At 41.0% G+C, this 69,563-nt stretch overlaps 9 protein-coding genes and 1 non-coding gene across 13 annotated transcripts; 2 read left to right on the top strand and 8 right to left on the bottom strand.

Moving 5' to 3' along the window:
• Positions 1–2,155: 2,155 nt before the first annotated feature.
• Positions 2,156–3,864, bottom strand: LOC127756825 (uncharacterized). Its single transcript, XM_052282204.1, has 2 exons — positions 3,572–3,864; positions 2,156–2,516 (listed from the first exon to the last, which is right to left on the bottom strand). Exons 1-2 carry the CDS (start codon positions 3,720–3,722, stop codon positions 2,419–2,421), a joined length of 249 nt encoding a protein of 82 aa, XP_052138164.1. The 5' UTR covers positions 3,723–3,864; the 3' UTR covers positions 2,156–2,418.
• Positions 3,865–4,935: 1,071 nt separating this feature from the next.
• LOC127757573 (calmodulin-binding protein 60 A-like) lies at positions 4,936–9,635 on the bottom strand. Of its 2 annotated transcripts, none has more exons than XM_052283116.1 (12): positions 9,164–9,635; positions 9,004–9,052; positions 8,241–8,278; positions 7,819–7,921; positions 7,683–7,732; positions 7,031–7,497; positions 6,723–6,886; positions 6,430–6,636; positions 6,168–6,324; positions 5,913–6,011; positions 5,644–5,717; positions 4,936–5,514 (listed from the first exon to the last, which is right to left on the bottom strand). In XM_052283116.1, the coding sequence occupies exons 1-12, from the start codon at positions 9,361–9,363 to the stop codon at positions 5,317–5,319; spliced, it is 1,806 nt and encodes a 601-aa protein (XP_052139076.1). In that variant the 5' UTR covers positions 9,364–9,635; the 3' UTR covers positions 4,936–5,316. The 2 variants fall into 2 exon arrangements, with proteins under 2 accessions (XP_052139076.1, XP_052139075.1); XM_052283115.1 differs by having other exon boundaries at positions 4,937–5,514; positions 5,913–6,020; positions 9,164–9,632.
• Positions 9,636–13,602: 3,967 nt separating this feature from the next.
• Positions 13,603–17,660, bottom strand: LOC127756704 (calmodulin-binding protein 60 B-like). Of its 2 annotated transcripts, none has more exons than XM_052282074.1 (10): positions 17,330–17,660; positions 17,145–17,220; positions 16,219–16,271; positions 15,601–16,076; positions 15,338–15,498; positions 15,057–15,254; positions 14,612–14,819; positions 14,387–14,520; positions 14,062–14,245; positions 13,603–13,956 (listed from the first exon to the last, which is right to left on the bottom strand). In XM_052282074.1, exons 1-10 carry the CDS (start codon positions 17,404–17,406, stop codon positions 13,796–13,798), a joined length of 1,728 nt encoding a protein of 575 aa, XP_052138034.1. In that variant the 5' UTR covers positions 17,407–17,660; the 3' UTR covers positions 13,603–13,795. The 2 variants fall into 2 exon arrangements, with proteins under 2 accessions (XP_052138034.1, XP_052138035.1); XM_052282075.1 differs by having other exon boundaries at positions 14,387–14,511.
• A 6,846-nt stretch (positions 17,661–24,506) lies between these two features.
• LOC127758147 (protein DEHYDRATION-INDUCED 19 homolog 4-like) lies at positions 24,507–29,811 on the bottom strand. 2 transcript variants are annotated; one of them, XM_052283768.1, is made up of 5 exons: positions 29,529–29,811; positions 29,256–29,407; positions 26,586–26,663; positions 25,244–25,509; positions 24,507–24,947 (listed from the first exon to the last, which is right to left on the bottom strand). In XM_052283768.1, the coding sequence occupies exons 1-5, from the start codon at positions 29,587–29,589 to the stop codon at positions 24,845–24,847; spliced, it is 660 nt and encodes a 219-aa protein (XP_052139728.1). In that variant the 5' UTR covers positions 29,590–29,811; the 3' UTR covers positions 24,507–24,844. The 2 variants fall into 2 exon arrangements, with proteins under 2 accessions (XP_052139728.1, XP_052139729.1); XM_052283769.1 differs by having other exon boundaries at positions 29,541–29,811.
• A 1,779-nt stretch (positions 29,812–31,590) lies between these two features.
• TRNAT-AGU (transfer RNA threonine (anticodon AGU)) lies at positions 31,591–31,664 on the top strand. Its single transcript has one exon. It is a non-coding gene; the product is annotated as a tRNA-Thr (tRNA).
• Positions 31,665–42,261: 10,597 nt separating this feature from the next.
• Positions 42,262–46,724, top strand: LOC127757286 (cellulose synthase-like protein D4). The gene is made up of 2 exons (XM_052282784.1): positions 42,262–43,531; positions 43,784–46,724. The coding sequence occupies exons 1-2, from the start codon at positions 42,552–42,554 to the stop codon at positions 46,449–46,451; spliced, it is 3,648 nt and encodes a 1,215-aa protein (XP_052138744.1). The 5' UTR covers positions 42,262–42,551; the 3' UTR covers positions 46,452–46,724.
• Positions 46,725–48,461: 1,737 nt separating this feature from the next.
• LOC127758115 (major pollen allergen Bet v 1-G-like) lies at positions 48,462–49,618 on the bottom strand. The gene is made up of 2 exons (XM_052283742.1): positions 49,329–49,618; positions 48,462–49,001 (listed from the first exon to the last, which is right to left on the bottom strand). Exons 1-2 carry the CDS (start codon positions 49,501–49,503, stop codon positions 48,700–48,702), a joined length of 477 nt encoding a protein of 158 aa, XP_052139702.1. The 5' UTR covers positions 49,504–49,618; the 3' UTR covers positions 48,462–48,699.
• A 1,464-nt stretch (positions 49,619–51,082) lies between these two features.
• Positions 51,083–52,468, bottom strand: LOC127758117 (major allergen Mal d 1-like). The gene is made up of 2 exons (XM_052283744.1): positions 52,142–52,468; positions 51,083–51,610 (listed from the first exon to the last, which is right to left on the bottom strand). The coding sequence occupies exons 1-2, from the start codon at positions 52,314–52,316 to the stop codon at positions 51,309–51,311; spliced, it is 477 nt and encodes a 158-aa protein (XP_052139704.1). The 5' UTR covers positions 52,317–52,468; the 3' UTR covers positions 51,083–51,308.
• A 2,301-nt stretch (positions 52,469–54,769) lies between these two features.
• Positions 54,770–56,569, bottom strand: LOC127758116 (major strawberry allergen Fra a 1-B-like). The gene is made up of 2 exons (XM_052283743.1): positions 56,302–56,569; positions 54,770–55,302 (listed from the first exon to the last, which is right to left on the bottom strand). Exons 1-2 carry the CDS (start codon positions 56,474–56,476, stop codon positions 55,001–55,003), a joined length of 477 nt encoding a protein of 158 aa, XP_052139703.1. The 5' UTR covers positions 56,477–56,569; the 3' UTR covers positions 54,770–55,000.
• A 5,082-nt stretch (positions 56,570–61,651) lies between these two features.
• On the bottom strand, positions 61,652–63,004 carry LOC127758064 (major strawberry allergen Fra a 1-B-like). Its single transcript, XM_052283685.1, has 2 exons — positions 62,745–63,004; positions 61,652–62,211 (listed from the first exon to the last, which is right to left on the bottom strand). Exons 1-2 carry the CDS (start codon positions 62,917–62,919, stop codon positions 61,910–61,912), a joined length of 477 nt encoding a protein of 158 aa, XP_052139645.1. The 5' UTR covers positions 62,920–63,004; the 3' UTR covers positions 61,652–61,909.
• Positions 63,005–69,563: the final 6,559 nt, after the last annotated feature.

The following is a 69,563-nucleotide window of genomic DNA, read 5'->3' as shown; positions in this document are numbered from 1 at the left end:
GTCACAACAATTGTCACCATCATTTATTTGTCACATCAAGACAAGATCATTGAAACTAATCACACTGTCACACGCACTACTGGCGTGTAGAGTAGTAGTACTATACTACGATTATTCCTGGGGAAGCCGCGTGGTTTTCATCAAGTCATTCCCCTCTCCCCCTCTTGATAAGCCAGTAAGACATCCATTTCGACGACTTGACTCTGCAATGGTCATTAATCAATCCTGTCAAATTATAGTTTAATACTAAGATCCTCTACAACATGATGCTATCTCATCCAATTCTGCAGTGGCAAATGTTCAGGCTGCAATTCCATACTAGATGACAAAATTTTCTTACAAGCATATACTCCCTCCGTCCAAAAAAAAAGACAAACCCTGTATTTCCGTATCCAATTTTGACTGTCCGTCTTATATGAATTTTTTTTATAATTAGTATTTTCATTGTTGTTAGATGATAAAACATGATTAATATTTTATGCGTGACTTGTCTTTTTATTTTTTTCATAATTTTTTCAAATAAGACGGACGGTCAAATGTTGGGCACGGAAACCAAGGTTTGTCTTTTTTTTTTTTTTTTTGACGGAGAGAACATGTTTGAGGACGCAGGTTTCTTTAGATGGATGTACACAAACACAAAGCTATGGAACGATGAACAGGAATGTTCAGAGATATGGACAAAGGGGGAAATCGAATCTTTTGGGCGACCTTGTCCAATCTAATATGCTACTTGATGATAGTTTATTTAATCATCAGAAAAGCATGCAAAAGGTTGACAACGAGTTGCTACTACACTCTAATATGCTCTTAGCTTGATTTCTGTTTTTTTTTCAGAAATCTAATTAATATATCTTAATTGGTTTATCAGTTCCCCTGATATCTACTCCTACCCTTCCAAAATAAGATCATTTTTACCCTTTCTTATTTGTCCTAAAATAAATTTATCTTTTAGCAATTATTACATTGGTGTTTATGAAAGTAGAAGACGTGCATTGGAAGTAGAAAAAATATAGGACAATTGCATTATGATTTGATGAAGTGGAGATATTCTTCTCTCTCTTTTTTTTAAATTGGTATGTGTGGAATGGGTGAAAAATAAACTTATTTTTGAACGGGGATAATATCTAGTTAGATGAGTCTTTACTAATTTTAGCTACATCCTACTTATGTTGCATCAAAAGTCGAAAGCTCGAAAACCATAAGGTGTGTTGAATGCCACTATCATGTTTGCCATAGAAAAACAAGAACACATTATCTTAAAAAGAAATCAAAACAAGGACATGGGACTATGGAAGCTAATCACAATGTCAGAAGTACTGGTGCTGTAAGCATGTGCACCTGATGAGTAACGAGGACTATTTCTGGGGAATCCGCGTGGTTTTCATCAAAGTATCAAACCATTCACCTTTTCCCCTCTTGATATGCCAGTAAGCCACGACTTGATTCTGTAGTGATGATTAATCAACCCCGTCGAATTGTAGTTTAATGCCGACATGGGAAGAGTTCAGAATCATTCTTCTCTAATTTGGATCTCCCTAACCATATGCACGCTTGTGTCAGCTTCTTGTTGTCACTGCTTCTTTTCCAGCAGAGAAAGAACAGCAAATCTTCAGACTGCAATTCTGTAGATGACAATATTTTCCTTCTGGGTTTTTCAGATGGATGTGCATTTGTTTCTTTCTTTCTTTTTTGTTTAAATCCACCACATTTCAATTGATGGGGAAGATTGCATATCAACACAACTCCATGGAGTTGGAGGCAGTTGTCCTATCCATAGCAACGCTAATTAAATTGGTAATGGTTAGTATTCAGTCATCTGCAAAAACTATAAACAGCACAGTTCAGAGATAGGGGCAAGTAGAAAAAAATTAAATCTTTTGGGCGACGGGAAGAAAACTTTGCAATTTTAGACACTGAATAAACAGGCATGCCACATGGCCTACATTGGGTTGTAGACAAAGCACCATGCATCCAGATTGAGCTTGAATCAACCAGCTCACTGCAACGAAAGTTGTATGCCTTCACTGCAACGGATAAATTCATCTCACCTTGTGACAAAATTGCATCTCCGCAGTACAACAATCTCATGTCACAAACACACAGAAGATATAGCCATCCACAAAAACAGACGCATGAATATCTCAAGTCAAGGTAATTGGCTCTAGAATCGTCATTTGAGACAAATAAATCAGGTGTTTGTCTTTGTCAATCATCTCCTTGTAGAATAGTGCGGAATGTAAAGAGAGCTAGCTGCATTTGACAAAATTTCATGTGACGTATTACATTCAACCCATGTTTCCTACAACTGAAAGATGAGAATCGAGATGGTCTGCTTATTTCACAACAGGATCGAATTCTCAGATTATCATAGCTGTGTCGGCCTGAGGTTTTGCAAATCTGAGTTAGGGGATTACTGTTTCACTCTTTTGGCGAAGATGACTGTCCAGAAGAAAGCCTCTCCGACCTCGCCTTGTTAGCTCTTTCCATGTAATCTTGGTGCGACTGATGCTTTGCCCCTGCAGTAGATGGAACAAATTGCATAATCAGTTGGTATTCATGTATCAAAAAGAGTATTCTAAAAATTTCATCATTTGTGGGTTACAGTCAACAAAAATCAACATTCATTCTCAACCAGAAACCAAAACATGCCTGCCCAGCCTAAAAGCACAGATCTAACTCATATCTAATTTTATGTTAAACACTTTGGTCACCCTGAAAATGTAGAGATGCGTATTACGAATAGCTAAGAGTTTAGTACCATCACACCACTCAAAAAAAAAAAGGCAAGATCAAGTAGCTGTCCTTATATCAGTTATAAAAACTTCAAAATGAACACGGACACCTCAAATTGCTGATTGATCATCAAAACTTAACAGTAAAAGAAAGAGAGGGCATGAAACTGCGAGATGATAAGCAATGGTGATGGCAGTGACAGTGTCATGTGCACAATGTACATGGAACTAGCTGGATAGCTCCAAGGGTATTGTGCAAGGGATCATTATCATTAATACTCCCTCCGTCCCAAAAATATAAGAATCTAGGATCGGATGGGATATTTTCTAGTAGTACGAATCTCTTCGTACTGACGGTGACAATCTGAGAACATTGTGACAACAAGAGAGAGGAAGATCTCAAAACAACGAAATAACAAATGCTTAGTCTAGTAGCGCTGGTACTGAAGCAAAATAGCCTGTCACAAGTTGCAGTACCAACCTGATTTGGTGAGATTACCAAGTTATTACGCTTACAATGCCTGCATTTTCCCAAAATTCGGCACGCAAGGGAAACTCCTAAATCTTCATAGCAATTCATATACGCCCCCAAGCAATCCCAAATTTCAAACCCGTTTCATTTCACGGGTCTCAAAAAACATACCAGATGCCATTATCACCACAGTATTGTACAATAAACTCTTGTGCAAAAAATCCCTTCGCTCCTAGAACCTAGTAACATCGTAGTTCCACACTACTGAGTTCATCATCAGCAACATGAACTGGTTCTCTGAACGGCTTGGGGGGTCAAATCAGTTCATGATGAGGGGAGGAAGAGAGCAAGCGATCATGCGGAATACCTCGGGTCATGAGGTACCAGGGGACGCCGAAGATGGCGGCGAAGATGGCGATGCCGGCGACGACGTGCTTCTTCTCGCCGCTGTACAGGTAGTGCTCCACCCGCGCGCGGAACCCTCCTCCTCCTCCGCTGGTGGCCTCGCCTCCTCCCATCGCTCGCCTGTTTGTTCGTGCTGCTGCGGGTTTGCCTTTGCTGTGGCGTGCCGGCGACCGCCTTCCGCCGCCGCCGACGCCGGTGAGCTAGGGTTTGTTTGGTGTTGGTCGTCGTGGGCCGGAGTGGATGATGGGCCCACTAATAAGCGATCACGAATTTAGCAAATGGGCCCTGGTTGGGTCGCTGCTGTTTGGTACTAGGCGATAAGAAATTTTGCAAATCGACCCCTGCTTCCCTATCTTCTCCTCTTGCCGTCCTCCGCGCTCTTCCATTTAGGGCTATCAAAAAAGCTCGAGACTCGCAAGCTGCTTAAGCTCGACTCGTTCTAGGCTCGATTCGAGCTCGGCTCAAGCTCCAAACGAGCCGAGCCCGAGCCTGTCCCAAAGCTCGCGAGCTTTGTCGAGCCGAGCTCGAGCTTCTAACAAGCCTAGTAATATATAATTTTTTTGTTGCTATTTAATAAATTAGTAGATCAAATATGTTATTTGTATGCCTTGTATTAGCATCATATATTTATTTTATTCTTTTTCCTCTTCTACTAATATGATAAACCATAAATTAATTGTTTCTTAAAAATTATCCTTTGAAATATACACTGTTCTAATTAAAAATCGAGCTCGGCAGTCGATTGATTCCCCTGCTCTTGTGTGATCTTCTCTCTAATCCTTATCTAATTGCTCCCAATCCTGCATTCCCCCGGTTTACGGTTTCTCAAGATTTCAAGTAGCCGGAGTTTGTAATTGTTCGTAAAATGCTCACAGGTAACCATCAATCAACCCATGTTAAAATCTGAAGTTCAGCGAAAGGGCCTGTAGCCTAGTGGTTACAAGAGCCTTAGTAGCACCTGAAGTCCTGGGTTTGACTCCCCATGAGAGCAAATTTTCTAGGTTTTAACGGCTTTGTGATTTCAGTGGTAGGTGCTCAAAAAAAAATTTCTAAAGTTAAAATTTTTTTTATCTGAAAAGCACAGGAGAACCACATCTCATTTCATTAAGAAGAAAGCAAATATTTACAAAACACTTCTCAAAAAGTAAAATCTCGACCAAAAACTGAAGTTTAATTTGGCATTAAAGAGTTCAAAATCATCTCTCTCTCTCTCTCTCTCTCTCTCTCTCTCTCTCTCTTGCTGTTTAATACATTTTTTTTGCCTCCATAAATCTTATAACAAGATCAAAAGACAAGGGTCTAATTAAAGTATTATAACCCAGAATACATGGACCCTTGATGTTGCATTGTAGCGTGAAGATCCAATAAATGTAAAGAATCTAGATCATGTTTCCATATACAAATGAGCTCCCTAATCAGGGAAAAGAAATAAATACATCACAGATCATTTCTTTTTCTTTCTTTTGGCCAGCAGACATACCACCTGCATTGTTACAGACTTACAGTTACACATTACAAACAAACCGTAGATCACTAATGATCTGCAGATGAATAAGATAGCCACAACCTAAATCAGAATTGCACACTGCAAATCTGTACACTACACTGACGAGACAACTGAGTACATAGCTGTGCAGCAACCTGATAACTGCATTGCCTTTTTTTTTTCTTTTTTTGGCATAGAAGAACTGCACTGTCAATTTGTTACTAACAGTTGTTATTGTGGTCTGATCCTGGAAATGGGAACCTGCTAGGCTCCTCCCCGTGTTGAGCACGCGATTGCGGCGCCGCCACCCATGGCGATGTAGCAGGAGGCATGCTTTCATGGAGTTGATGAACTTGGTGTTGAGCAGAACTCGATTCCTCTGAGGTGCCACCCAATACAATCCTCTCAAAGCTCGGCCACTGTAAAATGAATGCCGAGTCATGAACCATACTATGTAAAAATTACTGCAAGCACTGAGCTGTACACAGCATCCTGACAGTAATGAAAATAAAAATAAACAGAGCTGAATTGCTGTGGGTTTCACTAACGTCGATTGTATCAGAAGAGCTCATCAGCCTTTGGAGATCTTGTTGCCAATCAGGAAATGGCGTTGGTGCTTGATCTGCAAAAATTTGGAGTTTTAGATGTCATCGTATCAAAATGATTGATGCAGAATGCATGCACGAAGGAAAAGATAAGAGCTAAAGGGGTAGAGGGACTCGTTTGGGTATTTCTTAATGTTTAGCTCAAAGTTGAAAGGAAATTCACATATCCAAGCAAAACCCTACCAAAGGAAAATTGTGGAATCAGTAAGTACCTGGATAATCATGTGTGCTCACATCATTAGGATTAGAGGTGCTGCAGTCGCAGATTGCATTCGAGTAAAACGCCACACCATTGCACAAGTTTTCAGCTCCTATAGTTCCTTGAAATAAGAAATTCCGGCATCAATTGTGTGTGGTGAGGAAGACAAGAGCATTCAAAGAGAGTATCGTGTAGTGTGCACCATATGCGTCGAAGACCAAAAAATAACCAGGTATCCAGTAGACTAGTACAGCAAGTCTTTACCAACCTTGATTTGGCATCTGATGATCAGAACGATTTGATGGGCCTGCAGCAGCTGCTGAAGTTGGACTGATCGGTTCAGGAATGTTGTTTTTCATTACAAAATCGGATGGAATGTCATCCAATTTAGCATGTGCACGGTCTTTCAGTTTATTCACTTTTGTCTGCGTGACAACAACATATTTGTTTCTTATCGATTGTCTGATAAAGGAAACACAAATGAACATAGGATCATATGCTGCCAGAAAGATGTTGAGTTCAGCATGTACCTTTTGGGCTGGATCAAAATTTTCATATATGACATAATCACCACCAAATTTTGCTCCAACAATTTGATGCACACCGTTGAAGAAAAGTGTCGCATTTTCTTCTTCACTTTGATACGCTTTCAGCTCATGCTGGTCTCTGAGACAGCACTCCCTGGCATGCCCAACCATTTTATCCCATGAGTTCGTCTTCTTCTTCATCTGGAGAACCTGCATAGCAACAAATGGATGGATGTCATGAATCATGATGACAATAGTACGACAGCTGCAAACAAAATGTATGGAACATGTTTTACTTCTTCACGGAGCTTCTTGGCGTTCGTGTTCAAAGCCTTCAAGAAGTCACGCACTGTGAAGATTTTAGCCTTCTGAAGCCTCTTGTGGTAAGTCCCATCTTTGCAGATTTCCTCCAAGCGAAACACCTCATCGTCCAGCATTGGAGGATGCCTCTTCTCATTTGCTGCAAAAGACAAGACAAATGTGTCCTGGTAAAGAAAAAGCTGATTTGTTTTTAAGATAATGGATGTCATTCCGGCCTCTACACTCCACATGAGTGTCCACTGCTAAGAAACAGCTGCCTGAAAAAATGGAAAAAAAAAAGCACCTTCATTTCTGCGATCCAACACGGTAACTGGCTTCATGACAGCTTCCTGAACTCGGACACCGGTGTTTTCGCTCTTGCATACTCTTGCTCCCAAAATGAACATCCGACTGCGGGTCCTGGATGATCCTTCCTTGAAACGGATCTTGCCCAAGCGGTTTTCCCCCTTTTTCAACCAAACACCACAATCACCGCCCAACACGAATCCTTGCCCATTCCGACCTTGCACAATGTGATTGTTGAACTGCTCTTCAGTCCAGCTCACCCGACCATCGTTGGAGAAATCACCGCGGAGAACTACGATTTCGACTTTCACCTTGGAAAGTGGGCCATCTGTGATCATGTTGTCACCTTCAAAGATACCTATTCTGATAGCTTCGTTGCTCTCAGCTGTGATGTTCTTTTCGGTGTAAACAGGAGTCTTCAGATTATCCAGGAAACGCAGTTGAACATTTGTGTTTGGCTCCAGTCTGAAGAAAAGCATGGAGGACAATATGATAAAGCTCAGAATGTAGTGTTAGTAAATTGATATAGTACACTATGGAAAAGAGAACTTGACAAATGGCCAAATGGATAATTAATATCTAACATTTCACGATGAGAACAAAAAAGGACGAATGAATCTATGAATGATGTGCACTTGTGAATCTTTTACCCTGGGTGTTGATCAGCATGACGATTGGAATGCAGATGCTTCAATTGTTTCTGTCAGTGTGAGAAAAAAAAAGTACAAGGTTATCAAATGAGGATGAAACATGTAAAACACTGATTTAGAGGACTATGGAACTAACCACTTCATGACTGATATCCTCCATCCGCTCCTGCATGTTTTCCATCCGCTCCTGCATGTTTTCCATCCGCTCCAGCATGTTTTCCTGTATATTTTCCAATTTTCTGATAACCAAAAAAAAATCATTTTTCATTAAACTATGACATGCAGAACTTCCATATTTTCATGAGAAAAATAAAAACTACTCATGCTAGTTATTAAAGCACATCAGTCGTGGAGCCAGGAAGATTTTTGAGCCAAGGCAAATTTCCATATAACTAGTATTTGCTACAGAAATTTCATCATCGATTTACTCATCAATATTAAAATTTAATGGAGTTTTCGCCGACGAGCCCGGGCGGTGGCTCCGCCCCTGAAGCATATTGATACGGAGTAGAAGAGAAATAAAATGGTAAAATAACAATATAACTATCACACACTTACTTGATAATAACACCCTGAGCATTGTGAAGCCTCTGAACCTATGAAAGCACAAGAACGTAAATTTAGCCACAGCCATGAAACAAGAAGGAAACAGGAAGAAGAAACATTGTAGGCTGTAGGAAGAAAAGAAATACCCAATATCAAACTATCAAAGTACAATGAGTTTATGCCATTTTTGCTGAACCAAATACCATACCAAAACAAACTTATGACTGTCAGTTAAATCAGTAAGATAAAATGAGTTTCATATACACCACAAACAGATATGCACTTGCCCGACTTTCAGAACAACATGTTAATTATTACTCCCTCGGTTTCTAAATATTTGACACCGTTGACTTTTTAGCACATGTTTGACCGTTCGTCTTATTCAAAAACTTTTGTGAAATATATAAAACTATATATATATATATATATATATATATATATATATATATAAAAGTATATTTAACAATGAATCAAATGATAGGAAAAAAATTAATAATTACACAATTTTTTTTAATAAGATGAACGGTCAAATATGTTTAAAAAAGTCAACGGCGTCAAATAATTAGAAACGGAGTGATACTAGATTGGGAATCAGTACTGAAGATGGAATATGCTACCTTTACGACTATCAAATCAAACAAGTATATGCAAAAGGAAAGGGGCTAAAATCATTGGAGGAAGAAAGATAAAGATTTGCACTTTTGCAGAGAACAAAACGACTGTATAATTTTTTGCAGGGGGGCAAAATCATTGATCCGTTTATCCATTTGCTCACCATACGGCCAATCTGAGAGATGCTCTCCACGACCGTGACCCTCTCGCTCCTGCACACACAAACACAAAGAACAAAACAATAAAAATAAAAATTAGAGGGATGGGATGGGATGGGATGGGGATTAGCAAGGACACGATGGATGGAGGCAGCAGGAACGCACATTCGCAGCAGGAAGAGCAGCACGAGCACGATCTTGCGCAGCATCCTCGTCGCGGGCGACGCCAGCGCCGCCGTCCCCACACCGACGGCCGCCACGGCGGCGGCGGCGGCGACTGGGACCGTCACCCGCAGGCGCTTCTCCGACCCCCTGCGCTCTAGCAGCAGCAGCTCCCTCTTCTTCGGCGCCATTAATTCCTCCATTCCCCTCCCCTCTCTCTCTCTCTCTCGTTCTTGGACTCCTCTCTCTCTCTCGTGTTCTTGGATTGCGCGCTCTCTCTCTCTTTCTTGGATTGCTGCGCTCAGCTCGGCTTTATAGGTTGGTGGGCGAGCTGAGCTCGACGAGCACCACTCCAAAGCTAGCCAAGAACTACACCTGCTCCGCTGCCGCGTGGCGCGCGCGGTTGGCGGCAAAAGCCCCAAGACCCATCACGTTCCCACTCTCCCCACTGGGGAATGTGAATTTCGCGGGAACAGCGTGCAAATCTTCCAACAACACAACGCGGGCATATGCTCGTCGTCGAGCTCGACCAAAACTACTCTACTTTTGGAATTACCAAAACAAAACAAAAAACAACGAATATGTGATGCTACGTAGGACAGGAGCGAGCATGATATCATGTGTAGTGATGTCATTTACTTGACATTTTATTTCATTATGAATGGGCGTAACATATATCGGTAATTATTATAATTAATGTATTCTTTTAACATGTTACTGCCTTGGAATTTGTCCCATCACTCTTTCTTTAAAAAAAAATCAGTAAAAATTATGTCTTATGGCAGAGGCCTTCAGAACTGTAATTCATGTATATTTTTATTACATATGGCAAACGCATAAGCCTTATTATATAATATATGCAATACCACACTCACATACTCCCAAACACACACACTCAAATAAATGAAAAACATCGAGTCAGCGACTCATCCCTGATCTCAGGAAAATTTTTTTTTCAAAAGCTTACTTATTTGTGCGTAATATTCAATATTCGTTGACACTGGTTCTAAACCCAGGTAGAGTCATACACCCACGGCTTCATCACCGCACCAATTTTTTTTGAGTTAGCCTTAGGGACCGAATCATTCGAGTGGCGAAATACAAGCCATTTCGATCGAGCAGAGTGCATGAGAGGTCATTTAAAATTTGTAAATCGAAACTACAAACCTGATTTCGATCAATTACTAGCAAAAAAAAACATTTTTTAAAAATACTACATAATAAATATAAACAAATTTAGAAAATTGAAGGGAAATTGAGAAAAAAGATCATGCTTTCTATAATTTGGGCAGTGTCAATGTTGTAGTCAGCTCAATTAAAACGATATAACATATGAACAATGACAACCATATAAAAATGATTGGGAAGTTTAAAGTCGTTTATGATACTAGCAACATGGTAATAAAGTATTGTAATGGGATTTTGGTCCATTTAGCCTTTTTTTTTTAGTTCTTTTATTTGGTGGAAGTGTCCAAATTCACATAAATTTAGCAAGTTAATTCAAAAACTATTTTTAACTCAAATTTGAATTTTACCTAATTCTCCCTCACATTCATGATTTGAGCCAGATAGAATCGGTCGAAACCGAGAATACTGAATGATTTTCATGGCATTTTGCGAACCCTGGATATATCGACATTTTTTCTTTAGTTTTATTTCCCTCGAAGAGGTACCCGCATACCAGATTGTCAATGCCTAGTGTTCCCTCCGGTGATTTCTCAAAAAAAAAAAAATGCCAAGTGTTCCTTGCTTGTGCTGAATCCTGAATGGGTTGAGATTAGAATATTTTATATTTTCCTTGCAAAAATAATATTTTTAATTTTTCATGTTTGCTTTCATTTTGAATTGATTTCAGGGCTGATTCAGTTTGTTGCCGTAGGTTTTGTAAGGCACAAACCAAACATAATTCATCCAATAACATCCTACCAAAATTTTGTTAGGATTCAAACCAAATGCATCCCATCACTGCCAAAAATTGCTTATTCCAATGTGCCAAAATTTGATGATCCAACGCACTGAACAAGCCCTTGTTCTTTTCGAGCTTTACATCTCCAACCAAACAACACACTTTCAAGTATGCCTAGACCCCCCCCCCCCCCCTCCAAAAAAAAAAAAGAAGAAGATCATCACAACTTTTTCTTCCACACAAACACATGTTTTTCTTTGGCACATTACTCAGGCCTCCAATCAAACAAGGCCTAATCTCCCTCCTCCAGCTGGTAGAAAAACTATCCTTTGTGTGGAGTAAAAGAATAGCTCAGAAAACCAAAATAAATTTACCTTTTGGGGAATATATACATGGTTGGGCTCTTGATGGTATACAATGGTGATGTGGATGTTAATATGATCCATCGGCTAGTTATAATATATACAACCCTCCACAAAAATCAGGAAAGTGAATGTGTTCTTGGAGGAAATGCAGAGCAAATTTCGTTTCGAAATACTAGCAATCAAGATTCAAAAACCGTGTGCGAAAGAATGATTTTTATTGTTTGCTAAGCCGCGTTTTATCAACTTTACTGCCATCTGATTGCAGGAGCAAATCAAAAGCTGCATCGAAATCCAAAACGAGTAGCTTGGTAGGAACTGCGAAATATTACTGAAAATACAGGGAAGCAGCAACGGTGTTTCATGGTAAAATCCCTGCGTCTTCTAACGATTTTTCGTATTCCGTCTCTCCCTCACAATAAAGAATCGATCAAATTCGAAAAGAATACAATTAAGTTGACCTAAATCATTCTGCTCGTCGTCATTCTGAGCGTGTTTCAGTTCTTGGTCTCGACGCGTCCGGATCATGAAATAGACAGGAACACGTCGAAAGATTTGAATATTTCTGAGTGTTTCGACTTCGATCTGCATCATAAACAACACGCAAATCCATGGACTATGCAGTCGAACAGGTTAAAAGTCAGGTTCAGGTAAGTGTTGTATTTTACCAAGAGTCAGTGAGTAGCATTCTGCTTGAAGCAGTTCATTCTTATAGGAGAAACGATCCTGACAGGATTAGTGTATCTGGTTTCAGTAAATTATACTCCGTATTTTTATTGAATGTGTACAACATATGAATGAATTTATACACAATATTTATTGTTTTTAATAAGGAAGATGAATTACATCCCCGGCCTCTGCATCTAGCATGCACAGAGCCAAAGTTCTTGTAACTAAATAATAAGGGACAATTTCGTTTATACCCCCACTTTAGTGTCCAATATTGATTCTACCCCTACTTTTTAGGGTTTTCGTTTTTGCCCCCACTTTTTTGAACTGAAAGAGGCATCTACCCCTGGTTTAGACGGAAGTTTGTGGGACCGGATTTATAGCAGTAAAAAAATAGAGAAATAAAGGAAATAAATATTTTTTGATTTCGTGATTTACCTTTTTACCCCTGGGAAATATCTAACCCACAGTCTCTTCTCTCATCTAGCATATGACCAAGGCCAAAACCCATCTGGGCGGCGCAGGCGGCGGCGAGCGGGTCGTCGGCTAGGCGCAGCGCTGCAGCCCCTCCCGCCGGCGAGGAGGAGGCTACACGGTAGGTGGCGGCGGGGAGAGGGCTCGACGCCGCGAGAGGGGAAGGCCGCGGCGAGCGGGTGTCGTCGGCGACAGCGAGCGGGTCGTCGGCCAGGTGCAGCGCCGCAGCCCCTCCCGTCGGCGAGCAGGAGGCTGCGCGGTAGGCTTTGGCGGGAAGAGGGCTCGGCAGCGGGAGAGGGGTAGGCGGTGGCGAGGTGCAACGCCGCAGCCCCTCCCGCCGGCAAGGAGGAGGTACGCGGTAGGTGGCGGCGGGGAGAGGGCTAGGCGACAGCGGGGAGAGTGACAGCCGGCGTCGGGGAGAGGGCTAGGCGGTGAGGAGGGAGCTAGGCGACCTCGGGCGTCAACCAGGCGGCGTCGACCTGGCGGCGGCGGGCGGCGGCTAGGCGGCGTCGGGTGTCGGCTAGGCAGCGTCGACCGGGCAGCGACCAGGCGGCGTTGACCGGGCGGCGACGGGCGTCGGCCAGGCGGCGTCGACCGGGCGGCGACCAGGCGGCAGCAAACGTCGGCCAGGCGGCGTCGACCAAGCGGCGGGCGTCAGCCATGCGGCGACCTGCAGAGGGCGTCGGCCGAGATGATGGTGAAATTTTGTCAAAAATTTGTTCAATTTGTCAAAATGCTGCTGAAATTTTGTAGAAATTCCATCAAATTCAGAATCTGTGCAAATTGTTATGTTAGTCAATGTGGGTCATTTAAATGTTCTTTTGCCAAGAATTTCAATTTCCAAAGCCATGCATAAAATGGGGGCAAAAACACAATTAATGAATAGAGATAGGAGAGGGTATAAATGTCCTTTTGCCAAGAATTTAACACCGTTAACTTCTCCATCCAAAACAGGGGCAAAAACATTGTTCGGTTCAAAAAAGTGAGGGCAAAAACGAAAACACTAAAAAGTAGAGGTAGAATCAATATTGGACACTAAAGTGAGGGCAGAAACGAAATTGCCCCAAATAATAATGATCCAGTAAATAGTACAAGAATATGAGCACATTACAAATTAAATAGAAGCAATCACTAATACCAAGCTGGCATATTAAGAAAATGAGACTCAAAACAGTACTTGACCTAAATATGCATCAAAATGAATGTTCATTGTTCTTAGGGAAATCAGTCTTCAGACAGCTTTTGTAGCGCCTCGTGGCATTCACTCTCTTTGAAGCTGTTGTGCGTTGAGTACATGGGGGCATCAGCGAGTACAGCTAAAAAAGATGGATCAAATTGTGCGGTAACCACCTGTTGCTCTTGGTGGAATTCAGCAACTGAAGCATCTGCAGAGAAAGTTTCAGTGAGCACAGGATTTTTTTCTTTTTTTTTTTTGTTGATGTGATTACAGGGAATAGAAATGGGCAAGTTGTTCTTTGTCAAGTAATTACCATTTTCACAAGCTGGATGATCCATTCTGAAAGATGCTTGCCTCATCACCACTGATCCAGTAATTTCATTTGTAGAAGCGGTTGGACAATGGAATGTCACCGAGCCTGCTATCTCATTTGTGTTCATGCTTGCATCATGTTGGTCAGATAGAGAATTCAGGAGGAAACTGAAGTCCAAAGAATCCTGGGAGGTATTATTCAGTAAGAACATCAGACAAAGATCCCAAATAATACTGTGAAATATGTCAATTTCATTGTGAAGGATTAGAAAGTAGATGAAATTTGAATTGCAATTGAATTACATTTTTTTCAGGCTTTAACTTACTTCATCGTTTTTGTTCAAGGATGCCACGCGTGTCACTCGCACAGATCCAAACCTTGATAATTTGCACTGCCTGGGATGACTGCCAGAAGTTCCTTGCTGATCATCAGATTCATGGACATTTCTCTCTGTAACAGCTTGAAAGTTTTGATGTCAATGAGCCACTGTATTTTGTTAGAGTGTCAACAACCATTGTCAGATGCATGAAAAAAAAATGCAGACTATTACTCTTTTGATCCATATTTCCTTGTATAAGGCCAGCAAAATTAGGATCCATATGTCCTTGGATTTGGTCAGTAAATTTAGGCTCCACCATTCTCGATTCTTGGAAAGCGCATTGGTTGATTTGTCTTGGTTTGCCATTTTTCATTTCAAAATCAGGTAGGAAGTGGTTCAAATCTGCATATGCTAATTTGCTCAGTTGTCCTACATCATCCTGCAAAGGTGGAACCACATGAGAATTGAGAACAAACTGCTTTATAGTGTACATATGATTATGTATGCAGCAAAGCAAAACTATGGATCCTTTGAGCAGAGAACTCGAAACACTAGCTTGGATGTATGAATAATTTGTTGAAGTAAAATCCTTTACACATATAATAGAACTAAAAGACTTAAAACAGAATCCTTTATAACCTGCAATTTGTAAACTCAGTCAGAACCAGAGGAATACCTGCATAGACTTGTCAAGATCACTGAAGGGAGTGTAATGGTCACCAGTTATCACCCCAACAATCTGATGGATAGAGTTGAAGAACAGCACAACATTGCGGTTTTCTGGCAAGAAAGAGTACAGCTCTCTTCCAGGATCACACTTCTTAGCATGCTCAATGATAGTCGTCCAAACTTTATCAGTGGCCTTAATAAGAATCTAAATATAGGGGGAATAAGAGCATGTCATTATATAGCGACTGAAACTGAATTGAGCAAATGGTACACTGTGAATTTTCTTACTTTGCGCAGAGCTGGCTCATCAGTATAGTACAGCCTAAGGAATTCCTTCACGTTTGAAATGCCACTCTGTTTCAATGAATTATGGAAGACACCATCTTTTGATATCTTCTTCAGGCGCCAGACATCATCATCCAATGATGGAATTTCATGCTTTTTGGAACCTACATTGTACCAAGCATATAAGAATAGAACACTCACATTTTGACAATTCAGAACTTCAGATGTTGAGGTAACCAAAATGTAAAATTTGTAACTAAGGTTACCTTCTCCGCGACGATCCTTCACAACGAAAGGTTCAGTTATGCCTTCCTGAATACGTTCACCGAGATCATCAATAACCATTACCCCAAGTCTGAACTTACCACTCCTCATGAACTTGGAGTTATCAACAAAAGTGGCATCATGGATGTAAGCCTCTCCATTTTTCAGGCTAAGCTCAAGCTCTCCAGTCAGCACAGCCCCAACTTTATCACGTGGGCGCACTATGTGGTTTCTGAACTCCTCTGATGTCCAGCACCCCTGATCATTCTTGTTGAAGTCACCATCAAGAACAACAACTCTGATCTTAGCAGAAAGAAGGCGATGCGAGCAGGCCTCTTGTGGGTTGTTTACATGCACAGATATCTTGAGAGACTCTCCATTAACATCACAGATTCCTTTCTTTGTGAAAACTTCATTGCTCAAGCCATTTGAGAACCTAAGCTTGTACCATGGAGGCTGGTTCTGATCAGACAGTGTTCTGCAAAAAAAACAAGGAGAAAGTTGGATGAAGGTGAATGCAACCATAGGATTTACAAACATAGTCCCAGTTCAATATTCAGTATTATATCTAAAAAGTTTCAATTTTCAGATAAGTCGCATTGCTGATGTGAGGGCGATACCTAGGAGCACGGATTAGGAAGCTTGTAAGTGCTTTTGTCACCTCCTCTGGTATCTGTCAAAGGAAAGAATTAAACCATTTTAACGGTTAGCCTTTACAGAGTTTTTATACTAACTCAAAAAAAAATCAATATCTAAAAAGAGTTACAAAATTAGTCTTGTTTAAAAATTTCAGGATATTATTCTCTTGTACCCAGAGCAGTTACAGATTTTGGAGGACCATTTCAACCTCGATTTGAAGGATCTTAATAATCAAATAGTAGTAGCACAAGGAAAAACACAGTGATCCACTGTTTTGGATTTGGCAAATTCAATCCTTATAAGAGAGGGGTACCGAAGAAATATTCATACTTGTTGAAATTTACCCCAAATTCCAATATTTTAGTTCAAACTTGAATCTTTGTTGAGGTTTCCCCAATGTTGAATTTATATCCAAACTCTAATTCATATCTTGCCCTTTTCATAAGCATTTAAAAAAAATCCCAACAAGTATCTTGTCCCTGAATACGATTTTTTTTAGTAATAATACTTTTTAATAGAGAATTGCAAAAATAGAGGTTGACAGACTAAAATTGCAAGTCTAGCACCCCCATCGAACAACTAAAGTTTGATAGAGGTACATATCGAACCACCGCAGAACAGGGGATAAAAAATAATAATATAAAAAAGAGAACAACCACTGTCGAAAAAAGAGAACCACTGTGCGATACTGTGCAGCACTGTGCATGCAGGACCTATCGAACTCTGGCTCCTATCGAAGAACTACGGTTATTCGACGGGTCGTTAAACTTGCGATTTTAATTAGCTTCTATTTTTGTAATTTTTCATTAAAATAATATTATTTCTAAAAATAATTCCTGAATACAGAGTAAAACACTCTCTCTCTCTCTCTCTCTCTCTTGAGGTGAGGACTGAGGAGATTGGTTACCCGGCTAATGGCGGACTCGAGCGTGCGGACGCAGCCGGCGGCGAGCTCCTGCAGGTGCCTGCAACCCCTGATCTCTCTGCAACCCATCATCAATCGATCGATCAGTGAGTAATAAGGCTGTAAATGTAACAAATCAAGCGCGCGGAAACAAGAACTCGATCAAGAACAAGGAATTCAGCTCTCACAGGTCGAACGACCGGCACCGCTTCCTCAGCGCCGCCGCCTGCGGCGCCTCCTCCTCCGGCCGCCGCTTCGGCGGCATCAGATGGACTCACCGGCTACTGCTGTTGCTGCTCACTCTCTCTCTCAGCGAGTGGTCGAGCTGGGGAAGAGGAAGAAGATGGCCGTAGTGGAGTGGAGGAGGAGATGGGCGGCGCCATTGGCGTGTATATATACCACGCGGTGGGAGGAGGAATGCCGCGGTTTTTCCACTGCAGAACGCGGTGGCCGTCGCCATCAGCGGCGATCGAGCTCGAGTCACCGCCGGAGACTGGACTGCTACTACTAGTACTGCTAGTGCTACTGCTAGCTGCTGGATCTTTTTTGCTTGTCTCCATCTGCGAGACTCAACTTTTCGTTGTTTATTAGCGTTTGGGCTGGGACACGGATCATCGGCAGTACTCCCTCTGTCCCAATTTAAGCCTTGTTTTGTTGGAAAAAATTTTTAAATTTGTTTATCATATCAGATATATGAATATATATTTAAAGTATTAAACGTAGTCTAATAATAAAATAAATTATAGATTCCGCCTGTAAACTGTGAGACGAATTTATTAAGCTTAATTAATCCGATATTAGCAAATATTTACTGTAGCATCATATTGTTAAATCATGACGTAATTAGGCCTAAAAATTCGTCTCGTAATTTATACGCAAACTGTGTAATTGGTTTTCTTTTCTTTTTCCATATTTAATACTCCATACATACATGTATCCAAACATTCGATGTCATGGGTGAAAAGTTTTTGTTTTGGGAACTAAACAGGGCCTAAGTGCAGCCATGATTTTCCGTGCCCAACTTCGATCGTCCGTCTTATTTGAAAAAAAATTTAAAACTGAAGTGAGGCATAAAGTACTACTCCCTCCGTTTCATTCTATAAGACTTTCTAACATCGCCCATATTCATATAGATGTTAATGAATCTAGACACATATGTTTAGATTCATTAACATATGAAACGGGTGAAGTATTCATGTTATCATCTAATAACAATAAAAATACTAATCATAAAAAATTTTCAAATAAGACATAAGATCAAAGTTGGGCACGGAAACTTATGGTTGCACTTATAATGACACGGAGGTAGTACTAAACTTGCAGTAGCATTTACTAACAAGTACTCCCTCTAATTTATTTTGGGACAGAGCGAGTATACTGGTCCCATATATCAACAGCAACTACTAATCTACTATAGGTATCGTACGGTAGACAATCCCTACTCGTTGGAATTGCAGAGATATATAAGTAGGGATGGCAATGGGCTGGGTCGGGCACGGGCAAAGCGAATCCATGCTCGACCCGAGACACAGGTACCCGCGCCCAACCCACACCCCAACTGTTTATCGGGCAAAACGTCATGCCCACGCCCATGCCCGTCGGGCATAGGCATGCCTGACCACTGGGTATCACACTTGCCACTGCGAGGAGTCGGGGATGGATTGGATGGAGTGCGCTGCCGCCTGCGCCCGCCACCCGTGCACCGCCGCCTCGCCTGCCACCCAGGCGACTCCGCCTACTCCCGTGCGCGATGCGCCGCCGCCTGCACCCGTCCGCCACCGCGTCGCCACTTGCTCTTTCCCGTGCACCGCCGCCGCTGCGAGATTAGGGTGAGAACTGAGAGGAGAGGTGACGGTGTGGGATTTGTGATAGGGTTAGGGTTTCAGTTTCAGTTTCAGTACATGTAAATGGGCCAAATGGGATATGGGGCCATGAGGAAAGATGAAGGCCTAATGGACATATATGGAATTACAAAATTTTTGGGTCGGGCATGAGTTACCTACGTGCGAAATATAAAACCCGGGTGTGCCTACTAAGTTCGCCGGTATCGGATCAAGCGTGCCCAGGAACAAAAGAACGCGCCCACGCCCGTGCCCATCAGGTCGGGTATCCATGGATACCCGAGCCCGCGGTGAGCATTACTGCCATCCAAGTACTCCGGTGGTGTTTGAATCTCCTAAAGATGAAGATAAAGATTAAGTGTTTTACGTAAAACGATGTGGTAATAACATGTGATTAATTGAGTTTAAATTATTACAAACTTGAAAAATGGATTAATCTTATATTTTAGAATAACTTTCATATAGAAAATTTTCACACAAAACGCACTGTTTAGCAGTTTGAAAAACGTGCCACGAGTATCCAAAATTTCCGTCCAATACGTCCTCGGCTCTAAAAGCTTCTGTAGCTAGCTACACAGAAGCGGTAAGTGCCTATTCGGTTTACAGAAATTTTAAGAAAATTTAGGAAGAATTGAACTATCTCATATAAAATTCTGTAAAATTCATGCATTCTGAGAAATTTTAATTATATTGTAAATTTGAATATTATAGTAGTATAAGTACTGTAGTTATAAATATAAGGTAATTTAAGGTGTAAAAACGACTCGACTATTTCTTTAAAAAAAAATCATCTCAGTCCCCTCATTAAATTTCTATAAAAAATAAATCTACACTACGGACGCGCGCATATGATTTCAACCATAATATACATGTCAAAATCATGAATTCTTAACTTCACAACACACACCAAATGTGTTGTCATGGTGGTATAGCTAGCGAATAGCATCTCTGTGGCTCCAAATATAGCTTGTTTCTAGATTGCCAGTTTCTCCTTTTTCCGAATGTAGGTTGCTAGCTGTAAAGCTTTTTATTCCAATCACACTTTTTTTTCCCAACCTAACTACTGTTGGAATGTGATTCCGTTTACAATAATTTCGTCCTACATCCCATCATGCGTCTTCTTTTGACATAATGAAAAAAAAAATCTCTATGATACTCCCTTCGTCCTATTTTAAGTGCAACCATGAGTTTTCATACCTAATTTTGATCGTCTGTCTTATTTAAAATTTTTTTATAATTAGTATTTTTATTGTTATGAGATGATAAAACATAAATAGTACTTTATGCGTAACTTATGCTTTAATTTTTTTAAAAAAAATCAAATAAGACGAATGATTAAAGATGGGCACGAAAAATTATGACTGCACTTAAAATGGGACGGAGACATTATATACTCCCTCTGTCCCATAATATAAGACATTTTGACTTTTTGCTTGCACTATTTGACCACTCATCTTATTAAAAAAATTGTGCAAATATAAAAAACGAAAAAGTGTTCTTAAAGTACTTTAGATTAGATAATAAAGTAAGTCACAAATAAAAAAAATAATAATTCTTTTTTAATAAGACGAATGGCCAAACAGTACATGTAAAAAGTCAAAATTCCTTATATTATGGGATGGATATATTATGGGATGGAGGGAGTAATAAAATATGTTGTTGTGCACGTGCTCTTCACTTAATTAACAGTACCAGGTGCATACTTAATTAGCAGCAGAGAAACTGGCAGCTAGCATGCATGGCTGCTTGGTGGTTGAGGGCATGATTAGCAATTTAGTATTAGCCTTAGATTCAAGATCTATGTTGGATTTAGAGTTAGAATCTATAAGTTAATTATAATGATTTACAATTTATATTTTCTCTCAAACAAAAATAAAATAATTTATCTAAATATTGTCTATGTAATTGTAAATTTTAGACAATATAAATGATTTCTACAGCTAGAAATATCTGCTCCAAAAAATCAAGGGAAAATTGGAACCATACCATTATAATTTTATAAAATTTAAGATATGCCATCCTGACCCACATGTCATTGACTCATGTGAGTCCTACATGTCATTGAGATACCGATGGCATATCTCAAACTTTGCAAAAATGCAATGGCATGGTTTCAATTTACCCAAAAATAAAAGATCTTAAGCTACGCTAAATAAGAAAAAGATTGAGAAAATACATAATAATCAAGTAGTATTAGTTATTTTATACTTTAAAAATGAATAGGTATGATTTTTTAAAGTAATTTTCGTATATATATTTTTTAAAAAATATACTGTTTAGTAATTCGAAACCATGTCCGTGAAAAATGAGAGAAATCATTTACTTCCTTTTTAAATAAGCAAAATTGGAGCAATTGGGGGATCAGACGCGGTTGCAAGTAAACAATCGAATTAAGTTGACGCTGTCGGAAATTAATCCAAACAACCAGGTCGTCGTCGTCGTCTACTACGGCCGAAAGCGGCACTACTGCGAGTGGATGTAATAATTGCTCTTGCAGCTGGGTGGGACCCACCCTGGGCCTGGCTGGGCCCAGGTGTCAGCGGGATACGCGGACGTCATCCAGCCCCAGCCATGATGACGTCATCATTGGTATTTATTATCCGTCTCATTTCAAGTGCAGTCATGAGTTTCTATATCTAGCTTTAATTGTTCGTTTTATTTTAAAAAAAACATAAGTCACACGTAAAAAACTATTTATATTTTATCATATAATAACAATAAAAATATTAATCAATTTTTTTAAAAATAAAATGGACGATCAAAGTTTAACCCGATAACTTATTGTGTTTAAAATGGGAAGAAGAGAGTACTTCAGGTGTTTTTCTTGAGAGATTGATGATGGATAACAAACATGAGCAAAGATTATTCTCATGGTAAGGCTCTGTTTGGTTTCCAAAACAAAAATTTCCACGCTGTCACATCGAATGTTTGGACACATGCATAAAGTATTAAATGTATGAAAAAAAACCAATTACACGGATTACGTGTAAATTGAGAGACGAATCTTTTAAACCTAATTACGCCATGATTTAATAATGTGGTGCTACAATAAATAATTGTTAATGATGGATTAATTAGGCTTAATAAATTCATCTCGTAGTTTCCTGGCGAAATATGTAATTTGTTTTGTTATTAGACTATATTTAATACTTTAAATGTATGTCCGTATATCCGATGTGATAACCAAACCTAAAAATTTTCCCCAACTAAACAAGGCCTAAGCAAGGTGGATGATGGCTAGCTACAAGCCTACTAGAACGATTTTAAAATAAAAATGGCATAGTTTAGTGGAAATGAATATCCATGGGTTTTTATTTAAAAAAGAAGAAAATTAGAGAGCATTTACAACAAATTAACACAATGGCATCAAAAGTCCAAAGAAAACATAACACACCTCCATTACCTGACATGTGCCATTTGCTGCTGTCTGTCATGCCTGAAGAAACAGGACAGGTGTCCATAGTGGCCCGTCTTGCATAGAAGTGATATAAAGAAATGAAGATAGAGCTCCTAACAAGTTTAAAGTCTGGTTTAATTTAGATTATTGAGCAGATTATTATGATAAATTATTGATTTAGTTATAGAAATAGATTAAGTATTTTAATAAATAAGGTTACAAAATAGCTTAAAACGAGTGATCTAAACAATGCTACTTGAATCGTGGATCTAATAATCTGTTTCAACGATCACATAAAACAAGAATGGGGCCAAAAGAGCCAGCATTCAAGCCAAGAACAATGGGCTATAGCTATTTGTTTGGTCCTGCAATTTTTCTTAAAATTCGGACGCTTTCATCTTCCAATGGTCAACGTAAACGTGTGGAAATGGAATCCACTTTGCTAAAAAGTTAACCATAGCGAGTAAATCCGTTAATTAAATGTGTTAACATGAAATTAAATATTGAAATAAATCACAGAAGAGAGAGGCTTGTTAAGCAAGATTTACAGTGGAGGTGATAATCACCCCTAATTTCATCCGCATCATCAACTCATTAATTTAATTTGATCCACATCATCAACTCATTAATTAAGGTAATGTAATGTATGCAACAAATTACCTCTAACACACTTATCCCAATACACCATATTAATTTTATTTTATTTCTTTCCTATCAATTCATTGGTCTCTTGCTCTCGGCTCCCATCGGATGGCTTAATAAGCCAAAGAAAAAAAAACCAAATTTTAAATTTTCAGTATTGGGTTTTAAGTCACCAAGAACACATATAACAAAACTTTACCTACAAATTTATTTTTATTCCAAACGATGGGACCTCTCATCTCTCTTGAAGTTTGCTCTCATCTCTCTTTTACTTTATTTCTTTCCTATCAATCCATTGGTGGCTCCTCCACTATCTTCATTTCTCTCATCTACCTTGTCATGTGAGCTACTCCCTCCGTCCCATAATATAAAGGATTTTGAGTTTTTGCTTGCACTGTTTGACCATTCGTCTTATTCAAAAAATTTAGAATTATTATTTATTTTCTTTGTGATTTACTTTATTATCTTAAAATATTTTAAGCGCAACTTTTCGTTTTTATATTTGCACAAATTTTTTGAATAAGACAAGTGGCCAAACATTATAAGTAAAAACTTAAAATCCCTTATATTATGGGACGGGGGGAGTAGCTTACATGATACCTAGAGACAAGGGCATAGAGGCTTATAGTAATTGCCCTTAGAAATTTAGTTACTAATTGTATCGGAGGAAATTACGGGTAACGAAGGTGCATTAATTAGGAGATCCAACTTGCATTTTGGATCGTTGGATGAGAACAATCCTACACATCAGATTGCATTTAAGCTGTGTTTAGATGGTGGAAAAGTTGAGAAGTTGGGAGAAAGTTGGTAGTTTTGAGAAAAAGTTGGTAGTTTATGTGTGTAGGAAAGTTTTCGATGTGATATGATGTGATGGAAAGAACTTACTAGTGATTAGAATAGGCATAGAAATGATCTTCTGTGACCCTAAAAAAGGGGTTCTGTGCCATCAGCGCGTGAGCAATACAAAATTGCAGGCAATCTGACATTTTTTTTATCATTAGCGCGTGAAACAATATGAACTTATCTCTTTATATTTACGCGTTTGTAGTTAAGTTCAATCTTGGGTGGGCTTCCAAAAAAGAAAAAAAGAAAAGAAAAGATCAATCTTGGGTGGAAGCAGAAGAGCTGACTAGGACTACAATTCTTCCGTACATTTGATAGGTTTAACCAACTAGTTAATCATTGCTCCAGACTATACATGCACACACATTTCATTTATGTATGACAGTATGAATATAATATTTCAACTTGATATGAATACTTCCAAGGCTGAAGAATGTCATTGTTTCTTCAAACCTTCAATTGTGTGGAGTTGATGCTGATGCCTACCTTGAATTTTCATCGATTTGTCACGCGTGTACCTTGATCTTACGTACCTTGATTACATGGACCATATTATTCAAGAGATGATAATTAACACAAATGTTTGTACCAATCTTAGGATGGGAGAAACATGCAGAGTAATAGGCACACCACACAAACACATTATGAAATGGAATATTTGGAAAGAATAATGAGGATTCCATTTTGCAAGTCTTTTGGCATCCCAACATACATACAACTAAGGCCACTTGGGTCTCCTGATAACACAGGTATTCGTGATGTTACCAAAATATACATATAATCTTATTTGTTGAGGCGACAAACCCGTGACATGCTAACGAACATCCATATATTCACAAATTCATCCTTCTGATGATCCTAGAACAATGCTGTCATCTTCAGATGGCAAATCAGCTTAGACATCAGCAACTTCCGCTTGGTATTTATACTGTTTCGCGGAAGCGACTGTTGCCTTCAATCAATTTTTAGAATGTAGCTCTTCACAAGATGTCATCAAACATCAGGGACAATACCAGCCCCTGCACGAATTGGCTCCTCCGAGTTCTCTCTTCCTTGACCTCAGGGAGCAGAGGCTCATCAGCACTGGCCAAAAAAAAAAAAAAAAGTTACCAAAGTCAGTGCATCATCATGCTGAACATAAAATTTAATCATTGGTAAAATGAGATGTGTTTGTATAATAATTCTACTAATAGGCAGTGTTTATAGAAGAACAGCATCCTTCTTGAAGCCAATGACTTAATGAACTATATCTTCAGTGTTACAGATTTACTAACTAATGGCTATAAAATGAAGCAATTGCATACTAGAACTAATGCCAAAGATTTGATGTACAGTAATACAAAAAAAATACGTATTGATTTTCAAAAAGTTTTCAATACCTTTCCACCGGTTTCTGTTCCTTCTGTACTAAGGAATCACTTTTCTCATCTGTTTCATCTCGGAACTCTTGTTGTACATCTTTTGGTAAATCTGTGTCGGTGAAGTTACCAACAAAAGAGGATAGTAGAGGATCAGGATCTGTGTTGTGTGAAGCAGCACGTGTGGATCCTCCATAACGGTACTGCAGATATGCCGCGTCCTTTTTTAATGTGGCACGCGTTGAAGAATGTGATCCATGTGAAACTCGCCGATTTCTCCATTTGCCCTGCAAATTAGTTTAGGTCAAGGGAGTTAAACAATAAGTACATATTTTCATCAGAAAATAAATAAATTTTTTATGATATGTTTCCAGAATTGTCAACCACGCCTCAATGATTTATATATAAATAACCATCTGTCACATAAAATTTGATATGAGCCAAAAACGAGTGGTGAATTGACATGGTATATATGTGTGATTCTCTCTCATACTATTGATGCCATTAATTAATCAATTACAGAAGAAGCTTGGTAAACACTACAAGATCTGTATTTTTCTGCCTATGAAACAAATTGTACTGGCTCTACACTTTTACTGCAGTTCCATGACATCACCTGAATGCTATGCTAGAAGGACCGGCCCTGTCAATGCTACTATCATACAAAGCTCCAGTTAATTAATTTAGTAGTGCCAGTTGGCCACTATAGAACATAGCAGGAAATATGCACTGAGCGATAATTTAATGGGCATGGCAAGATTCAGCTTTAAGCCCACCAAACTGAAAATCCGTAAATCATTAGAACCAAGATAAAATGGAATAAACAAACATTGTCTACTCAACTGCTGTAGAACATTTCACTTGGGAGACTATATTGGACACAGTCGGATTTCAGCCTTTGAATTGATATTGTTGTACACTGAAGCTAATGATGTGAAGCTCAACACCATCAATGGAAAGTTGGGATGCAGAAGAAAAGATGGCCAAATTCCCAGGTAGGAATTTTAACTAGGAAAACAAGAATTCAATGGTACTCCTTTTTTGATAGAAAAGATACTACCACCTTATATATGGCAGTAGCTGCTAAAAGGATCTGACACAATGGTATTCTGGGAAAAAAAACAGCAATCCAAATCCAGTAGAATAAGACCGATGGGGGAATCAACAAAGTTTGCAACTTATTTCCTGGAATTTGATTCATAGATAACAACCATCTATCACATACAATTTGATATTAGCAAAAAAACAAGTAGCAGATTGACAATTACCCTAGACCCTACTGGCATATATGCAATACCCCAATATTATAATAGTGGAATTAATTGACTAATGAATAGCTGATGAATGTTGGAAGTACTGATACCTTGAAGAAACTGGGATGTTCCGAAGTGATGTGACTAACCAAGTCCATCCCAACCGCATCGTAGCAAATTGGACACACCTGAAAGAACAACAACAATACAATTACACAAAAAAAAAGCAGCTAAAATAAATGTATTAGCATAAAAACACCTTTTAAGTACAAGATAAGTTCTGTAGCAAAACAATATACATAACTCAACACAATCTTCAACTACAAATAACTTCTTGATGTTTTAAGATTCACATGCTTAGTACTCAGATGATATTATGTAGGGTCTACATATTCTAGCCTATGTTCTCCTCAGTACCAGAAACAGCCTATGTTCTCCTCAGTACCAGAAACAGCCTATGTTCTCCTCAGTACCAGAAACAGCAGGCACTAATGTGCTGTGCAGTAAGCTACATAATTAAATGGGCATGACATAATAGTGTGTTAAGTCCATCACCTATTAAATGAAAACTCATAATGGGATTAAATGAAAACTCATAATGGGATAAAGACAAAATGAGTGAAACATTATCTACTCAACCTCAAATCCACTTACTAACACTACAGCCCAAAACTACTCAGAGAACTACATCTAGAAACTACAAGCAGAACCTTTCACTCCATTGGAGTTTGGAAACAGCCAGATTTTAGCATTTTATTGGACATTGCACACTCAAAGTCAATGATACTAAGCTCGGCAGCACAATGAAAGATTGGGATGCAGAAGAAAGTTTTGCCCCAATCCCGCTTAAGCTAGTAAAACTAAGATCTTTAAAAAAGGGAAAACAGCTAAATAGTATTAGTTTTTTTTTATAGAAATTATACTACTACTATGGCAGAAGAACCTTATTACTGCCGAAAATCCACAATCCAACTAAATTCATAGTACTGTAACTAAAAGGATCTGATACAAAAGCATTCCATGGAAACAACAAAAAGTTATTCACATCTACTCGGATAAAATCAAAGGGCGAATCACAAAAATTTTGCAGCTTAAATACCTGAAAACCACCCAAGAGTACAGCTGTCCTTAAGAATTGTGATCATTGTGGCAAAAATAGAAAAGCTAAAATCACTACATCAGCATACATCAATGTGCTAGAAGCCTTATAGGATCACAGACAAGCACCTAACGACAAATCAGCAGGCCTAGGTGGGATAAATTGGCTTGGCAGGCAAAAGGGAAGAATTCTGCCAATCACCGCTAGGGCTCTAGGTAGGCTAGGCGGAAAACACTTAGATGTTAGAAAACTGGCTAAAATAGTTGTGTCTTGTAATTCTTATCAACATAAAATGAATTGCATGCGCACTAAGAAAAGTAATGGGATTATCACATTCAACCAAAAGCAACCCAATTCCTCACAAAGGAAGAGCATATTAAGCCCATTTAAGAACACAATTATACACACAAGTATTCAAAAGCCAGCCAAACATCTCAAAGTTAATAGCCCGATGCACATGTATTTGCCAAAAGCACGTAAAGACCCTTGACATCGATGACTGTATAATGATTTGACTATAAAAGGTATGAAATTTCGAAGAAAAAAAAAAGAAGCTTATATATATTGTGGTTGTATTATTAGCTATACCACAAATACTATATTAGGCACCACCTGGAACATCTAAAATATTATCATAAATTATAGGTTTCCTAAAGTATATGCAATTTAACAGTTACAATCAATGAAGTGGACACACGTACGGCCACCTAGGCACGCGGCACACACTAAGGTCACCTAGCTGATTTGCCTTCATTTATGGCTTTCGACGTTTGGCAAACTGGACAGACGTGGCACAATCAAATTAAAAAACTTCTACCTTCACAACTCTATAGTGAAAACAGCTCAGAAACACTTCATGAATCAATTTATAAACCTACAAAATCAAATTTTTGCAACTAAAATCATTACTTAGGAACTAAAAACAGCTCGAACATGTTTGCTATACGAGCATAAGAACCCTATATGATATGGCAGTGTTAGTGTGTTACCTGGACACCCATGTCCAGATTTTTTCCCCCCAAATTGGACACCCCAAGTCTGAGTAGGATTCCAAAAAGAGGTATTTTGTGTGTCTAATTCTTTTTTGCCGAATCGGACATGCGAATCCAAGTCGGATTCTGACACACGTGCCCGTGTCCAGGTAACACTGCCCTATGAGCCCAAAAAGATCGCACCAAGGTGACTAAAGTATCAATGCCACAACAAAAAGCAGCTGAAAGACACCATGCTGATGAACAGGACCGCACTATGCACCCAAAGAAAACCATCAACGGAACTGAATTTACACCTTAATATCAAAAGGTAGCTAAAATGCACCTGTGTACATATAAGTAGAAGCACCATACACATCTTAAAAACAACATCCGCTTCACTACGAATAAAAAGCATCGAACGCGCATAGTACGGAACCAAAAACAACTAAGGCGCCCCCCAACAATCCTACCTTGGAATCAAAACCCTTTTCTTAGCGACTAAAATCACCGCGCAAGCACAGGCATTCCTCAAGAAACCATACGAAATAAACAATTCGCCCAACCATTTTACAGCGAACGTTAATAAGCAAAGGCCCGACGTTTCTTTGCCGGAAGCAAAGCAACTAAAGGATCAGTACAATTTTGTTACTATCTTTCTTTCTTTATATTTTTGTTTCGGGCTTGAGATCGATCGATTGGATGATTACCCCGGCCCTGTTCTCCGCCTGGTGTTCGTCCTCGATGTGGCAGCAAAGCCCGAATCCGTCGAACTCCTCGTCGCAGAACGGGCACGCCACCTCCGCCGCCTCCTCCTCCTCGCCTTCGCTCCCCTCCGCCTCCTCCATCCCAATCAACGCATCTGCCACCACACCACAAAATCAAAAACCCCACACACACACACCAAAAAATAAATAAAAAAAAAAACACAACCACCACCGAAATTCCGCACGCAAGATCGAAACCGAATCTTTTGGCCCTACCGAAGCACGAACCCTGCAGCCTGGCGTCCGCGGCGAGGCGCTCCCACGAGTCCATGTCCATCGCGGCGGCGGCGGCGGGGGCACACGGTTCTTGGGCCGGGCGGGGGGGGCGCCCAAACCGGAGGCCGCGAAAGCGGGAGGGCGGCGGCGGCGGCGGCGGCGGCGGCGGCGATCGGGCGGCGGGGTTTAGGGGGGGCTAGGGTTTTGGCGGCGGATGGGAAGAGAGAGAGAGATGAGACACCGACACGGAGAGGGAGAGTGTGTGGCTGGACGAAGGGAAGGGAAGGTGTTTGTTGTTTTGCTTAGGGAGGAAGGAGGAGGAGGGCGGTTTTACGAGTAGCACCCTTGGGTTTTGTGATATTTATTATGGGCTGTAATGATGGGCCGAAAGAGGAGGCCCAGTATGTCTTTTTTTTATCTTCTTCTTTTTCTGATTAACGGCCTCGTCTTTTCACTTATCTTATCCTTATACTTATTGGTCACAACTTAAATTTCAACCTTAAATTTGAATCATATTTTAAGGTTTTTTATCGAAATATTTTTCAGTTTTTGCTTTTAAATTGCTAAGAACACGTATATAAAAATTTTATTCACAAATTACTTTTCGTTTGTAAATATGTTAGGCCATAAGACTTCATTCGTTTCACCAAGACCAAGAGTTCAAGAGAGAAGAATATTTGCATAGCACGTGAAACGAGAAAGCTTATTAGTGCATGATTAATTGGATATTAATTATTGTAAACTTGAAAAGTTGATTTGTTTGACTTTTTAAAGATAACTTATATATAAAAAATTGTTGCAAAAAATTATATCGTTTAGTAGTTTGGGAAGCGTGATAACGGTAAACGAGAAAGTTAAATTTTAAAGCTGGAGTATAGAATAGGGCTTAAGATACAAATTCTACCTCGGTTTCCATTTGCACTTTCCCGCTCATGTTAAGCTTAGAGCATGTATAATAGCAGGCTATAAGATAGTTACAAACATATTTTAAGAAGATAAAAGTGGAGAGAGAAGATCAGTGGGCTATAAATTTGTACCCAGCTATAGCACGGACTCCAAGATACATGTATGTATGACAGGTGGGACAAAGTATTAATTGTGTAGTATATGTTTATAGGTAAATTATATGAATTAGCTATTAAATTGACTATAGATAATTTGTAGTCAGTAGCTGACTATACTATTAAACTTGCTCTTAGTCTGTGTCGGTTCATATGCTAAACGAGTTAGCCCGAGCTGGCTCATGAGCTGTTTATATGGATAGGGAGGACAAGTGTACGGTGTGTATTTAAGCGTCTGTCTTCTTTTTTTTAACTGTGCTTCTCGAAAGTTTAATGTGCGAATATTTGACAAGTAATAATGGATTTTTAGCCTTCTATATGTGATGTAAGTGATGATGGGCAATTTGACACTGCAATTTTGCAATAAGCTGGGGGAGCCAAATTAACAAGCGTGATTGTTTGTATGCAAATGTGTGATATGTGGTCACGTCTATTGAAACGTTGTGTAGCCAAAAGGGCCGTGAATTGGCTCGAGCCAACAAACGAGCCAAACCGAGCCGTTTTATGCAACACATTTGCTGGTCCTTTCGGGATAGAGATAGTTAAGCATTGTTTGTACACATGGGGGCAAATTAAAAGGATGATGGATGCATGAACTAACAAAAAAAAAATATGTTTACACTCAAGTAAATACTACTCCCTCCGTTTTAAAATGTTTGACACTGTTGACTTTTTAGTACGTGTTTGACCATTCGTCTTATTCAAAAAAATTTAAAGTGATTATTTATTATTTTTATATCATTTGATTCATTGTTAAATATACTTTTATGTACACATATAGTTTTACATATTTCACAAATTTTTTAATAAGACGAACGGTTAAACATATGCTAAAAAGTCAACGGTGTCAAATATTTTGAAATGGAGGGAGTATTATATATCTACGAATTTCACATCAATTTTAACATTATGAATTCTAAAATTGGGTCTGAGGAGTGCTGACCAGAGTGTGATAAGTTTGACAGCTTTTTTATATCATTTCACAGAAAACTTGGCAGGCAGCTCTCGTAGCTCAGTTGGTTAGAGCACCCGTTTAGTAAGCGGGAGGTCTTGAGTTCGACTCTCAACGAGAGCAAAATATTGTTTTACTTTTCTGTGCATGATGAATTCCCATTCAAAATTTAATTTTATTTTCCTGTGCATAATGAATGCCCATTCAAAAATTTATCACTGTGCAGGAGTAAGTACATTCTAAATCACTGTTTAATTAGTTGCAACCTCTTTCTTTTTGAATAAAGATCCAGCGAAGAAACTCTTGCCCTGAATACAAGCAAGAACGGAAGAAGCGTGTATATATAGCAGCGAGTCTGAACAGTCCATCTCATGCAAGTCTGAACATTTTGACAGCTAGTGATATTTTGGTAAATTCAAATTTGTACACGACACATCCATTTACATGATTTCACTCGAAATGCCCGGCAGTATGGTAGTAGTAGTTGTTGTAGAGTTTAATAGGCCAACATGTGATACTTTTCTCATGTCTTCCCTGGTCCTCCCCAATCAAATTACTACCATGGTACTCTGTAATTCTGAATTATCATTCTGCATTCTATCACAGCTCACTAGCTAGAGAATGTGTAGTGCGTACCCCCATCCCGTCTCCCCAGAGCACCCGCGTCGTCCCCTCACGAGTCATCGCACGCCCTGGCTAAGGGACGCAGCTCTATCTCCTTTTCGGCCAGGGGACAGACAGAAGGGACGCAATGCAGGGATGGGCGCCACAGGCGACGGTCTCTCCAGCCACCATATTCCCCTTCCACCCCTCAACTCTCTCTCTCACCCACCCCCCTCGAGACTGTGGGCGGTATTTTGGGAATTTTTTACATGGGGTTTCTTTAGGCTAGGACACCCACCGTGGATTAAAGTACCTTCAACCAGTTGCTTCAAATTTTGAAGAGCCAATCTAAGTGTGGCTTTGGTTGTAAGATGAGTGTCCCTGATAATGCTCTCAGTTAGTGACGGCATGGCTTTGGTTGTACATGCCCTTATGGATAGTGTGTACTACCGTGTGTACTTTCCATCTGTGCTGTTATTGCCTTTGCTGTCACAACTCGGAAGGGATCTCCTCCTTCATGCTCTGAAATACTCCATATTGATTCATAAGACGAGGTTAACAGCCAATTGAACCGAACAAAATGAAGGGGCTTCTTTGGTTTACTACCGTGTCAAAATCTATTGCAGATTTTTGTAGTGCCATTTTTTTTTCCAACTTATGTGCGATTGACATATTTTAGCAAATACTATTCAAAGTACCGAAAATTTGGTAGAGTAAACTTCACACCAAAATGTCCCGAATATGATTAGTACTCAACTGATCAATAACTCAACTTCTTCTTTTCGTTTTTGTTTTTTCTTTTCAAAAAGAAGTGAATAACCGAACATCACTTGATCAGTAGTCATATACTGAATTACTTATAATGCTTCCATATGACATAGTAAAAAATAATTTATGAATAAAACGTTTATATATGTACTACTACTATTAGTAACTAGCAAGGTAGCCCACGCATTCGTGCGGGCATGCGTCGTACGCTAAGCTGGAGACACTTATAAGAGCTACGATTTCTCCATAAATTATTTTTGTTGGCATTAATTGCTTTTATAATTTTCTAACCTATGAGCTTTATCTTATATCATATTTTAGTAATATCTACAAGTAATTATTTATAATCTTCTCCATCATTTGAAAAGTAGCTAGAATTATTTTCTTTAGAAAACATGTCAACAAAAGATAAAGTAAGGTTTTTTTTCTTTTTTTTAATTGCATATATATTATCATGGTTTAATAGAGGAGAATTGGGTGGGACATGAAGCTCCACTAAATGTATGGGTTTATATAGCTGTAGGATCGAGGAGGCCGACTAGAGGGGGGGGTGAATAGGCGGTTTTAAAACTTAATGGCACTTAAACAAAACTAACCTAAGTTGCTAGGCAAGGTGAGGTGCAAGGTTAACTAAGCAACTAAGTTAAGTTTTGCAAACCTAAGTGATATGGGCTCAAATATGTCTCTATGAATGTAAATAGCACAAATGTAAATGCAACAAATAAATGAGACAAGAGACAAGGAATTTTTCACCGAGGTTCGGAAACTCGCCGGTTTCCTAATCCCCGTTGAGGCGAGCCCAACTCCACCGCTCAACCACGAAGCCACCGCACGCCCCCTTCGTCAAGGGGTGGGCAAGACGGGAGCCGGCCCACGGAGAGGACTACCCAAGCCTCGATCACTCGGGGTAGTTCTTCCTTCACTCCGAAGGTGGTGAACTCCAAACCACTCACAAACGGTGCCGGGCCTCCTCCACAATCTCCTCGGAGAGGTCACCGGGCAACACCTCCACAAGCCGTCTAGGAGGCGGCAACCTCCAAGAGTAACAAGTCTAGGATGCTTACCGAGGATGATCAAGTGCCACACTAGTTATAACAATGAAGCAATGCACTTGGATTGGCTTAACTCACTCTCCAACACATCACTAGATAAACTAAGTGCACAAGGGTGTGAGAGCTCTTGCAAGGGTTCAAGATAATGTGATGGAGTGCCAAAACCTTACCCTTGCTGCTGGGGAGTGGGTATATATACCCCCAACCACCAAAACTAGCCATTGGAACCGAAATCCCCAACTTTGTGCTCTGCCAGTCAGACTGCCGTTGTGAGGCCGGTCAGATCGGACTACTTTGTAACGGCTAGAAAACTAGCCGTTACAAGGCAATCATTGAGCCTACTCAACCTGGCCGGTCTGACCGCAGTGTAGTGGCCGGTCAGACGTCCACGGCTCGGTCAGACCGCCGTCGGCTCGGTCTGACCGGTTGCGGCTCTGGCGGCTCTGTATCGCTACCAAAAATCAGACCAGTGCAACAGACCAGTGGGGCCGGTCAGACCGGCCTTACCACGCCGGTCAGACCGGCTAACAGACCCGGTCAGACCGGCCTAAGGCCCACGGTCAGACCGCAGGTCACTTTTCAGCTCAACTGACCGTTAGTAAAACGACGATATCTCTTGACTCGGGTCTCGGAATTTAGCGTTCTTGGACTCTATGGAAAGCTTATTCAAAGGGCCATACAACCCATGAAAAATCCATCCAAGAAACACAACTTAAGTCAAGGATAAAGGGCTCACACTCCAAAGGATATCCACCGGACATACCCACAAGATGTCACTCACTCCTATTGGACATGCCCACTTCTCTCTTGGTTTAGGACTTGAGAAAATTCATCACACTTGGTTAGACAAGCCCACAAAATGCACCTACATGCATATGAACTAATATGGCACAAGATCATCCACAAGCTCGCTTCATAGACCTCTCTTGATAGTACGACGCATATTTAGCAAATCCGGTCTACACCAAACACCAAGACCGGGAAAAGACTAAGAAAATATTCTTAGCTACATTATACCTTTGCCTTGCGCCATCCATCTTGGGGTCAAGCTTGAGCCGAGATCAACACTTGTGACCATCCGGTTGAACCATGTTTATGCCGAGGTCTTGTCCATCCTTTGTCAAGACTTTATTCTCATCACAAGCTTGACTTCATTCTTGCCAACATGACGATGTCCTTGGCTTGGTGACCACTAACCCATGGTGTCATTCATTAGCCTCATCGTAGTGGGACCTATTCCTTTTCACACCTCAAAGGAGAACATTAGTCTCAACAAATCGGTTGTCATCCTTCACTTGATGACCAACCGGTTGCATATGAAAGATATGGATATGTTTGTTGAGTATTCATTAACATCACAAGTGTCATATACTCGTATGCAAGCTCAAGTGCAAAGATCCGATATAAATAATAGGTGAACAACATGGATCTAGAACATGCACAATAAATGTATAGGATTTGATCCCCCTAAATATATGCATACAAATAAATATACAAGAGATGCAAGTGTATGCATAATTAGAGAATGACCAATGGGGGTTTATCCTATACATATAGAGAAGGCATATGTAGTAATGATGTAGACCAACATAAAACATATACCTTCATGATCTCCATGTTCTCAATGTAAATGAGACTAAATAAGATAACATTCGAGTAAACATTAGTCTCACACTTATATATCAATAACATAGAAATCATATATATGAACCTATCAAAAAGTAGGAGATAAGAAGTGGTACATATCGTTTTATCTCCATGCATTTCATCCTTGTCATAATTAAGGCCCATCACAAAAGAATGCATGTCTTCCACATCTCATTATCGGGAAATAACCTAGTAGACAACTTATGCAAAAGAGAGGTTAATCCCATAAACATCGGTTTATCATCTATCACCAAAGTAACAATTACACAAATTGTTTAATCCAAAATCTTTCAATCTTTTCTCTCTTTGGTGATGGATAATAACCCGATATAAGCAATATAGAGAGATGAGATGAAAAATGATTTCAAATCAAGATAGAAATCTTATAATAAACAAAATATAGAATAAGCTCCCCCTCAAGATGTGCATACATATGGATATGAAGGAACACATATGCACATAATCAATAAAGATCAAATAGGAAGCTCACACTATATTTTGGATCCACAAGAGAGACCAAGTTAGAATATGTGAAGTTTAATACATACCTCTCATCATTTTTACTTTCATATCCAAATGAGACTAGTCAAAGAAAGGCTCATAAAAACGTTAGTCTCATATAATTAGATTTGTCATTAATATAACTTACAATAGCCTAATATAACTGATGTATTTTGAGAGGTGATCCATCTATAAACATTTCATGTACAGTAGGTCAGAGTCTCTACATAGCCTAACATGAATACTATAATGACAAAACATAATTGTGCTGTATTAATTTTGAAATGTTATAGTATTCATATTACTATAGCATGAATACACATTTGTTTTTTATATAAGAGTGATCCAACGATAAGAAATAATGGTTCCACCGGTTTAAAAGTCATAGGACTATTCCAAAAATATAGCTTAAAAATTATGTGTGTTTAAAATTCAATATTATTGCAAAGTGAGTGTAGCTCAACTGGTTAGGTTCCTTGTATTGGAACTTGCCACCGGGTTCAAGTCCTAGACTTTGACATGGGTGCTCACATTTACGACTAATTATTCTTTCAGTGGTGGGTGGCGTATCCATCGACAGCGAGACGCCCGTGGTGATTTCTTAAATCTCAAAATATGTCGTCTAATCTTTTAGAGATATTCAAAATGGGGGTAAGCTATGTGTTTGTGAGTTAATAGGGGTGAGTGTGCGTCCATTAAGTTGTGAGCGCCTACGTTTGTTGTGTATTTCTAAAAAAACATTCATAGGGGTAGGCTATGTATTTATGCGTTCATAGGGGTGAGTGTGCATGTGTTGTGAGTACCTATATTTGTAATATGTTTCTAAAAATACCAAACATTATTGATTGTTTTTCTTTTAGTTTAAGATCTAAACAATATGACGGGGATGGGCAGTGTTGTGCGCATGTGAGGGTGAGGAGGAGGTGGAAGAGATTTTATTTTTGTAATTTTTCTAAATGATTTAAGTGATAGCCGATAATGGGGTGCTTCATTTTTTTAAAGAATTTCTAAGATACTTTCTTTGCTTTATAGGACGTGGCACACGACGATTTAAGATTATGTTTAAGAAATAGATCTAATAGTTAAAAATAATGGATACATCAATTTAGTTGTATTTTTTATCTTAGGACATGATAGAGAGTGACTTATGAACGCTCGTTAGGATATTATTTTTTAAGATAGATATTATGGGTCCTAGTTTTGAGTTATATATTTTTATAAATACATTTAATTTTAGATTGATTAGAAAATACTTTGGGTGTTGTATTTTCTAATTAAACCACTTAGATTGTTTTAAATTGTTCTACTCGAAGTATATGTTATTAATCAGAAGGTTTAAAAATCTACTTGATATTTTCTTCAAAATGTATGAATCAGTGAACAATAGTTAGTCCATAGAATATATATGACACAAAGTGATGAATTTCTTTAATAATATACTTAACTTAGATCTTCAATTTTAAATTTTATAGTAAATAATCTAATGGTGTGCACCAATTAAAAACTAGCTATATGATTTAGATAATATAGTAGTTTAAAATTAGTTTTCATAAAACATTTTTTCCATCTAACTAAAAGAGAAAAATAGGAGAGAAAGAAAATAGGTGGGGAGGCACGTATGTACCGAATGGGAGGGGTGGATATGCGGGGCTTGTTTTCTTATCCTTTTCTATTTGATAAACAAATCTAATGATAGAAAATAATGGGTTATAAAATATTTTTTCCATCTAACAAATTGAGGAAAATAGGAGAGAAGGAAAATTGGTGGGACTGGGGAGGTACATACTGGTCGGAGTAAGTACGGGGGGTTTGAGATATGGGGGCCTTTTTTTTGTTTTTATCCTTATCTATTTGGATAGATAAATCTAATGATAGAAAACAATGGGTCCACTGCATATTAGTGAAAATCGACGGATGGATGTTTTGTTTATTCTCAGATTTTTTGTGATTTTCTTAAATTTATTAAAATGCCACGTGGTGGCGTAGGAGCATTTAAAGGAGTGCCACGTGACGACTTGAGAGCGTTTATAGCACATGTGCAGGCACCTTACTTATTTAGTGATGATTAAAATTTTATTATAAATCCTTATGTGGAAATGACTTTTTAAAGGAAAAAGTCTGAATTACACCCTTAAACTACAACGACGGTACGAATTGTCCCGGTTATATATAAACTCATTTATCACCATCGTTTATAAACATATGAGTTCATATATTTTTTGTTTTGTTTTTTCTTTTATTATACATTTGATTCACCTATGCATGTTCATGGGTATTATAAGATAGAATAATCTATATTGTCGAAATTATTTGTGCTAATTATTAACATTATATAGATGAGAATGACATAATTAAAAAAAGATATAATGTGGTTCCATAAGACACTTTCATTGAATGTGTATATGTTTTTTCTGGCAAATACTAAGCATGTACTTGTTCCTCTTTTTTGGAGACAAATATTTTTTTTCTCTTAGTGTAGGTCTGCGTATGTGTATTTATATGATGGATGTGCATACATTTATATATGCGCTCGTGAATGCCTTTTATATAATTAGTAAAAAAATACTTTCAAGAAAATTGGTGAGATGGCGTGAAGTGGTGCTGTGGCGACGTGGATTCTTTGACAATCTCGTCAGGAGTGGTCGCTACTCATATGCACAATTTGAGAAAAATCTCATAGCTGCAAAGAAAAAAAAGAAAGAGAAAACTACTTGATGCAGTTGATTGTATACACACTCTTCTTTTTTTTTCCCTTTATGATATGTCTTGTGTACGTACGTAGTGAGGGATTACTTGAATAGATATATATATAATGGTTGAAATAATATATCCACGGGTTTTGTATAAATAAATAGCTAGATTCTACCTTTTTATATATATTTTTATATAAGCACGGGTTATGTAATATATATAATACTTAATTAATCTTATGCTGATGATATGCTTTATTTTGTGTGTCCTAGATATGCTCATCCAATGAGGTAGCCCAAATAATTCCTAAAAGATAAAATGACATCCACATGTTGTGTGTATATATATATATATATATATATATATATATATATATATATATATATATATATATATATATATATATATATATATATATATATGATTGTTAATTTTTCCAAAAAAACATATGAACAAAGAAACATATAATATGTGAAAATACATTCATGATAAATTTAATAACATCATTTGGATATATCAGTATTACACAGTATGGAGTGAGTAAACTTTTAGAGTGTTACTCACAATTTAAATTGTTTTTTTTTAAATATATGTCCAATTTAACTATGCTCTCCAGTGATATACAATCATATAATCCACAATTTTAATTTATTATTATTATTATTATTATTATTATTATGGAAGATTCGATGAGATGCGCTATTTAGAATAAAACTTGAAATAACATGTACTTTTAGAACATAAAAAACATGGTTAACATGGATTTTTTTAGATTTTCATCTAATCTAAGTATACAAGAAGGAAAAAGGAAAAATACATATAGGGGATATGTACTTACATTGGGACGTACGGACGTACAGGTTCTATGGGGACACGTACGGCCGGGTAACGTGGTATTTTTTAAGATAGATTGATTTGGTATTTTCTTTAAATAAAGATCTAATAGTTAAAAATAATGGGTCCACCAGATTAATTGAAAACCAATGGCCAGATGTTTTTCTTTTTTATTAGAATTTCTAAGATTTATTAAAACGCCACGTGGCGAGCTAGGAGTATTTGTAGGGACGCCACGTGACGACTTAGGAGCGTTTGTAGGAAGTTTAATGGACTTTTAGTATATAATAGATAGATTTAAATGCTACTAATGATGAAAAAAATATTTGATGAAAAACATCAAAATCATCTCCAAATTTTGCTTTTAAAATTTAAATTTTGACAGTGACCGAATCTATATAGAGCAAACTATCGAGGTCCTGGCGCTAGAGTGATTTGATTTTTGAGATGCTCTGCAAAGCGTAGTACTCCAACGGCTGTGAGTGAGGACAGACAGTCAACTCGATCAGCAGATGGTGTTGACTTCGACAATCTGAGAGAAAAAAAAGTGACCGACGGTGGGGGCCCAGGTCGGTGATAGAGCCATCGGAACAACGGCTGGGATCCATCCATCATTTCCTCTGTAGCGAGATTCCATACTTTTTCAGTTCTTTGGACGACTCAGCATGTTGCGTCTTTGCTATGAATTTTTACACTTGGCATTCATGATGGTCTCCGTAGGAACTTACACACATGAATTTAGTGGGTGTTTGAGAGAAGGAGAGAGGAGAAATGAGAAAGGTGAAGATTGGGAATATAAATTAAATAAAGTTGAGTTATTAATGTATGAATAATTGAGTATTAATTATTTTAAAATTAAAAATAGATTAATATGATTTATTTAAAAACAACTTTCGTATAGATTTTTTTGAAAAAATACGCCATGTAGTAGTTCGGAAAGCGTGCGTGTGTAAAAAAACTTATCAAAATTGTACAACCTTCAGGCATGTTTGGCTATCTTAGCTGCCACAATGGTTGCGACTATGGCAATTTAAACCGGCTCCAGTAATTGCCACGGCCATGCTGTAGCTGCGACAACTAGCGCGTTCGAATGGAGCCGCTTCATGAAAGACCGACTAAGGGCATATACAATGTAAGCTACTCCTAGAGTGTCCTCACTAACTGAAGACACTCGTAGGGGAACTCAGCTCGTAATGGAGGACACCCCTGGATGGGCTTCTCAAAATCTGAAGCAACTTAATAGAGACACTCTAACCCACAATGGGTATCCCAGCCCACAAAGCCCCATATTTATTTTTACTACTCTACCCCTAATCTTTCTCTCTCCCGCCCCTCTTCTCTTTTTTTTCACCGCCGCAGGGGCCTCTCCCTCTCGCCGCCGCCGTCGCTCGCCTCTCCCGTCGCCGGTGGCCGTGAGAACGACGAGGAGGGCCGCCCTCCCATCGCCGGCGTCCACCGCCACTCCTCTCTCTCCCTCTCTCCCGTCGCCATCCTCCCCGGCATCCTCCGCCTCGCGCCATCGCTGGTCGGGGACGCCAGATCCAGCGCCGTAGTGGGTGGATCTGGGCCTCTCGCGGCCAGATCGGGGAGGATATGGTGGCAGGCAAGGCGCCGGCAGAGGAGACCGGGCAAGGCGTGCGATGGCCGGATCTCGTCGCCGTCGTCCCTGAGCGCGACGACCACCACCACGACGTCGTCCACGTGCTCCTCGGCGGCGAGCACAGGCGCCTCAAGCCCGTCGACGGCGCCGAGCTCGACCTCCGCCGCCCTACTCCCACTCCTCGCTGCCGCTCGTACCACTGCCTCCTCCCGCTCCTCGTCGCTGCTCTTGCCGGGCAGTTGCCGTGGCGGTGTAGGGCCCGAGAGAGGGGAACGGGCGAGAGAGAGAAAGAGAGAGAGGAGAGGGGTGGAAGGGGAATCCTATCGCTGGAGACACAGTGGCCACAGGAGCCCATCGGGGCAATGCGTCGCTTGCCTTCATCCCCTGGCAAAAAGACAACGAGAGACAGGTCCCCTAGCCAGGGCGCGCGTGGACTCGCGAGGGGACGACGCAGACAGAAATATTAACGGACGGCGCTAGGGGCACGACCTAGGGGTACCCATTGAAGATGGCCTAATGGGTCCTCTTGGAACCCGATTACACCAGGCCCACATGGCAGCCTCAATTAGTGCAAAGCTTCTTCTACCATACCAGAACCATCAAACATGTTAAGCAACAGTGCAACATGGGCAAAAACATTGATTACCCACCCCACAAAAAGCTTTGCTCTATTTTACCCACTAGATGAAGACAAAACAACCCCCAATCAGTAGCATCTCATCACCCAAATCACAAGATCCACACCCCACCCCCCCGGGCCCACCTGTCATCCTCCTCACGCCCAGGTGGTCCCCCACCTCAAGCTCAGGTGGGCCCCACACGAAGCATCTCCCCCTTCCAAACGGCTACTTCCATCTTCCACCCGAGGACCACCCCCCTCCCAACCTGAGGCTCCCCCTCCCCATCCCCGGCGCGCGCTCTCCCCAGTCAAATCTCAGCCGTCCGATCCCCCCATCCGACGGCCAGATCCCCCGACCGTTGCCGCTGAGGCTCCCGCCACGTCATCCCTCACTCGACCGTTGGGGCTCGCCGTTTCAAAAAAGTCGAGCTCGAATAAATCGGGATAAATCCCCTCGTTCCTCGAGCCCAATCGATTGCTCACTCATCGATCCCCTCCTCCATTCACATGAGAGATCCTCGAGATCCCTATAATTTCTCCCCCAATTCGTCGCGGCCAATCCTTCCCCCGAGCTCGAGCTGATCGGCGTGAGCTTTTTCTCGCCGGAGTTGAGCTGAGCCCGGCGGTTTTCGGGTGTGGATTTGAGCTTGAGCTGAAGTGAAGTGAGCTTGTGGTTTTGAGGTGATTTGTGGGTGATGTCGCGGCGGCTGTCGTTGCCGGCGGGGGCGCCGGTGACGGTGGCGGTGTCGCCGGTGCGGAGCCCGGGGGGTGACGCGGTGGTGAGGAGGGGGAGCGGGCTGACGTCCCCCGTGCCGAGGCACTCGCTCGGGTCGTCCACCGCCACGCTGCAGGTGTCGCCGGTGAGGCGGAGCGGCGGGAGTAGGTACCTCGGCGCGTCGAGGGATGGCGGCGCCGATGAGAGCGCCGAGTTCGTGCACTACACCGTGCACATCCCGCCCACGCCCGACCGGGCGACGGCGTCCGTGGCGAGCGAGGCGGAGGCGGCGGCGGAGGCCGAGGAGGTGCACCGGCCGCAGCGGAGCTACATCTCCGGGACGATATTCACCGGGGGGCTCAACTGCGCCACGCGCGGCCACGTGCTCAACTTCTCCGGCGAGGGCGGCGCCACCGCCGCCTCCAGGGCGGCGGCGTCGGGGAACATGTCGTGCAAGATGCGCGGGTGCGACATGCCCGCGTTCCTCAACGGCGGCCGCCCGCCGTGCGACTGCGGGTTCATGATCTGCAAGGAGTGCTACGCGGAGTGCGCCGCGGGCAACTGCCCCGGTTGCAAGGAGGCCTTCTCCGCGGGCTCCGACACCGACGAATCCGACTCCGTCACCGACGACGACGACGACGAGGCCGTCTCCTCCTCCGAGGAGAGGGACCAGCTGCCGCTGACATCCATGGCGAGGAAATTTTCCGTGGTGCACTCCATGAAGGTCCCCGGCGCCGCCGCCAACGGCAACGGCAAGCCGGCCGAGTTCGACCACGCCCGCTGGCTCTTCGAGACCAAGGGCACCTATGGCTACGGCAACGCTCTCTGGCCCAAGGACGGGCACGCCCATAGCGGCGCTGGCTTCGTCACCGCCGACGAGCCCCCCAACTTCGGCGCCCGCTGCCGCCGCCCCCTCACCAGAAAAACCAGCGTCTCCCAAGCCATTCTCAGCCCCTACAGGTACCAAATCCTCCTCAAAATTTGAACAATTTCAACAAATTTTACCAAATTTGAGCAAATTGGTTAGCATTTTGAGGTGGATTTGTTTTTGATTAGGTTGAATTTTGAACAATTTCAACAAAATTTACCAAGTTGGTTAGCATTTTGAGGTGGATTTGTTTTTGATTAGGTTGAATTTTGAACAATTTCAACAAATTTTACCAAATTTGAGCAAATTGGTTAGCATTTTGAGGTGGATTTGTTTTTGATTAGGTTGTTGATTGCGATTCGGCTGGTGGCGCTGGGGTTCTTCCTCGCGTGGAGGATTCGACATCCGAATCCGGAGGCGGTGTGGCTGTGGGCGATGTCGGTGGCGTGCGAGGTGTGGTTCGCCTTCTCATGGCTGCTCGACAGCCTCCCCAAGCTCTGCCCCGTCCACCGCGCCGCCGACCTCGCCGTCCTCGCCGAGCGGTTCGAGTCGCCGACGGCGCGCAACCCCAAGGGCCGCTCCGACCTCCCCGGGATCGACGTGTTCGTCACCAGCGCCGACCCGGAGAAGGAGCCGCCGCTGGTCACCGCCAACACCATCCTCTCCATCCTCGCCGCGGACTACCCCGTCGAGAAGCTCGCTTGCTACCTCTCCGACGACGGCGGCGCGCTGCTGTCGTTCGAGGCGCTCGCCGAGACGGCCAGCTTCGCGCGCACGTGGGTGCCATTCTGCCGCAAGCACGGCGTCGAGCCGCGGTGCCCCGAGGCGTATTTCGGCCAGAAGAGGGACTTCCTCAAGAACAAGGTGCGCGTCGACTTCGTCCGCGAGAGGCGGAAGGTGAAGCGCGAGTACGACGAGTTCAAGGTGCGGGTGAACTCGCTCCCCGAAGCGATAAGGCGGCGCTCCGACGCGTACAACGCCGGCGAGGAGCTGCGCGCCAGGAGGCGGCAGCAGGAGGAGGCCGCCGCCGCGGCTGCCGCCGGCAACGGCGAGCTTGGAGCGGCGGCGGTCGAGACCGCCGCCGTGAAGGCCACGTGGATGTCGGACGGCTCGCACTGGCCGGGGACGTGGACGTGCCCCGCGGCGGACCACGCCCGCGGCGACCACGCCGGGATCATCCAGGCGATGCTGGCGCCGCCGACCTCGGAGCCGGTGATGGGAGGCGAGGCGGCGGAGTGCGGCGGGCTGATCGACACCACGGGCGTGGACGTCCGCCTCCCGATGCTGGTGTACGTGTCGCGGGAGAAGCGCCCGGGCTACGATCACAACAAGAAGGCTGGCGCCATGAACGCGCTGGTGCGGACGAGCGCCATCATGTCGAACGGGCCCTTCATCCTCAACCTCGACTGCGACCACTACGTGCACAACTCGTCGGCGCTCCGGGAGGGGATGTGCTTCATGCTCGACCGCGGCGGCGACCGCGTGTGCTTCGTCCAGTTCCCGCAGCGGTTCGAGGGCGTCGACCCCAGCGACCGGTACGCCAACCACAACCTCGTCTTCTTCGACGTGTCCATGCGCGCCATGGACGGGCTTCAGGGCCCCATGTACGTCGGCACCGGCTGCGTCTTCCGCCGCACCGCGCTGTACGGCTTCAGCCCGCCCCGCGCCACCGAGCACCATGGCTGGCTCGGCCGCAGGAAGATCAAGCTGTTCCTCACCAAGAAGAAGAGCATGGGCAAGAAGACGGACAGGGCCGAGGACGACACCGAGATGATGCTGCCGCCGATCGAGGACGACGACGGCGGCGCCGACATTGAGGCCTCGGCTATGCTACCGAAGCGGTTCGGCGGGTCGGCGACGTTCGTGGCGTCGATACCCGTGGCGGAGTACCAGGGTCGGCTGCTGCAGGACACCCCCGGGTGCCACCACGGCCGCCCTGCGGGCGCGCTCGCTGTGCCGCGCGAGCCGCTCGACGCGGCGACGGTGGCGGAGGCCATCGGCGTGATCTCCTGCTTCTACGAGGAGAAGACGGAGTGGGGGCGGCGCATCGGGTGGATCTACGGCTCCGTCACCGAGGACGTGGTCACCGGCTACCGGATGCACAACCGCGGGTGGCGCTCCGTCTACTGCGTGACGCCGCGGCGCGACGCGTTCCGCGGCACGGCGCCGATCAACCTCACCGACCGCCTCCACCAGGTGCTCCGGTGGGCGACGGGCTCCGTCGAGATCTTCTTCTCCCGCAACAACGCCCTCTTCGCCTCGCCGCGGATGAAGCTGCTGCAGCGCGTCGCCTACTTCAACGCCGGGATGTACCCCTTCACCTCCGTGTTCCTCCTCGCCTACTGCCTCCTCCCGGCCGTCTCCCTCTTCTCCGGCAAGTTCATCGTGCAGCGACTCAGCGCCACCTTCCTCGCCTTCCTCCTCGTCATCACCCTCACCCTCTGCCTCCTCGCCCTGCTCGAGATCAAGTGGTCCGGGATCACGCTCCACGAGTGGTGGCGCAACGAGCAGTTCTGGGTGATCGGCGGCACCAGCGCGCACCCGGCCGCCGTGCTGCAGGGCCTACTCAAGGTGATCGCCGGCGTGGACATCTCCTTCACGCTGACCTCCAAGCCGGGGAACGGCGGCGGCGACGGCGGGGTCGGCGGCGAGGGGAACGACGACGAGGCGTTCGCGGAGCTGTACGAGGTGAGGTGGAGCTACCTGATGGTGCCGCCGGTGACGATCATGATGGTGAACGCGGTGGCGATCGCGGTGGCGGCGGCGAGGACGCTGTACAGCGAGTTCCCGCAGTGGAGCAAGCTGCTCGGCGGCGCCTTCTTCAGCTTCTGGGTGCTGTGCCACCTCTACCCGTTCGCCAAGGGCCTCCTCGGCCGCCGCGGCCGCGTGCCCACCATCGTCTTTGTCTGGTCGGGCCTCATCTCCATGATCATCTCCCTCCTCTGGGTCTACATCAGCCCGCCCGCCGGCGCCCGGGAGCGCATCGGCGGCGGCGGATTCAGCTTCCCATAGCCGAAGAAGAAGAAGAAGAAGAAAGAAGTTATTTATCAGTAGTGTAGTGGTGTCGAGTTCAGTTTCTTGAAGCTCTGAACTTTCTGAAGCTCACATGAAGGAGTGCTTGCTTCATGGGGCGTGTTGTCAAATTCAGTTCAGTAAAAGTACTTTTACCGAAGTATTAGGTGTGATTAAGCGATTGTTTGTGTATCAATTAAGTTACTTGTGATTAATTGATACTGATTATGTATCAACTATTGGAGACATGTCATATGATTATCTGTAACTGTATATTGTGTGTGTGACGTCTGTGCTAGGAAAATTTCAGCAGGAAAGCAAGCAGCAATTTCCTCTGAATTCAGGCCTGGTTTAGTTCCCAACTTTTTCTTCAAACTTCCAACTTTTCCATCACATCAAAACTTTCCTACACATACAAAAACTTTTCCGTCACATCGTTCCAATTTCAATCAAACTTCCAATTTTGGCGTGAACTAAACAAACGGAGGGCCGAAATTTCCAGTGACCGACAGACAGAAAGATTACCTTTTGTTTTGTTTTCAGTCTTTTTCAGACCTTGTCTGTTTTGGAACATACTCCAATTCTGTTTCGTAACGTAGGATCCTTTTGAAATTGAACAGTTTTTGGAACAGTATCCATCTTATCAACTCAGTTGATTCAACCTCTGAATTTGGATGTTTGAGAAGCGATCTTCTCGTTGTGGATATATTCCTCCTATTCTGCTGTAAGACATATATAGTGATCCCATGAGTATTTCTGATCGGCGGCATTCACAATGATTTCCAATCTTCCATATTAACCTCCAAACTATAGCAGAACACATTCAGACTTGCCTCTCTTTATTCATCCATTCATGAAGCAAAATGATAACTTTTAAACACTGAACACGCCCATAGAAAGACTCATAAACACGAAATTTACTCTCACGATGAGCGCATCGGCGGCGGCGGATTCAGCTTCCCATAGCTGAAGAAGTATTTATCAGTTGTAGTGCAGTGGTTCAGTTTCTGAAGCTCTGAACTTTCTCTGAAGCTCACATGAAGTAGTGCTTGCTTCATGGGGCGTGTTGTCAAATTCAACTCAGTAAAGGTACTTGTACCCAATTATTAGATGTGATTAATTGATTGTTTGTTTATCAATTAAATTAGTTGTGATTAATTGATACTCCAAGTAGGCAATTATTGAAGACATTTCAAAATGATTATCTGTAACTGTATGTTGTGTGTCTGATGAATTCTTACTTGGTCAGCAGGAGCAAGCGGCAACGAGGCATTTCGATGGAAAATTCTGTCTTCGGTTTGTGGTTGCATTTCGCAGCGAATTCAGATTGCAGATTACGCCGTAATAAAATTTCCTGTGAATTACATATGGAGGGCCGAAATTTCCAGTGACCGACAAACAGAAATATATTGCTTTGTTTTTTGCTTCTTCAGATGTTTGGAACATAGGATTCTTTGTTCCACCTATTTCCTTTTGAAATTGAACTGTTTTCGCAAAAATTCATGGTGATTTGAAATGGAACCTGATACAGTATGCATATCTAATCAACTCAATGGATTCATAGACTGACAGATGTACCATTTCCTCTGAAATATTTGGATGTTTGAACTTCTCGTTAAGGATATACAATTCAGCTGTAATTGTACTGTACTCAGTATGTGCCATCTGTCTATGTAGTGGGTTGGTGGTATATTCAAGTTAATAAATAGTATATAGCGGGTTGGTAGTGAATTGATGCCTATGTAGTGGATCACGAATAGCGGGCGCTATAGCGGATACTAAGTTCTAATAGCAGCATTTAATTATCTCACGTATTTGAGAGTATATATCATGAATAATTCCAACGTACTATTTACATTCCGCTACGCCATAGCGATAGTGGTAGAGGGCCATTACCGCTATAGCGCCCTCTACGAATACTATTTGTTACCTTTGTCTTAATAGCATGTAGTATTTCTGATCGGCAGCATTCACAATGATTTTCAATCTTCCATATTAACCTCCAAACCATAGCAGAACACATTCAGACTTGCCTCTCTTTATTCACCCATTGATGAAGCAAAATGATAACTTTAACACTGAATACGACCATAGAAAGGCACATAAACACAACCACAAACTTAAAGCACGAAATTACTCTCACGGACTCAAACGCCACGAGAATTTGGACATTTCTGCGGCTCTCATTATTTAATTATCACTCACTCTAGGTGGGATATACTGGATAGAGGCAGTATTCCTCTTCATCTTAGGCGTATTCGGCAGGGTGAGCGACGAGGTAGTCCTCGATCATCTTGAGCATGCCATAGTAGCCATCCACGATGTCCTTCTCCTTCTCCGGCGACAGTGAGCTGCCGTCCTCGAGCTCGTACTCCACCTTGAGCTTGGCCACACAGGAGCCATCGCCGGTGGCCTCAAGCTTCGTCTCCGTCGAGTGTGACTTGAGCTTCCCCACCTTGCTTTCTGCCTCGAGCACATCCGACTTTAGGACATGACTTGCGGCGTCGCACACCGCCACCCGGGTCTTGTATGTGCTTCCCACACCCGCGGCTGCATATAATTTTAACATTTGTTGTTATTATATACCCAATCAATTTTATACTGCACTATAGTAATTTTAACTGTCTTAATCAAATTCTTTTTGTTGTTGACAGGATTTTCACTTTCGATTTCGCCGAAAATTTCGGCCATTTTGGTAGAACCAAAATTTCGGGATTTTCGGCACTTTTTGGACCGATTTTTTTTTCAGAAATTTGAAAATAATTTAACTGAATTTGACTAAATTTTGACCAAATTCACAAAAATTTAAGAAAAAAAATCGGCCGAGATAATAAGTACAATCAGTAGATACAAGTACTTAGATCTTTCTGGACCTACCAGGGTTAAGCTTCATGGTGTAGACGGTGCCCGGACCACCGTTCCCCTCGACCGCAATGTCGTCGACCAAGCCGGCGCAGGCCTTGGGCAAAGCGGACGCGTCCATGAACGCCTTCCACAGCCGCTCCGCCGACACCGCGACGGCGTGCTCGTCAGAGACGCAGGCCGGAGCCATCACTGAAGATATAATCTAACTAGCTAGCTAGTTGCAACTGATCACTCTACTGACCACTGATGCCTGTAGCTAGCTAGAGCTGCTTGTGCTTGTGCTTGTGCTTCAAAGGTGAGCAGTAGCATGGGCTATTTATAGGGTGGCAAGAGGAGAAGAAGACATCATCCAGAATAAATGTTGCAGTTGGGAACTCAGCTCCATTGGTTGCATATGCTGAACTTTGTGTGGAATTCTAGGGTTCTGGAAGTAGGAATATTGGGGATCACATGTGGCTTGACCTGTGGAAATTAAGGGTTTCTTCTTTGGTTCCATCTAGAAGAGCTGACATTTGAGACCTGGGCATATATGAGATCATGGTCTTTGTTTACAGTTAGAACACTGATTCTCAGATTATTCTCCGGATTATTGGAACTGATTATTTGTTCTATGTTTCAAAAAATCTCTCAACAAACTTTATTCTACTGCTTTGATCACTTGTTTTAAACTATTTATTAAGTTTAATTTTAAAGTATTTAATTTATTTCCATAGCAATTGGTAGGTAATCAACGATAATAATTTGTTTAATAATCTAAATCGAACAGACCCTAAATTAAATGCTTTTAGATGATAGGTACGACTACATGTCATGCTCTGAGATGGGTCTAAACAAATACCCTTTCTCGGTAGGTATTAATTCAATTATGAATTTCTTTCAATCTTGTTGGGTTACATAGCGTATCAATTTTCACCGTGCCACCTCGGATATATACAACCTTCGATTGGTAGACTCAGTGATACTCAATCTGATGTCACGGTCACCAGGGATAAATTGAGCTTTAACGCAAAATTTCCACCTTGCCACCTCGGATCGATAGGTGTGGTTGTTCTTCGGTTGAATTATTGGGCGTCATCGTACGGCTAGTACCAGAGCACGTACGTCCTAACTTTGATAAATCTCTCCGTTTCAAATTGCTTATCATTCCAGCATTCAAATATGTTCGCTTACATTCCAAAACACTTTTAGAGAAGTTCTCTACTTCCTACCCTTGGTTTGGAAAGATGAGGATAGTAATGTAATTGTTATACTATGTACCCTTGTTTTGTATGAGATTTGTTAGAACGACAAGCAAATTGAAATTGAAACGGAGTACATCCTTACTTTCTATCTTTCACTTTTTAGTTGAGCATGATAGAGCAATGGCTGTATGTGCATCCTTACTTCAATTCAGTTGGGTGGAGTTATCACTAGCATCTTGCATAAAGTTCTCTTTTAAATACTTATTTTTGTTAGTTCTATGTACATCATATATAAGTTCCTCCCGTGTAAACTTGCGTATTTTGGTCGCAGATGGATCTTACCTCTACATTCTACATGTTAATTTCATCCATAACAATCCACATGGTGTTTTGGCTCTCAACGTTTTCAAAATACATTATATATACATTTCATACCATACTTCTTTTACCACCAAAATCACCGTGGCAACGTGCACGCGCGAGGAATCTTACCTAATATGCTATTGGTCGCCTTTTGTCATATTGGCATGACGCCAATAAGATATGTACCGATAGTTGCATTGATGTTGCAATAATATTTTAGCCTCCAAATTCAACCACAACACGTGTTCAGATGTGTCTCTTTATTCATTATCGAAGTAAAAGTACATGCTCGTACGTACGGCATACATAGCTAGCTAGGCACATACAACACAATATCACAAATTATTAACTGCTCTCAAAAAATCAAACGCCACGAGAAAATTGGATTTCTCTCCCGCTCGCATTATTTAATTATCAGCCATGGATTGTGTTGGTTGAGAGGCAGTTTTCAGGCGAATTCGGCAGGGTGAGCGGCGAGGTACGCCTCCATCATCTTGAGCATGCCGAAGTAGCCGTCGACCATCGTCTTCTCCTGCTCCGGCGACAGCGAGCTGCCGTCGGCGAGCTCGTACTCCACCTTGAGCTTGGCCATGCAGGAGCCATCGCCGGTGCCCTCCAGCTTCGTCTCCGTCGAGTGCGACTCGAGCTTGCCCACCTTGCTTTCTGCCTCCAGCACCTCTGACTTTAGCACGTGTGCTGCATTGTCACACACCGCCACTCGGGTCTTGTATGTATTCCCGACTCCCACACCTGCATATAATAGTAATATTTGCTATTATATATACCCAATCAATTCGCCTTGCACGGTTATAATTTTAACCCTCTTAATTAGTTACAATCTCAACTTATCTCAAGATACCGAGCGACAGATGAGGCTAGGTTAGTGGAAGGATCCAAAAAACAATACTAGGTTGTGTTCTAAACTCTCCTTCCCAACTTCTACTTCCTTGTTTTCACAAGTATGCTTCTACCTCCTTGTTTTCTCACGTATGCTTCTTAAACTTCTAAACGGTGTGTTTTTATAAAAAAACACTATATCAAAGTTGTCTTAGAAAACCATAGTAATCTATTTCAATGTTTATCTAGCTAAAACTTGATTAATCATGCACTAACCGCTGATGGTTCTCAACCCTCACTCTCGAGCTTAGCCTAAAGGATGTAAATAAGCTCCTCACCCCCACTTTCCAAAATTTCTTTTCCGAATTTACAGGTGTACGAAGTGAAAAAGTGGCCCTTTTTTCATGGAGGTAATTAAAAAAAATGCCATTGTTTGAAACCGACCAGGGTTAAGCTTCATGGTGTAGATGGTGCCTGGACCGCCATTCCCCTCAACCACAATGTCATCGACGAAGCCAGCGCAGACCTTGGGCATGGCGGACGCGTCCATGAACACCTTCCACAGCCTCTCCGCCGACACCGCGACGGCGAGCTCGTCAGAGACAAAGGCCGGGGCCATCACTTATATCTCTATACCTTCTAGCTAGCTAGATTCGAACTGATCACACCACTGACCACTGATGGCTATGTAAGGCTTGTTGCTTCAACGGTGAGCAGTAGCAGCATGGTGTATATATATATACTATAGGTGGCAAGAGAAGGGTTTCATCAGCAACATTTTGCAGCCGGGAAATTAGCTTGGATAGAATGCCGTCATTCCAAGAAATCGGCTTCTAGAATTGCTGCTAGCTGAACTTTGTCTGATCATGTGGCCGTCAGAATTGTGGGTGGCCATGAAGTTGGACTATGGATATCACATCACATGGCTTGACCTGTGGAAAGTTCAGGGGTTTGTTGTTTGTTCTGTATAGCCGATCGATAAGGATTCAGCCCAGAGCTGACTAGGCGATCTAGAAGTGCTGAAATTCAGATTGAATAGTTACGAGGGTTTTGAGATAGGGACTACTCCCTCCCTCCGTCCTAGAATAAATTAATTTAGTACTGAATACCATACATAACGATATTATAAATCTAGACGCAGTTTATTCTGAGACGAACAAAGTACATATTAAAGCTGCCACGACTATACGTCAGTCTTGTACAACATTATCCTTGGTATTCGCCGTCCTTGCTTGAGCAAATTATGTCACGCTTTTAAAAGTATACAACTTTTAAAATTCCCATGTTTTTTCCCTTCGTTGTTCTTGTTGCAGGTCGAGAAGTTCTTCTCGATTTATTGTGTTTGCTGTGAATTTAGGTGTGTGATCTTGTGCCAATCGCTAACGCTCAAGTTTACATGATGGACTACTTGCTTCACCAACCAAGCTACTCCATCCATTTTCTTTTGACGTGATTGACTTTCAAATATAAGTTTGATCATTCATATTATTTTGAAATGTTATATAATTATTATTTGTTTTGTTGAAATTGTTTTACATAGCAATTTACAAGTATTTAAGCATTGCTTATATTTCATATTTACGTAAAATTTAATTTTTAAATAAAACGAATAATCAAAATGTATGTTACCAAGTTAACTGCGTCAAACATAAATAACAAATGACAAATGGAGGTAGGAGGGTGGAGTTGAGTGTAATTGATTTTTAATTAGCTGATCTAGCACAGCTACTTGCTGCTTATGTCAATGAACCAATAAGATTGAATGCACGGGGTGATTAATTATCGTCTATCGATCTGTACATGTATATATATATGCATTTCTTTGTGTACTATTCGGGACCACGCATGTTATCATAGGCTGTGTCTTAACAGGTGTTACAATTTTCTCTCATGGAGGGAGAGCCCCCCCCCCCCCCCCCCCCTTCTTTTTTTAAGAACCACGGTTTGAGATCTGGTTGGTATCATAATTAGAGAGCTTAAATACATTAAGGCAAAATTTATCCTTGGACACCAAAAAATTATGTAATTGGTTAGGAGACACCGAAAAATCGTATCGCTACTGATGTATACCACAAAATTCGTGTAATTTGCTATAGAACACCCTAGGCAATATTTTATCACTGTTGGTAAAAAGAGGAGAGAGAAATTTCAAAAAGTCAAAATTGCCTTCAGCCCTATCTAATCCCCACTGGCGTCGAGTGACTTCATCCTTTGTGACATCACCCGCTTCCCATTGCCGCTCACCAACCGCCGTTGAACCTGCCACCGACCACCGTCGAAGACGTTGCCTCCGTCTCCACCACCGCTAGGCTTGCCAGCCATCATCAAAACCGCCGCCATCGCCAAGCATGCTAGCCACCGCCGAAGCCATTGCCCCCGGGCTCGCCAGCAATCGTCGAAGCTGGTGTCGGGCTTGCCTGCTGTCGTTGAAGCCATTGCCACTGTCCCCGGTCTCATCAACAGTCATCGAAGTCGTCGCCAGTCTCGCTAGTCATCATCGAAGACGCCGCTGCTGCCACCGCTGTTCTTGCCTAGGTTAGGGGTGGGGCAAAAGTGCGACGCTAGTAGAGTTAGATAGGCCTAAGGGCAATTTGTCTTTTTGAATTTCTCTCTCCTCTTTTTCACAGAAATGATAAAATATTATCTCGGGTGTCCTACAACAAATTATATGAATTATGTGGTATCCATCAACAATGATGCGATTTTGTGATGTCTCTCAGCCAATTACACAAATTTTAGATGTCCTGTGGCAAATTTTTTCGTACGTTAAAGGCATGTCATTTGACCTTCTAAAGAAACTTTTGAATCTTAACCATTAATAAAATTTTAAAACAATTAGTTTAAAAAAGTAAAACTGATATATGTAGATCTGTCTTGAAAGTATATACTTTCATAATCTCATAAACTTATTCTAATAATAATTTATGGTTAAAATCAGAACTAAAAACTGAAAAAAGAAATCAAACAATACATATTTATTACCAAACAGGTTACAAAATTTCAGAGGCACAGCATGCAAACCAAATGCATTGGCATATGGTTATTATTAGTATAGGGGTAGTATAACCTCCGTAATCAAATAAACTCACAAATAGTATTATATTTCTGATCTACTTTTACACTGATCCACAATCTCCCATACACATTAACCACCAAACACAACACTTTCTTATGTGTATTTTATTCAATGATCTCACACCGACAGTATTGAGGACCAAAGGCAAGCACAACACAATACTGAAATTATTACACAACCTTAAACACAGAACAATTCTTCTCACATGATGGGTCATGACAATATTTTTAGGCGTACTCGGCAGGGTGAGCGACGAGGTACGCCTCGATCATCTGGAGCATGCTGAAGTAGCCGTCGACGATCATCTTCTCCTGCTCCGGCGACAACGAGGCGCCGTCCTTGAGCTCGTACTCCACCGTGAGCTTGGCCACGCAGGAGGCGTCGCCGGTGGCCTCGAGCTTCGTCTCCGTCGAGTGCGACTTGAGGTTCCCCACCTTGCTCTTGACCTCCAACACCTCAGCCTTTAGCACGTGAGTCGCACTGTCGCACACCACTATTTTGGTCTTGTATACGCTCCCTGCGTCCGCGGCTGCATATGGTTTGTAATAGTTATTAATTGCAATTGTCATTTGACATCGACATATACACATCTCTTAATGTGGCACACACGACTGATTGATCGATTTTACTGCCATGGTGGATGTTCTGGGCTTTGCCCTATCAGCTACACTACTTTGGACTCACGTGATTCATTAAACCAAGATTATGATCTCAAATGCGTCTTTTGCAAGTTCATAGATCCTGATAACATCTCTGGACAAGTTTAAAAACCGGCTATGTATTTTACTCTTTTTCATTCTTCGTAATCAATAGTGGTTAGGTACAAGTATGTTTTTATTGACTAGTAATATCATCCTATTTTTTATTAAAAAATTTATAAAACCATAATAAATTTTATAAAACTACAACTATTATGACCAATAGTTATTTTGTGTTATATCTTCACTCTGATAGTAATCCTAATTGTCCGTGCATCGGATTGGATTACTGACCGGATAGGTTGAATAAATGCTACTCCCTCAATTTCAGGTTATAAGATGTTTTGACTTTGGTCAAAGTCAAACTGCTTTAAGTTTGACTAAGTTTATAGAAAAAAATAGTAATATTTTTGACCCAAGATAAATTTATTATAAAAATATATTTAATTATTAATTTAATAAAACTAATTTAGTAATGTAAATATTTGTCTATAAACTTAGTCAAACCTGAAACAGTTTGACTTTGACGAAAGTCAAAACATCTTGTAACCTGAAACGGAGGAAGTAGGTAACTATTAACCCATGCTAGATAACTTGAGTGGGAGATATTATCTAGCATAGAGAAAGACCATTTTACCCCTTACCCCCCCTTCCCCCCTAATTTTGTACTGCAGTTGATTTAAGTTGGTAGTAAAATCAATTTACACCCTTGGATTGTTTATACTAATAGTATATACTTACCGTAAAAGTTCTCTTCGAAAAAACCCCTTAAAATAACAAATGCAAGTGTAAGAAGCGGAAAAAAGTGCCAATATGTATTCGGGACCTACCAGGGTTAAGCTTCATGATGTGGATGGTGCCCGGCCCGCCATTCCCCTCGACCTCGACGGCGTCGATGAATCCGGCGCAGACCTTGGGCAGGGAGTGCACGTCCAAGCAGACCTTCCACAGCCTCTCCACCGACACCGTGACGGCGCGCTCGTCGGAGACAAAGGCCGGAGCCATCTCTATCTAAGCTAGTTTCCACCTGACACTTGCTGTGATGGCTATAGCTAGCTCAGCCCAGCTGCTTTTGCTTCTGCTTCAAAGGTGAGCTGCAGAATGGGGATACTTATAGGTGAAAGAGGACCGCATCCGGCTTTTCTCCGGTTGATTTGTAGTTTAGTTTGATATGTGGAATTCAGGGTTTCAGTATCAGGAAATTGGGGCTATGGAGATCACATGGTTTGACCTGTGGAAAATTCAGTGTTTCAATTTATTTATGCAGATGATCGATCAGTTCAGAGTTTGACCAGTGATCTAGAATGTCTGACTCTCTCAGATAAGGTTGGAGGGGTCTTTGAGATGATTTCGGTTATGTCCATGAAATTCTTGCAGTAAGATCTCTAAGGACTTTCCAACACCATACTTTGCACAAAAGTTAGATGTGATTAGTCGGTTTTTGAGATTCAAGGCATGTCGTGATTATCTATAACTGTGTATTAATCGTGTCGGCTCCAGCTTTTCCAGTGTCAGTAGAGTAATACTAGCTATCAATTAGCTCAGCTTCTGAAACTCTGAACTCCTGAAGCTCACACTATGGAGTGCTTGCTTCCTGGGGTGTCAAGTACAGTAAAGTATTTCATCAAAACCAAACTATAGTTCTGGTTAATCGATTTTTAAGTTGCTGAGCCATCTAATTGCTGCTGTATCAAGGAACAAACTCCTGACTCTATTCGCCAGAACTATTTTGAAGTGCATCACGATTCACACCCGGTGCATCATGTTTCCTAAAAAATAAAAAAAGGGAAATTGGCTTCTAAGCTGAATGCTGAGCTTATCTGATGTGGAATTTCGTAGTTGGAATGTGGAGAACTGGAGACCGCGTGGTTTGACTAGGACATCAGACATCTAGAAGTGCTGACATTCAGGATGTTATGAAACTATTCTTCAGTGGTTGTGTACATCCACTTGGATGTAAAGGCCGGGTTATTTAATCCATTATCTATAAAGAATGAAACTATTCTTCCGGTCTTTCTGGGATCGATCTTAGTATCTAGACCCGGCTGTCACGACCGTACGTACGTCCTGTACGACATCGCCTTTGGTGTTCGCCTCAGTGCAAATTTCTACCTTGCCAACTCGGATGGATCTAGCACGGTTGTTCCTCGGTTGAATTATTGTTGAGTGCCGTTGCACGGCTAGCTCGTCGGGTTTTTCTAGTAGGTGGGTGTTCTACGGAAAGAGAAATTTTACAATCATTGAGAGGTACTGAAAGATTTTTTTTTACGTACGAGGTTTAATACCTCATGATACTCATGATACTGATGTATACCAAATTTTATCTAAGAAAAAATAGGATGCCTCCTCGAGGACCATAAAGTCATCTTTTGTGCATAACAACTTTGTTTGTCGTGCGATTTTTTATATTTTTTTTGCTTTTCCTTTTTAAGCAATTAACAAATTCATCTTTTCGCTTATACTTATGCTTATCAGCCAAAATTTGAATTTTTAACGCTAAATTTGGAGTTGATTTTGAAGTTTTTTTCATCGAAGTTTATTTTTCAGCCTTTGCTTTTAGACCGCTAAGAACATGTATATCAAAGTTTTACTCATAAATTATTTTTCGTTTGCAAATATGTCGTCTGGCTTATTCTTTGAATAAGCCAAACGATGGGGATCTAAACTGATCATGTGAGAGCAATGGTTGTGTGCATCCTTAATTCGATGTAGTTATTAGGAGTTTTCACTTATATTACCTAAAAAACTGAAATTCATATAGAAGGAATTCAACTTTGAAATCATTCCATACCATTATTATCATATTGACAAGCTGAGACTTGAGAACTGCGGAAATACCATAATTCAAGGACTTTCCAGCGGCTTGGCGACCACTAGACTAAAGAGGGGCACAATTGGTGCTTAGCGGGTGCCAATAAATTGGCTCGAAAATGGTTTAAGTCCTAACTTAATCCGTTGAATCACACCTAAACTGTAATACTCCCTTACGCATTTGTCCTCCCTTCAAGCAAAAAATGCGAACGGGTATTACAAATGATCAGGCAACCAAAGCATCCAAAACCCACTAATTCTAAAGCTCTTCTATTCTTTTCTTTATATATATTGTATTTTCCCCTCTAATTATTGGGTGCATCACAGTTATGCCATTTTTACTAATTGTGAAGTTATAAAACTATAATCTTAAAGAATAATATTGTGTATACATTTTAATTATCTATCAATCATAAAACAGTGCTTGGCAAGAAAGTAGAGAAGAAACACCTGGAATGAATTCCGATCTTTTTTTTTTTGAAACAAACGGACAGGAGTTTCATTTAATTAAATTAGCAAGGAAGTAAATATTTCAAAATTGAACAAAAACATACCACATTCCTATGTGTATTTTTAATTCTTCACTCATCAAGCAAAATGAGATCTCACCAACACTGAGCATATATACATGTGCACATACAACTAACCCAATCAGAATTACTCAAAGTGTTACACAACTTGAAACACAGAATAATAACTCTCAAGCATCACAAGAATTATGTTCCTAGTGAGCTTGTTGGCAGACATTATTTTAATTAGGAGAAATTTTACGGTACATTTAAATACCATACATAGCACATAAATTAAGGTATTAAATTTACACAATAATATGTGGTATCTCTCGGTATTTTTTTAAGGATGATAAAATTACCATTTAATTATACCCGCAGTAGTAACACCATGGAAGGATCGTGACATTTTTTTTCAGGCATATTCTGCAGGATGAGCGATGAGGTACGCCTCGACCATCGATCTGGAACACGCCAAAATAACTATCAACGATCATCTCCTCCCACTCTGGCAGTAGTGAGCCGCCATCTTAGAGCTCGTACTCCACCTTAAGCTTGACCACGCAGGATGAGCCATCACCGCTCCTTCAAGTGCGACTTGAGCTTTGCTACCTTGCTCTCAGCCTCAAGCACCTCTGACTTCACCACGTGTGTCGCCTTGTCACATGCCACCAATTTGGTCTTGTATGAGCTCCCTACATTCACGGCTGCATATAATTGTATCATTTATAATTATTATATAATGTTGGTAGAAAAATCTATACCAGGATCAATTTGCATTTGCATTTTATGATTGTAATTAATTTCAATCAACATAATCCAATGGGAGGGTCCCTTTATCAGTTAATTGTTTTTTCATCAATTTTCAGTCATTTTTTCTCTATAGATCTAATGCTGTATATATTCTTAGTTTGTTCACATCAATGTTCTTTCTTTTTCATTAGGTAAAACAAAAAAATGTATATCTTAAGGTTGAATAAACTAACTATATATACTTTCTTATGGATCATTTTTAATATGAAACAGAAAATTATGATTAGATAAGCTTATAGGAATGCATCTAGGCTGCTGTAAACTAAAAGTCACATTTGATTTACGCTGAAGTTGCACTTTATATATTGTCCAAATTTACCTTATGCATTGTGCAGCAGTGCAAAAGTAGGCGAGAGACAAATAAGATGATTTCCCTTTCACAATACAATGCTCAAAAAAATAAATGAAGTATTTTAATCTTATTTTCATAATTAGAATAGCTATAGATAGGTGCAAGTATATTTTTGAGGACCGTGTGTATTTATACCATCATATTTTTCATAAAAAACAACAGAATAATCAAGGATCTATACAAAAAATTTGTCCAGATAGATGATGAGGAAAAAAGAAGTGCCAATAATACTTTCCACACCATGATCATCTTGAGGACGAGGCTTTTCTAACAACAATATATACTTTCCACAGATCAGATGTGTGATTAATTGGTTCTTATAAGGCCATCCCCAACCATCCGTATCATCTAGTGTCCATAGCATTTAATGCATTGCCACATAAGCAAAAATCTGATGTGGCAAGAGAGTTAATAAAGAAACCATTTCGCATGCAAGAAACAATCTTTACACAAGAACCAAGAACAAAAAAAGGGGATAGGTGGATAAAAGGAGAAAGAAGAGAGGTGTTTGGATGATAATTTAATTTGAAGATACCATCCATTGGATATATAGTTTCTATATATAGTGTCTATATGACATGGCAAGTATGGAAACTATTTGATAGTTTTTGGGTTGGGGATGACCTAAGCTAAGTATCTGAGCTACTCTCGTTGCATCGGAATCGAAAATTCAACACATGTCCAGATTCGTAGCTAGGATTGGTTTTTCTTCGAACGGAGGGGGTAACCGTGTATTAATTGTGTCGGCTTCAGCTTCCCTTTTCATCAGCAGTACTAGCAGTTACCAAAGGGAGTAAATTCCTTGTGCCCAATTGTTCCTCAATTGCTTCTACTTTCTTGAATTTTGCTATTAAGTCCTTAAGTTTTTATTTTGATCTACTATGTACTATTTCGTGAGTTGACTGGTAATTTTTCTTCAAATTGACTATATTACCCCTATCTCGTACCTATATGCTAGCTTATTGGGAAAAAACAATTCTTAATTAATGTGAAAAAAAATACTCATTTGTAAAATAATTAAATAGGGTAGAATTATTTTACCACAAATTCAGAACTGAATTTTTTTTTAAAAAAAACTCAAATCAAATTTGATGAAACTCGGACAACATTTTCACCAAAATTTAAACCCAAATAAAATGTAAGTATTTAATCAAATTCTTTTCAATTTGGTTGAAAGTTTATTTTCTTTTTCTTTCAAATTTGGCATCAAATAGTTCTACTGCATTTGATTTTATTGTGAAGAAAGAAATCACACTGAGATTTATGTTCTTCGAATAGGTTGCACACAAGTATAAGATAGGGTCAATTTAGTCATTTTAAAAATCTAACGGTCAACTTATGCTCAACTAACATAATAGTACATAGGAAATCAAAACAAAAACTGAGTGCTAATGGATTGAGAAAAAAACTCATGGCCATGTAATATTTTTTCTCTATATACTATCCTAATTTTACCCAATTTTGTCCATTTAGCCTTATTGCATTGTGGTAGTGAGACATCCGTAGCAAAATAAGGGACTGCACAAATATTTCTTAGTGACATTTACACTGATCTACAATGACCAAACACGAGATATTTAACTATTTGACACTGAACTCACATATCATATACACATGTGGACCCACGTGTTATTGAGATAGCGGTGGCAAATAATTAAATGCCAAATGTAAAAGTGGCAAATAGTTAAATGCTCCACCAAACACACCGCATTCACTTGTGTATTCCTTTATTCAGTTATGAAACAAAATGATCTCACCAACACTGAAAATATCACACACACACACACACAGACAACACTATGACAACTACTGAAATAACACAAGTTATCTTTCACACACAACCACCCACATGAAATCAAACACCACAAGAAATTGGATTTGTTGTGGCTCACGAACGTTATTTAATTATCATGCACGCGATGAATGCATTATGTTGGTTTGTAACACTTTTTTTTAGGCGTACTCGGCAGGGTGAGCGACAAGGTAGTTCTCAATCATCTTGAGCATGCCGAAGTAGCCCTCGAGGATTATCTTCTGCTTCTCCGGCGACAACGAGCCACCGTCTTCAGGCTCGCACTCCACCCTGAGCTTGGCCATACAGGAGCCGGCACCGGTGGCCTCAAGCTTCGTCTCCGTCAAGTGTGTCTTGAGCTTGCCTGCCCTGCCAAGCGCCACCTCCAGCACCTCTGACTTGAGAAAATGAGAAGCGTTGTCACGTGCCACCACACGTGTCTTGTATAACCCTTGCTTAACAGCTGCATATAATTGTAATATTTGCTACTATCACATAATTAGTACATTTACAATAGTTTCTACTATTGTATTATACTAACGTTATTATCACCGGTATAAATGATATTAAGCGTTAATTTATAAGTTCTAATGTTAGCGGAGAAATTATCCTACTACCGATAGTTGATATGGTGGTATAAATAGATATAACTCATTGGAATAGAAAAATAAATGGTCTAGATTGATTCTACCGTCAGTAGAAAACATTGTAAAATACGGCTTGTATATAATTTTTTTGCCAGTGATATGAAATACAAAACATACGCACACATACCACCACATACACACACACCAATGATAAATCCGTGAACCTCACTATATTACAACTGAAAGTGTGCCCATATATGTATAAATAACGCTATAATTTAAACCCTCAAAATCATATAGCGAAAACATTTTCAAGGTATTAACAATACATCCTAGTCTCTATCTAGGCTGCGTGTCCCTATTACAGATGCATGAATAATAGAAGAGCCAATATTTTGGGTCTGCATACCAGGGTTAAACTTCAGAATGACAACGGTGCCTGGTCCGCCATCCCCATCGACTTCAGCGGCGTCAAAGAAACCGGCGCAGACCTTGGGCATGGCGGGCGGGTTCGAGAAGACCTTCCAAAACCGCTCCGCCGAAACCGCGACGGCGCGCTCATCGGAGATGCAGACCGGAGCCATCAGTGACGATCGACCTGTAACACTTCCTACCAATAACAATGCACACTACTGGTCACTGATGGTAGCTAGCTAGCTAGCCAGCTGTTTGTACAGTTGTTGCTGCGAGTGATTTCAGAGGTGAGATGCAGCATGGGGTACTTATAGGCTGCAAAAGAAGAAGGGATCATTCAGAATCTGAATCTATATATGGCCTTGTTTAGATCTCAAAATTTTTTGGCTAAAAGCGTCGCATCAAATGTTTGGACACATGCATAGGATATTAAATGTGGGAAAAAACCAATTGCACAGTTTGCATGTAAATTGCGAGACAAATCTTTTAAGCCTAATTACGCCATGATTTGACAACGTGATGCTGCAGTAAACATTTGCTAATGACAGATTAATTAGGCTTAATAAATTCGTCTCAGTGTTTACAGGCGGAATCTGTAATTTATTTTGTTATTAGTCTACATGTAATACTTTAAATGTGTGTCCGTATACTTCAAAAACTTTACGACCAAAAGAACTAAACACACCCTATATCATTTGTTATAGTTAGCAATGCAACTGCCCATCAGTCCATCAGAGTTCAGTTGAGGCAAAATAATTGTTTGTTGCACTTTCTGAACCTGTCTGATGTGGAAATTTGTGAAGACTTGGGTGGACACTGAATCACATGTCTTGACTTGTGGGATTATCCGTATATTCTGACTTAATTTAATTCGTTTGCACATCATCAGCTAGTGACGTTTTCTTAAAATGGTGTGACGTTTTTAGTAGGAAAATCTGTATGGAATCATATGCTCTTGCTGCAGGAAATTGGCAACAACGAAATGCTAAACAGGAGGTGTAAACGTATTAATTGGTTTGTACTAGGCGACTTGGGTTAATGGGTTTATTGTAATATACTCACCCGTTTTAAATTACATAACATTATATGCTTCTTTGTCCTAAATTAAATATTTATATCTTTGATCATTAATTTATAGAAATTTATATATTTTAACATCATAAGATTTATATTTTTAAGATTCACCATGGAAAATACCTTCATATAATTATGTTTTTTTAGATAATGGAATGCAACATCCTAGCCTTTGCTCAAGAGTTACAACCAATTATTACAAGGTTCACACAAAAGCAAACTTCATATAATTATGTATTGTTAAACGAGTACATGGATTTTGTTAAACTATATGGATTTTTAAAAATTAATGATCAAAGATAAAAGTGTGTGACTTAAGGCAAAAGCTAGAACGGTAAATAATTTGAAAGGAGCAAGTGCAACCTACTACTTAAATTAGTCATCCATATGCTAAAATTAATTGAGAATTACTATGCTGATTTCGGAGAGGAGGGAAAAATAGAACTAATATACATGACAGTACTGTTAATGAAATCATCGTCATTGTCATGAAATTATTTTTGTTTAATTTGTGGTTGAATTCATTTCCACACCAATCACATATACAGTGACCTTTCTAAATAAATAATGATAGTGGTGTTTTTCCTATTCTATAATTAATCATAGACTGGTAAGAGCTAGCACTAGATATTTCGAGTGAGATGATTTCAAAATAGAGATTAGTTGAGGTGATTTAATTCTTATGAGAAATATGAATATTAGCGGTGACCACACTTCAGCTTCCTGCGATATAAAGTTATAAACTACTCCCTCCGTTTCACAATATAAGTCATTCTAACATTTCCCACATTCATATTGATGTTAATGAATCTAAATATATATATTTATCTAGATTCATTAACAACGATATGAATGTGGGAAATGCTAGAATGACTTACATTGTGAAACGGAGGAAGTAGTCATATATATAAAGGAAGGCAAATAGAATTCTAAAGCATACAAAAGCAACAAGATGAAAATTTTACCTTCCGCCCGTGTAAGCTTGAAATTATTTAGTTCGAAATGATGCAAATATGAAATAAGCAGTAGCACTAATTAATGCGGTGATGGAGCAATCTTAGTACTAATAATTACACATGTGCGTACACTTGTAGCAGAAATTTAATGAGGTATATGGAATTATCGTTATTCCACATATCTAGGAAGAAATAATATGAGAGTCTGAAGAAACTAGATGAAATTACTAAAGCCTTCTTCCCATCTACTTATAGCAAAAAAATTAGTGAAGGCTTCGTGGGGGCTTCCATAGTCGTCGTCCCAGTAGGCCTGAGACCCTATCTCTTCCATGTTAGATCCGTCCTACAAGTTAAATTGGATACACTCACAGATGTTGGAATGTACAACAGGGAGTAGCAATCACTGATGTATGGGCCTCCCACGTGTCATTGACTACTACTACATCAGCAATATTGCAAAGGATCCATACCATGGTAGCATGTATGAGCATGCGTTTTTATTGTAATAAGAAAAAAAAAATCAATAGACGTTAACTTGGACCAGGCAGGCAGGTTGGGCTGTGTGTTTTAAGCCGATCTACGGTATGCCAACGTTCACTACTAGAGACTGCGAAGCTACTGTGTGCCAAAAACACTCGGCAACACCTCGAAAACTCTCGGTAACACAAGTTCCCGAGAGAAAACTCCCGGGAACGCGCTCTCAGTAGCTTCACACCTTTACCGTGAGGTTCTTCCCGTGCGACACCGCATGTACAGTCGGGATGATGTACAAAATTACCGAGTAAACACAACCGCTCGGTAACAATCTTTTTAACGGCACAAACCGTGTACAAAACGGGACAAAGCAACGTAACGGAGTGTTACCAGGAGGTAAAAAACACAGGAAAATTACAATCGTTACCGTGTGTAGTACTGGATACACGGGAATGCTGAAATTGTTGCCGTTTGTTTGTGTAGCTCACGGTAACTTATTAAAAATGAACATTAGGTAACATTGTACCTGGTTTTACAGATTTCTTATATATTCATGATAGTACATCACAAATATGAGACAAGAACAGTCACACAGATTTCACACAAACTTGGTAGACAGAACATAGGCCAGCATTAGAGAAACAAATTAGAATCATACAAAAATATCATGTGAACATAATGAGCTGTAGATTCTCTGGTATTATTAAGAACATCATGAGGCAAGAACACAACATGAATGGATCTACATACTAGCTAGCTACACATGACTCAATAGAAACGGAATGAGCCTCAGTTCTTACAAACTCTGCCAGGGAGGCAATAGACACATCTTAGTGGCTGACTAACCAAATGTGTGCATTGACAACACAAATCAATCCCAGTCCTTTGCCATGATACCTGAAATTATACAAAAAGTTATATGAGAGCCAAATGATATTATAGTTTGTTTCACATACCACATTATGAAGCAACAAGCCAAATGATATTACAATCAAGTATGAAATTCCAAATGACAAAGAGGTGGCATGAAACAACTTTTGTGAGAGCATATCTCTTAATGTGTTTGTGTGTGTGTACACCACTGCACAGATAAAAGAATGAAGGGAAACATCTTTGCTACCGCTTCTTCTGAATGCCTGACAACAACATAGGCAAATATACTCTTAGTATGATATACATAGTTCAACACTTTGTGATTCTTAATTTAATCAACACTATAATGAATCTCTTAATCGTCATTTTTTTTCTTCCGTACCAAACAAACTTACCATTGACATAAAATAACCATGACAGAAAATTACCTTCAATCAAGTGGGAGATCCAACCAATTGTTGGGATAGAGCAATAATTTGCATCCATGCTCTGTCGCTAGCCCTACATCTCGTCCTGATCATGACCATGGCAGAGTGCTTGGTGCAATCAGCTCCATGTACTGCTTCCATGATATTCTGTAGCCTCTCCAGTACGCAGCTGGTCACAGTTGCAGAGGATGAAAAAATTGAGGTGGTCGTATACTGGAGTTCATGCATGATATCACAAATAGTTAATAATAATGTTCTACAAAAAGAACATTAGAATATTATGCACTTGAAGAAATGATTGTCATTTTGTGTTGCATTGCCAGGAGATTAATATATTTTGAAACAAACTGAATCTTATCCTCTCTCTCGTAAGGAAAATATGAAGTCTTATTCACTCTAGCAAAAACTGAATTAGATTTTCAATTCACACAATCTGTAAAAAAACATAACCGATAGAAGAAGATGCAAGCAACAATTAACAGAACACCTCCTCCATTCTGATTAGGGTGTTAGCAATCTTCAGTCTTAACTCAGATCTTTAATTTATGGTCTACCACTCATTACAGTGTTGAAGATGCATAATTGGTTATAAAAACTGATAGGGGAGAATAGGATGTGTTAGGATACTCTGTCATGGAACCAACTACCTGTGAATCTTAGTGCTGAAATGTATTCTTTAGAAAGCAATTTGACAGCACATATAGAAGCAGGTGCAGAAAACTAAGAACTGAAGGGAAAAAAATAAAAATCCAAAGATCCTCCATGCAGCAATGCTGCACCATCTGCATGCGCCACCAGGTACAAGATGATCTCAAGCCGTGCAGTAATTACCGGTTTCTGTCACAGCGACCTAGTCAAATAGCACCAATAATTAACCAAGTAGAAATGTATGCATAACTGTTCACTGAAAGAAAGTAATTGAATTTCAGTTCAGCAAGAAAAATGTAATTTAATGCAAGGTACAAAGTATTTCTAACCAGACTGGAAAGAATCTAGCTGCTCCACCCTCCATTCTGCTATAACCCGGTCCCCTTACCATTAGCATATCGTATATAGTCTGCAGATATTAATTTCAGAGACGGGTCAAATCTGGTCCCCTTACCATTAGCAACACAGAACACTCTTTTGGAAGGATAAATGGACAACAGGTCGATTCAATATATAGAGTTTGCAACACTATAGTCGTTTTCTCTGTACAAAGACTGCACGGTGGCATCATAATATCCAAATTACTACTAGCAAATAAAGCTTTACAATAATCTGTCCCACCAAGCACAAACGGAGCTGCAAGAGGTTCAACAAATTCTGAATATGTTCTCCTCGACCAAGAAACTTCTGACCAAAGAGAAATATTTACCTAGATACTAAAATCTGTACTTCTAATGCATATCAAATAGCATACCATGGTTCCTTTTGGAAAGCTGCAGAGCCACAGATGGAAAGATGGAGTTGCTTTACTGACCTCTCGTTTACGAAGCACGTTGATGTAGATAGGGCCGAGTAGAGTCGTCTGCCTCAGCCACAGTGGCGTCCTGGCCTAGGAGGAGCAGGCGGGGTTAACAGACGGAGCTCCGACTTCATGTGTAGCGTTCCTCCCGGAGCAGTGGATGGAGGCGGCCGTCACAGGTGGGGACGAAGGTGAGGCCCCCTCGATGAGGATGTGCCCGTGGCGGACTCGGCTTGGATGGGGGCATGGTGCGGTGATGTGGGGCTGGATGGGGCAGCACGGCGGCGGGGACCTAGATGGTGTGCGGTGCGGCGGCGGGGGCGGGGGAACCGGGGGAGCGCGTCGATGGAGTCATGGGGATGAGTGGTGGACGCGAGGATTGGGGATTTTTTTGTGACCTAGTAAGCCGCACAAGAGAGGTTTGGATAAGAACCCGCGAGATTTTTTGGTGCCCGCTGCACGATTTCTGACAGGTGGGCCTGGGCTGTTACCGAAGGCAAATATACAGATTATTCTCGGGAATCAACTGTTCCTTTCGCGCCAACAAAAAACACATCCGACCATCCTTCGGCGCCAACAGAAAATCGTCCTTCACTCTGACGGAAATTGTCACCTACCAAGCCAAATAATCTGCCCCGTCACGTGGAAGCAGTGGGTCCCAGTGTTACCGAGAGTATCGGCTTGGCACACGGTAATTTTTCAATGTTCCCGAGTTTTTATTTAAAAACGCACGGTATGTTCATAATCTTACCGAGAGTAGGCAAAACCTCTCGGTAACGGAGAGAGGCACACGGTAGCTTCACAGTCTCTGGTAGTGGTTTAAAGCCAAGATCGGTCCAAACGTTGTAGTTTTGTGGGAGATGTTAAATATGTGATCCAAATTAAGTTTAGTTAAGCACGTAATATATTCATTTTAGTTTACGACTCTTGGTCTTTTATCCCATTATACTCCCTTCGGGCTGATAATTTTGTCGTTTTGGACAAGGTTATTGTCAAACTTTAAAAACTTTAACTATAAATCTAACATCTAAAGTACTTATCTTAGAAATATGGTGATCACATATATAGATTATCTTAAAAAGTGCTCCAATAAAATTATATATTTATTGATATTTCTATACATATTGTAATAAAAAATACTAGTCAAAGTTATTTTTTTAGACCATGTTATTGTCCAAAACGATAAGTATTGTCAGCCCTGAGAAAGTATACTTCTTGTAAGCCACATGAAAAAGGGTGATGTCTTAATATTATTGTTCCTCTCAGTTTGTAACCAACTTATATCACAAGTGGTCTTCTAAGTCGACCACCTATAAAATTGAGGGTATTTTCACAGGCAATCAACTTAAGGCAGTTGACTTTGAAAACACTTTTCCACAAGTAGTCCATGATGCACCTCCCCCTTAGCATACTACACGGATTTAGAGAAGTGTGCCCTATCCCAACGCATCACTTCAGCTTCTCATCTCTTTGTTCCCTAGTGGGACAGAGCACCTCCTCCACGTGGCGAACCAGCTATCCAGCTATACGACGGCCTTCCATTCGGCGAGCTCATCCTGGTG

This window comes from Oryza glaberrima, chromosome 12 (genome assembly GCF_000147395.1).
Source record: "Oryza glaberrima chromosome 12, OglaRS2, whole genome shotgun sequence".
Classification (NCBI taxonomy): Eukaryota; Viridiplantae; Streptophyta; class Magnoliopsida; order Poales; family Poaceae; genus Oryza; species Oryza glaberrima.
This window is presented reverse-complemented; position numbering and strand designations above follow the sequence as displayed.

Coding starts and splice junctions, on each gene's coding strand:
- LOC127757573 (XM_052283115.1), bottom strand. CDS start 9,363: ATGGAGGAATTAATGGCGCCGAAGAAGAGGGAGCTGCTGCTGCTAGAG. Junction 7,733..7,818: donor AGGATATCAGTCATGAAGTG/GTTAGTTCCATA, acceptor TCACACTGACAG/AAACAATTGAAGCATCTGCA. Junction 6,637..6,722: donor CCAAGAAGCTCCGTGAAGAA/GTAAAACATGTT, acceptor GTTGCTATGCAG/GTTCTCCAGATGAAGAAGAA.
- LOC127756825 (XM_052282204.1), bottom strand. CDS start 3,722: ATGGGAGGAGGCGAGGCCACCAGCGGAGGAGGAGGAGGGTTCCGCGCG. Junction 2,517..3,571: donor CTGGTACCTCATGACCCGAG/GTATTCCGCATG, acceptor CATCTACTGCAG/GGGCAAAGCATCAGTCGCAC.
- LOC127757286 (XM_052282784.1), top strand. CDS start 42,552: ATGTCGCGGCGGCTGTCGTTGCCGGCGGGGGCGCCGGTGACGGTGGCG. Junction 43,532..43,783: donor GCCATTCTCAGCCCCTACAG/GTACCAAATCCT, acceptor GTTTTTGATTAG/GTTGTTGATTGCGATTCGGC.
- LOC127758117 (XM_052283744.1), bottom strand. CDS start 52,316: ATGGCCCCGGCCTTTGTCTCTGACGAGCTCGCCGTCGCGGTGTCGGCG. Junction 51,611..52,141: donor CACCATGAAGCTTAACCCTG/GTCGGTTTCAAA, acceptor TATTATATGCAG/GTGTGGGAGTCGGGAATACA.
- LOC127758064 (XM_052283685.1), bottom strand. CDS start 62,919: ATGGCTCCGGTCTGCATCTCCGATGAGCGCGCCGTCGCGGTTTCGGCG. Junction 62,212..62,744: donor CATTCTGAAGTTTAACCCTG/GTATGCAGACCC, acceptor AATTATATGCAG/CTGTTAAGCAAGGGTTATAC.
- LOC127758116 (XM_052283743.1), bottom strand. CDS start 56,476: ATGGCTCCGGCCTTTGTCTCCGACGAGCGCGCCGTCACGGTGTCGGTG. Junction 55,303..56,301: donor CATCATGAAGCTTAACCCTG/GTAGGTCCCGAA, acceptor AACCATATGCAG/CCGCGGACGCAGGGAGCGTA.
- LOC127758147 (XM_052283768.1), bottom strand. CDS start 29,589: ATGGACATGGACTCGTGGGAGCGCCTCGCCGCGGACGCCAGGCTGCAG. Junction 25,510..26,585: donor AACATCCCAGTTTCTTCAAG/GTATCAGTACTT, acceptor ACTAATTTGCAG/GGCAAATGGAGAAATCGGCG. Junction 24,948..25,243: donor GAACAGAAACCGGTGGAAAG/GTATTGAAAACT, acceptor TTTTTTGGCCAG/TGCTGATGAGCCTCTGCTCC.
- LOC127756704 (XM_052282074.1), bottom strand. CDS start 17,406: ATGCCGCCGAAGCGGCGGCCGGAGGAGGAGGCGCCGCAGGCGGCGGCG. Junction 16,272..17,144: donor TCGAGTCCGCCATTAGCCGG/GTAACCAATCTC, acceptor TTCCTTTGACAG/ATACCAGAGGAGGTGACAAA. Junction 13,957..14,061: donor TCATCCAGCTTGTGAAAATG/GTAATTACTTGA, acceptor CTTTCTCTGCAG/ATGCTTCAGTTGCTGAATTC.
- LOC127758115 (XM_052283742.1), bottom strand. CDS start 49,503: ATGGCTCCGGCCTGCGTCTCTGACGAGCACGCCGTCGCGGTGTCGGCG. Junction 49,002..49,328: donor CACCATGAAGCTTAACCCTG/GTAGGTCCAGAA, acceptor AATTATATGCAG/CCGCGGGTGTGGGAAGCACA.